A 71,714-nucleotide genomic window follows, 5' to 3' on the forward strand; every position below is an offset into this window, starting at 1 on the left:
AGCGGGACCGGGACCCCCGCCCCCGCGTACACCTGTGCCACCGCCGCCGGGCGGCTTCGGGAAAGCCGCGCCACCGCCTCCGCCCGGGGATCGGGCAGCGGAAACTTTATCCGCGCTCCCTCGTAAACACGGCCCAGGCGCCCTCCCCCGGACGCTATTTCGGAGCAGCGCTGTGTCCTCCGGCCCCCCACCGCCTCCCTGCCCTGTCCGCGCGGAGGGGCGGCCGCGGCCCGCCCTCACCTGTAGGGAGGGCGCCGAAAGCGGGGGGCGGCTGAGCCGAGGTGGCGAGCGGGACGGACGGACGGGAAGGAAAGGGAAAGGGGAAGGAAGGACAAGAACATCCCTCTCCCTCCTCCACACCGCTGCCGGAGGGGGAGCGGGGCTGCCGGTGTCCACGCTCCGGGCGGGGCGGGGCGGGACCGGGCCGCCGGCTATTAATAGCTGTGTCCGGGCGGGTGGAGGGCAGAGCTGCGGGGACCATGCAGGGGAACGGGCAGCAAGCCGGGAAGGGACACGAGGACCACTTGGCCAGGGTAGGGGCTGCTGATGGCGGGTTGCAGGCTGCGGCTGTGCCCATGCTGCCGGCCATGGAGCTGGCCGAGGAGCCGGAGAAGCCTCCGGGCGGCAAGAGCAAGGATCCCAACACCTACAAAGTGCTCTCGCTGGTAAGGGCCGGGACGCCGCGGGGCCGGGCGGGCGGAGCTGGTGTCACCTCGCCGGCGGGAGCGGTGCGGCTGGCGCAGGTGTTCCGCCCGCCTCCGAGCTTCGGGAGATGGGAGACAAATCCCTGGCGGGACCTCGGAAGCATCTCGGCGGTGTTGCAAGAGTGTGAGTGCCTGCGGCAGCACGGGCTCCTCGGGATGCCCGGGGCAGCAGTGCTACGGGACGGCTCCGCTTCGGAGTCTCCTTGCACGGGAGCGTGCACTCGGATATAGACAGCCACCTGCCTCAGAAAGGGATTCGTAACTCTTGGTTTATTTCACTCTTTTGACGGTCCTCAGCGTTGAATCTTTCAAAAAAAATTTTGTGGTGGCAACGGTTGTCTTATTTTCGATCATGTGTTTTTTAACTGTTTGGTGTAGAGGGGACACTAGGGAACCCAAAACCAGGTTAAGACGGGAAAACGTGGCTAGAAAAGCTAAAAGAGTTCAAGAAGCCAAAAGGACAAAGGAAGTGCAAAAACTTGCCTTTCTCTGAATTTGTGCTACCGTGGGTTGAAAGTTTGTCTCCAAGTACTGCTGGGAGGCACTTTTGGCCCCTGTTCAGAAGCCCAGCAGCCAAAGCCATTGTTAGCAGGTAGGTCACTTTCCAGTTTTAGCCACACTGCTGTATTTTAATTATCCTCCCCATAGAAATGTGAAAGTAAGACCTTCAAACTGCCTGGAGTAATCATTATGAGGCTAAAATCATTATCAAGGTGAAGGAATTGTGGTGTTCTTGGAAGGAGGCTTTAGTGGAACTGGAGCAGACTTTACTACTGCTCAGTAGTGAATACATAAGTAGTGCTCTTTCTGTATATTGAAACATAAGGGTCAAGGTGCCTACCAGTATTTACTGGTATCTTTGTAATCTGTTTCCTGTTTCAAATGAATCATGCACCTGTATCATTGTGACTACAGGTTGGTCATGCTTTCTGATGTAGAAGGTGGTAAATTATGTTTCTAAGTTTGTAGAATGTTATAAGAAAAACATGCAGAAGTCTGTGGCAGTTCACATGTGGAAGTTTTTTTGGCAATTTTTCTGATAATGTGTCCCATTAAGTGAAGGTTGTGGTTAGTAGCTTGTTTCATTACTTCATTGTCTTCTGGGGAGCTTAAGATTGTGCCATAACAGCCACTGCAGCTGGGGGTTGAAAATAGACTAGCTCTTTTCGGGCTTGGAAGTTAGATACTAGTAGTGGGAAATAGTGATATCCTATTCAAAACTTATCGTTGTTTCCCTGAGCTTTTAAAGTCTCTAATACGACAAAATTATTAGAGATACACAGCCACTTAGAGACTGGAGCTGAGTAAAAATTAGTGTTTGCAGTTACTTGTTCTTCTGAATTAAGTTCTTATTTTTCAAATGCCATTCATTAAGAACTGGCAAAAGTGTCTTCCGGTGCTGATTAAAGCGTCAAATTGAAATATGCATCTACACAGAAATAATTTTAAAATTCTAAATATTTATGGCCATACACTATTTTTTGGGGGTGACTGCGAGCATTGAGAGAAGCTAGGATATTCAACGAGAACTTGGAAAACTTTCTGAATACTGCACATGATGCTGCAGTAAAACAATAATTAACCTAAACATGTTAGGTAGTGGCGAACTGGAGTTGGAAATGCAAGTTTGTTCTTTCTCAGAAGCCAATGTATTTACAAAGTGTTGATGATATCCAAATGTAATAAAGAAGTGAGTAGACTTACCTTCTTGATGTTTCTAGTTTAATGTGAAACTATTAAAGTGTCCAGATGTAGGTAAATCTCATTTGCCTGCATTTATCCTAGCTGTATGTGCTATTGGTTCCTTTATTTATATAGATTAAAAAAAAAAACCACAAACAACTGTTTTCAAGTGAGCTTATTCTGAAATTTTCTAAAAACTCATGAATGCATTTCTGCTGGTTGAAGGGAATACTTGAATCACTCTTCTTATCTTTCTGGAAAGCTTGGACTTCAACTGCATTCTCCTCTTCCTTCGCATGTGCCTGCCACCTGCAGATGTCCGTGCAGTTTATGAACACAGCCTCAATGTTCTTAGCTTTTATCCATGAGTCAATCTTGCCCTATTACAGAGCAGCTGTTGCTGCTGCACAGGGAAGATTCTGAAAATGTGGGACAGGCCCACAGGTATTTACTAACCCATAGTGCTTCCCTAAGCACCTAAAGCACAACTTTTCATTTACTGTCTTGCCAGTTTTCTCAGCTCAAACTTCTATCCCTCAAAGCCCAGTGAACTCTGTCTGTCTGCAGTGTCTTCAGGCAGTTGTGTGAGTGAGCAGTATGCTGCTGCCCAAGAGCAGCATAACCTTTGCTTATGTTTGGGATTTTCTATCCCCACTTGCCAGGAACTCAGGCATTGCATTTTGGTCTGATTCATTCATTCCATTAAAATAAATTTTTCCATGCCAGTCTAACATTGAGAGAAATAAAAGTAATAATGTAAGAGAATGTTTCTTTTCAACAACTTCGAACTTCTTGTCAAAACTGGAAAACTCATTTAAACTCACAGTTTTGTTAAAAGAATACTTAAGGAGTTTTTGCAGCTTGAGAATTCCCAAGTAGAAAAAAAAATACCAAAATGTTCCAGGTATGGTCCAGACTGAGACACTGAAAGTGTGCTGGTCTTGTCTAAAGAGTAACTAAAGCATTTCAGAGTGCATAAAGATAATAAACTGTGAAATCTTAAAAAAAAAATGCTGTGGAATACACTTGATATTTTTGTAGTCTGTAAGCTTCCCTTCCCCCTCCCCCCGCTTTTTTTTTTCCCCATTAAGCCTGTCCAGTTTTTTTTTTGTTGTTGTTGTTTTTGTTGTTGTTGTTTTTACTTTTTTTTTTTTTTTTTGAAGGCACATCCCAAAAACTGACCAACTGCCAACTTTGGGCAAGAGTTTGTACTGAAAACATCTTCAAGTCTCCTCTAGCCTTATCATACCACAGAATGGTTTGGGTCTGAAGAGATCCTTAAGGATCAGCTAGTTTCAACCCCTCTATCAAGGGCAGGGACACCTTTTCTAGACCAGGTTGCTCAAAGCCCATCTAATCTGGCCTGGGACACTGGCAGGGATGGGTTATCCACAGATTCTCTGACCAATCTTTTCAAGTGACTTGCCACCCTTACAACAAATAATTTCTTCTTAATATCTAATATAAACATGCCTTCTTTTAGTTTAAAGCCATTTCCCCTTGTCCTATGTGCTCAGTAACAAGTCTGTCTCCAGCTCTTTCATTGGTCCCTTCAAGTATTGGAAGGTGCTGTAAGATTTTTTCAGGGCTTTCTCTTCTTCAGGTTGAATAGCCCCAACTCTCTCCATGTATCTTCCCTGAAGAGGTGGTCTTCCTCTCTGCTTATCTTTGTGGCCTTCCTCTGGACCTGCTTCAAGAAGTCTTAAGAATCCTTCTCATGTTGAGGGCCCCAGAGCTAGAGGCAGCACTCTAGCTGGGATCTCACAAGGGCACAGTAGAGGGGCAGAATCCCTTCCCTTGACCTGCTGGTCACGCTGTTTTTAATACAGCCCAGGATGCAGTTGGCTTCTGGGCTGTGAGTGCACAGTGACAGCCTGTGCCCAGCTTTTCACCTACCAGCACCCCCATGTCCTTCTCCCAGTCTGTGCTCACCTTGGGGATTGCCTTTACCCAGGTGTAGCGCCTTGCACTTGTTGAACTTCAGGAGGTTCTTGTAGTCCTACTTCTCAAGCTTGTCCAGGTCCCTCTGGGTCGCATTCCATTCTTCTGTTATGTGAATTCACTGCTCAGCTTTGTGTCATTTGCAGACCAGCTGGGGGTGCTGGGTCAGATTGAGCTTCTCATCTGCTAACAGCCCCAAGTCTTTCTCCTCAGGGCTGCTTGTAAACCATTCTCTGCCCTGCCTGTGCTTCTTCTGGAGTTGTCATGCAGGAACACACTCTTGGCCTTTGCACAGTCCCACCTCTCAAGCTTGCCCAGTCCTCTCTGGATGGTATCCCTTCCCTCCAGCCTGTTGACTGCACCACACAGTTTGGTGTCATTGGCAAATTTGCTGAGGGTGCCTTGATCCTGCTGCCCGTGCCACTGACAAAATGTCAAACAGCGCTGGTCCCTACGCTGACCCTGAGGATGGCCATTCCTCACTGGTTTCCACAGGCCCACATTGAGCCCCTGAGCATAGCTCATGAGTGTGATCATCCAGCCAAGTCCATGTCTACTGAGTGGTCCCTCAGTCTAACCCATGTCTCTCCAGTGTGACCAGGATGTCATGCAGAACTTGCCAAATGCTTTGCATGAGTCCAGGTAGATGATTTCAGTTTGTATTCCCTCTTCCACCACTGCTGTAATCCCATTTCAGAAGGCCACCACATTTGTCAGACACAATTGGCCCTTAGTGAAGCCATATTAGCTATCACCTATCATCTTCTTATTTTCCATGTGCCTTAGCATAGTTTTCAGGAACATCTATAAATCTAGTTTCAGTCATTCATTGGTTACGATGTTAAGCTTTTATGGATCATAAATCCCCATTTATCATAAATAAATGAGATTGTCTCTGCCCAAGGGAGAGTTTCTGTTGCCAGTTCATATCTGCCATTGTTGCAGTTGGCAGAGAGTCTACCTATTGAAAAAAGATCTATTGAATGTCAAGATATACTGCGAGTCCTGAAAGGTTTTTACCACTTTGGAAATAACCCATAGCTGTGAACTTTGTGCTCAGGCAGGGAAATGATGGGTGTGCTACATCAGGATTTTGGAGACAACTGTAGAATTGTCTGGTTTTGTTGCTTGGTTTCTTTTTTTTCCCTACCACATGCATGAAGGTGTGGGATCAGCCTTCTCTTACAACCTTGTCTGGAAGATTGTATTTCTATTTGGTTATTTTCATGCTGATGGTTTTCCTCATAAAGATGTTTGAAGGTGCCCAAACATTTGTATAGATTAGTACTTTTAAAAAAAAATATAACGCATGTCTATGTTCTTTTTCTCCATTAAAAAAAGGCAGAATATGTATTTAATTATCCAAACCTTGTGATTTGGATTATGGTTATTGACTTCAGCTGACTTCAGTGTGGGTATTTTCATGGCTGTCGGTCAGTTCTCAAGCACTGGATTGTGCTGTAGGATGCTGTTGTCTGAATCTGAGAAGCCTGGGTGGCACGTTCAGTCTTTAATCTATTTTTGGCCCTCAGAAAACCATTTCAGCCTTCTTATGTATTATTTTGCTTTATGTGCCTTGTAACTTTTTCTTTATTTTTCAGTAGTGAAAAGTGGTCCTTGCTGAAATTACTTGCTCCTGTGACAGTGCTGGACTGAGCTTAGATGGAACTTCTGAGATCCAAGAAACACCACACAGCTTTACAGTAATATTAGTGACTGTTGGGTGATTTAATTTTTTTTTTGACATTAAATATCCTTTGGTGAAATATGAAGTAAAGAATGATGGTGACAAGATTGGCCAAGAACTCTTTTAATATTTCTGAACTGAAAGTGCTTCAGAGTCTATTAAAAATATGGCAATCTCCAATATCTTAATCATTTTTAGGAAAATCACTGCCAATGTTAGAAAACAAGGATGTTTTACAACTGTCTTCTGCCAATGTTACAGCTCTCCTGCTTCCATGGTGACTTGGTTTAAAGTCTAAACACATGGTGTTTGACAAAACATTTTTTTTATTGTGCTTGCTGTTGATATTGCTGAAATGCATGAATTAGAATAAAATTGTAACTATACATACAAAAAAGATATTGTTATCCAATTTAAGCCATCAAAAGAAAGTTTGTGGTTTAATGAATTTAAAAAACATTATAGCTAAATGTTTCTCTTCAATCTACTCATTTTTTAGGGCAGACTCTGCAAATAATTCTCATTATATGCAGGGAAATATAAATCCAAAATTTCTTTATTGCCCTTCAGATGGGGGTTATTGTGCTGGCTATTGAAGACAAAAATCATAATCTTGCTCTTATACAATTAAAAAATATTAGATATTTTAACTCTGAAGGGTTTCCAGGTTTAATTTGTATTCTTGCTTTATTTACACTTTTTAATTTACATTTTGACTAACTACATAGAGTTGTTGGCATATCCTATCCTAAAAGGCAGAAACTGTGATGAAGAAAAAAAGTATTGTCTGAAGAAACACTTGCAGGAATTGGGTCTTTCCATTTGGTTAGGGATTTTTAAGTATAGAGAAAAAAACCTCAAATTAAACAACAGTGAACACAGACAAACAAAACCCAACACTAAATGAACAATAGCAAAAACAAAACAACAGGAGAGGAAAAACAGCTCCTCAGATTCCACTTTTATAAAAATTTCACAAAGGGAGAGTAGAGACCATCTTCATTAAAAACTGTGCTCAGAATCCAGTTTAAATTTTATTGCCCAACTAGGTTGAGTTCAGATAAGCAGTCGAAGGGGTGATTGTGAATTAGCTAAGCAAACTTCAGCTCACTTTCAGCTGGGTAATTTAGATATGGCTTTTAGCATCAATAAAACAAAATGGAGTTCAGGCTACCAAATACTCTCTTCTGTACCTGAATTGGAGGATTTAAGCCATCCAGGAGGTTTCAGTCACCTCTTGGAGTGCAGTGTGCCTGGATGCTGCTGGCTCCAGCTGGAATGCAAATCTTGGGACAGGCTGAACCACACCCAGCTGTGTCACTGGTGCATCTGTCAATGCTGCTGTTTTCAGGTTTCCTGCCTGAAAACAGCCACATTGACTGGGAATGGGAGTGTAGAATATCTGCAGGTAGATTAGGCTACACTGCTTGGATCAGCCCTTTGGTCCATCCAGGCAATACAGGCTGATGGGGTTGTGATGGTGTCGTGTGCTCAGACTTACTGCTCCAGCATTCAGAGTTCCAACTCAGTGCGTGCTTTGGGGTTTCCATTACATTTCTTTAATTTTGCGGTAATTTTTTGCAGTAAGTCTTTGTCTACCTGTCAGGCACCAGGTGTAGGCAGGTCGTGCTGAAAGAGAAGGTAAAACTGTATCCAGTTGTGGCAACAAAGCAGACAGGGGCATTGCTCTCGTTGGAAAGGGACAGTCTCACTGTCTCTAAGCAAGGTGAGCACAGTGGATGTGGGGACACCCACCAGCTTCAGCTAGTAGTCTAAATTTCCAGGTGAGTATATAATGGTAAGAGAGGTCTAAGGTAAGGGAGGGCAGGCCTGTGAGTTTGGGTTAACAGAATAAATGGCTGAGATGGACTCGACTGCAGTATGGCTGTACCATGTTCCAGACAGGGTACAGAGGCAAGGCTGGCTGAAAGAAGGGGAGAGTGACTCTTCTGAGGCTTTCTCTGAGGCTTTCTCTAGCTTTTTATTGAAGATCTATCTTCAGGACTGGTTGAGCTCTCCCAAATAGTGCTATCAATAACCGAACAAATACTGGAGAACTGGCCCCATGCACAGGCAGCCAGACTCCTGGAAGGAGGGAGGGTGCTTTTGTTCTGAACATCTTCACCTAGTTCTGCAGAATTCTTAGATATTGAAATAATAAAGGACACATTAACAGTTTAAGTGGATAGGCTTTCTGTAATAATAATTTTATCTTGAATTCAGAAAAACTTAGTTACTCTGCTAAAGTCTGGATTTCAGGCAAAGCCAAAGAAACAAAACCTGTGCAAGGCTTCCTTCCAGCTCCTCCTGCTCTTGAAGAAGTTTCCTTTGCATTTTTTTACTGGTATCACTGGAATTGCACAGAGTGAATTGTTCTGGTTTGATTTGAAGTGGAAGCTATGTTATTGTTGCTTCCGGCTGAAAGGAGGACCAGAATAAGTTAAGGCTTTGAAAACATGAAAGGCATGAAGAGTTTCTCACCTTGGAGATGATATTAGAAATTAATATATACCTCCATAACCATATGCTATGATAGAATTTGTATATGTGCTGCATCATGAGAGTATCCCTTTTGAATGAAACAGTAGTAGATGTGATTTTAAGAGAAGTTATTTTATGATGTTCCATATTGGAATATTTTTACATTGTTTTGATATATTTTCTGACCTCTTAAAAAAAATACAAAAAAACCAAAACCCTTTGTGCACTGAAAAACAGAAAATACTTTTCTGTGCAGGCATTGCGCAGGTCACCTGTATAAAAAGTTTGCTGTGGAAAGGAAGGAAGCAGTGGATTTTATTGTAAATGGGATGTGGTGGAGCACAAAGAGAAGTAGTATAAGTAAGGACTTTTCACAAATGAAATAATGTTTAATTGTTTGACACTATAAGTTAGCTAAGGAGAAAAGGAAGTAATAAAAAAAATGAAGTATTTGCATTTCTGCAGAAACTCAGTGAATATAGCCTTGTCCCAGTTCTGCTGTGTAATGGCATATAGGCAAATCAACCTATATAAGTGCTTTCTAATGTGGTATTATGTGGATAAAAGTTTGTGTTAAACACCGGTTGCTTTTGTTCTTAGAATAAAGAGAAGTATAGTGTTGTTATAGCTACTTCAGTAATCTAGCCTGGCTGTGTGTATTTCATTTCCCTGTTTAACTCTGCTAAATGGGCCAGTTCTTTAACCTTCTTCTGGCTCAGATATGTTTCCATGTTGTGAAGTATTAAAATTTGATAGTCTGCCTTTGTTTTTTGAGGGGCTGTATTCAAAAGGTGCTGAGGTAAATGGCCTCTATCAGCCCTGGTCTTTGTTTTGGGAAAATGGCCAAAGGATTCAGGGCTGAAGATGAGTCTGTAATCTATATCAGTGTACTTAGTAAAGACCTATAATAAATAACTGAAATTGTCGTGATCTTAAAGGTCTTTTCCAGCCTAAATGATTCTATGAAACTTGATTTGTCCTATCTTCTTCTCATACTACTTGTGGTTCTGCAATTTTTTGCAACTCCTTATAATCTTGGTGTTTTACAGGATTTCTTCACTTACTCTTTAAGGTCATTTTGTCTTCCTGTGAAAGTTAATATTGCTGTCATGTGGCAATAATAACAGTGTCTGCCAAAGAAAAATGGATGTGAATATAGGTTTACTTGGTATATTTGGTGGTATAATCAGTACCCTGTAGAAGCCACCCCTGTTCTAGTCACAGCTCTCATGCCAGAGAGAAACTGGAACAACTTTGGCGTTATTCTTGAAAAGGAACTTCTGGAATAGGAAGGGCATAAAAATGGCTGAAGGCCATGTTTTCAGATTCAAATTTGCTTTTATTTTTGAGTCAAGTGCAACTTGTTTGGAAAACAATTTTTTGTTGGCATAATTACTGACAGTTTCTTTCCTTTCTGTGTAGTTGTGCATTCATATGTGGTTGTCACTAAAGTCAATGACATGCAGCGGGCTTTGTTCTGTGTTTTTAGTCTGCTGTGTTGAAGAAAATAATTGTGCTTGAAAGTGCAATGTTTACTTTTTTCTCGTAACATGAGTTTTCAGTCCTGTTTTCCTTAGTTTTTTACAAAAATCTACTTGCTGATTAAATAGCAGAGTCAGCTGCTATTTGCTTTTTGTGAATTGCACTAGAAGTTTCATTTCCCCTTCTTTTTGGCTAGCATATTGTTGCACTTTAATTTCTCTCTAAATTCTCCCATGATGTTGAATGCAGTGAAAAAGGTAACAGCTGGGGTAAAGCTTTGATAACAACAGCTCAAGTGGTAATGACTTCCAGGAGTGATGTACTTACACAGTTGGGCAAGCAACAAATAAGAAAAATATTTTAGATTCCAGCTGACAAGCTGACAAATGCTAACTCTTCTGTCTTTTTGTTAAAAGACAGATGGTCAAATAGTTTTGGAAGGTATTCAGATAGCTATAGTATGATGATGTCTTCTGCTGATAATTCTCTGCTGAGTGAAGAGTTATCACTCTTTGGTGAGCTCTTTGAAGGCTTTCATAATATTTTTTAGTGGCTCAATCTACCTTTAAAACATTCTTGTCCTTTGAATGACCTTTGGTTGCAATAGTACATAATAACAGTCTTGAGAACATTCAGTAGAAAGAATGAGAGTAGATCTCCTGTGTGCCTCTTTGAGAAGAAAAACAATAAGGCCTATGCATTTTTGTAGTAAATACTTATAGCTCTGGAAAAGTTTTAGGTGTTATCTCCAGCATTTTCATCCACTCACTTCAGAATTATTTAGTCACCTCCAATGTTTTACAACAGCCAGGACCTGGGAGCCTCAGCAGCTCTCCTCCTGCTGGCCTCTATGAGTGGAATGTAGATCGGCAGAAACAAGTCTTTGAAGACCATAAAAATATTTACAAATGTGGAAAGAAGAGATGACTGGCGCAAGAAGGAGGTGGTGCACTTGATCCGGCACTGATTAACTTTTATTTTTTTAGGTGATTTACCGAAGTGTTACTTAAGTAGCTGTGCTGGTGTGAGTGAATTATCTACCTCCTTTCAGTTTACTAAAATTTATTAAGTAATCCCTGCTTTTGAATAAAACTGAACTGTTGGCAAGGGGACTATGCTGGTTTAAAAATAATTTTTACAAGCATGAGTAAGTATTCCACTGCCCCTGGCAAGTGTAGATAAGTGTAGGTTTTTTTTTTCTTTATACAGCATGCTGTCTGCATTTTTAATAGTGTCCATTTAGAGTCAAAAGGTGACACCATTCTTGCTTGAAACTCATTGTTTATTATTGTGTTCTTTACACTTTTGCAGGTGAATTTCTTTCTCAAGGATATTTTAGTGTTGAGATTCAGTAATCATCTATTCTAGGTGCACCAAACAGTGAAAACATAGTATGCCTTTCACAGATCCCAGTGGTTTTGGAAAATTCCGTGGGTTTTCTTAATACTGGCATTACACACCCTGTCTAGACATCCACTCTTCATGGATACATATGACATTACTGTGAGAACCAATCATGGAGATTAGAATGGAAAAACATTATTTTGCATGGTTTCCTTGATAATTACATAGTTGTTAATGGATGTGTATTAAACCTTGGAGTGACAAGTTTTGTTGACCATGGACATGGAAAGCAACTGGGTACATGGCAGGCAAAGAGTAAGGGAGATCAACACAGAAATAAATGTATTTCATAATGATAATTCCTTAAAAAAAGTATCAGTGCATTCTTTGCCAAAGAAAATACAGAACAGGGGAAGGGAGTGGGAGAGGTGGACAGAGCTAGAGAAGAACGAAGAGAAAAATGAAACTGTGTAAAGGAGGACTAAAATATGATACGAAAGGTGTCAATAGCTAAGGCCAGTGAGATATTTCTTTGCATGTCAGTAAGATCTGTACAGCTGGGGAGTCTCTTTAGGATCAGGTGTGTGCAGCATGTTTACCGACTGTGGCCCTTCCAGCAGCTCCCCAGAATCACTGCTGAGAAATTCTCTTCAGCTGCAGTTCTAGAGATGAGTGAGGGAAATTATTCTCTTCTCTAACCGTGCTATCATATTTCCATTTACTCAGCTCAAAATAAAAGGCTTTTGACATAAAAGGCTTTTGAAATGTTCTCAGGATTGCAGTTTTCCAGACTTTCAACCACCCATTCCCAACTATTATAATTGTTTACAAAGCAAAGCTTTTATTGCTTCCTCCCACGTAAAGGAAGCAGTGATGGGGTAGAGATTCATCCCTAGATGACAATGTTTTTGTGATTCCAAAACAAACTTTCTGAAAATTATCTTAAACCAAAAAAGGACACTTTCTTCTCCACAGTTGTTACTGTGTTGTTTTAAAATCCTTTTCTCAGATGCTATGTTAGAACTGAATCTGACAGTTTGTGCTAGCAGCCTCATAACATACAGATCATAAAAAGTTAATTTTCTGCTTTTGCATATTACAAGGCCAGGTTCTTTAATTTTATTTGTCTTCTTACTGAATGTCGTATTCCCACATCTGTTCTTAATGGCACTTTTTCTCAATTCTTGCTTTCTCTTTTGAGTGGAAGAATGTGGGTGATAGAGAAAAGGTAAGATTTCTTCCTATTGTTTAAAAAGGCAGATTAAGCCTTCAAGGTAGGCGTTATGTTGACAATGTTGTAGTAGCTAGAGATTTGAATTTGGTGTTTGCTGAAGGATGCTAAACAAAGTCCTTGTTAGTAAACAAGAATGCATGCAGCTACTTGCCTTTCTATGAATTAAAAATATATATATAATCTTTATGTAGCAGGCTGCAGCAACCCCAACCTGACCTACCTGTATGCAAAACAGGTCAGGTAATATTAGTTACCTAATTGCTGTGGCAAGGTTTCTTACAGAATCACAGAATGGTTTGGGTTGGAAGGGACCTTAAAGATCATCTAGCTCTAACCCCCTGCTATGGACAGGGACACCTTCCACCAGGTCACTCAAAGCTCTGTCCAACTTGGTCTGGAATACTTCCAACGATGGGGCATCCAAAACTTCTCTGGCCAACAGAGATTATGCTGCAATATCAAAAGAAGCAAAGTAAACTAGTTCATCTTTAGGGTACAGCAGTGAGATGCAGTGAGTATCTGGATCTTTAAAAAGAGTTTGAATATTCCTCATCATGTACAGAGTTGATAATCTTAAGGCCTTTCCACTGACAATAGGTCAACTACTCGTGTCGCACCTCTTGCTGTGCCTAGCCAGGACTGCTGCTGAGGGCCAGTATTAGCTGCTCCTTATTGTTCCAGCAGAACATTTTGCCATTTGTGTGGATAATATCCATGTGACTGAAGTCATTCAGGCTCAAGATAAAGCTTCAATTCAAAGCCTTAAACTTGCTAAGCTGCAATTGCATGGGGTTCCACTGGGTTAGATTTGGCTGTCCCAGAACATTGTCAAATGCTCAATGTGTAAACTTACCGGTTTTGTAAAACTTCTTTAGTAAGTGTTAAAGAAGGAAAGAAAGAAAAGTGAAAAAAAAAAGGAGGGGGAAGTTTTAGTGCTTTGCAGTAAAATATTTGTAAGACAAAAATTTAAGCTAGTAGTTAAGGAAACAAAGGATTTAATGCAGTGAGTCAAGAGTTTCAATGTCTTAATTTATAATTGCATTTAGTATTGTATTTTGTAGTATTTTGTACCCAAAAGAATACTCGTATGCCTCAGTGAACATAATCCTTTTGTTTTTGTTTATTTAAATTATGTTCATAGAAGCATAAAACTGACAGCCTGGAACAAAATACAAAACTGTGATTTTGTTACATTTGGTGCCAAAATCATAGAAATTATTTGTGAGAATGTTAGTTAAGTTTTACCAGTTTTATTTTGAGAAGTATTATAATGCTGTTGCTTTAGAGTAGGTTTTATTTATTTTTTAAAATTTTTTTTAAATTTTTTTGCATTATTTTGGTGTCATGATTAAATTCTTGCATTACCTACACTGACGCTCCATAAGGGAATATTAATAGTCCATTTAGTGGCACTGCAATGTGTTTTCTGTACAAGGATGCCTTTGGTGGCATAAGTCCCATAGGTCTAGGAAGCCATTTGAAGATATGGGCATAAAGCTGTTGCAAATAGAGAAGCTGTGAGCTTTGTTTGTTTTAAAGCACGTTTGTGTTTACATCTCAGAGGACTCCTTGATCTTATTAGCAGCGCCTAGTGGGAACAGAGAAGCAATAAATCTTCACCCTGAAATAAAATGTTCTCAGCCTGGCATTTAAAAAATAAATGAATCCATTTATAATTCAATAACAATAACAGTAATAAAAATGTTAAAAGGACAATAACAGGTCTTGCCCTCTCCAATGATCTTGCTGGGCTTTGATATCTTGCATTTGAAGTGTCACCTGTCTCCCTGTGTACCTGCTCTTATCTAGGTGATATTTTATAGGAGAGATTTCAAAGATCCAGAGCAGTTTACATTGAAGATAACATTGTTGATACTGACGTAACTGAAAGTGTTGATGTTGCACGTGTTAGGATTCTGATTTAAAAACAATAAACAAACAAACAAAAAAAATCCAAAAGTACAAAGCTCTGTACTTGTGTTCATTCTTGATAGCTGGGTGTAATGGAGACTTGCATCCTTCTGTAAGGTTTTTCATACCCAGGGGAAGAGGTGATGCTGGATTTCCTCCCCTTCAGTTTTTTATTTTTCTTTTTTCCCTGTCAATTCAAAGACTGAAATTGAACTGAAAAAGTGCTTTCTTTGCTATACATGATGTTGAATAAGATTCCAGTGACTTGCCTCATTCAGAATTCTAAGCCACAGCTTCATCAGATCTAGTCTAATGTTCAATTTTTAAATGAATGGTATATATGTAATATATTTTATTGATTAATTTGGTTTTTGTTAATTTTTAATTCAAAAATTCAGAGTAATATCTGAATTCCAATGCTACATATTCCAGAAATTGCTTTCTATCTTTATTAACTGCTTAGTGAAAATAAAATTGCATAGTAAACTGTAGAGTTCTTAAAAACAAGACAAAGAGTTTTTAGTTACTGAAGTGCTCACAGTATTTAAAAATAATAAACTTGAGAAATAATTAGGTGCATTTTAAAATGGAAGGAATTGTTGCCACATCACAATATTATTCAGGCATCCCACTCAAGGCTGACTCAGCAGATTTTGCTGATGGGAAAGGAGAGAAAAAAAGGGACAGAATTGTATAGCCATGTATATGACATTATTGAAGTATTGCTTCAATGTCATTTTTCTGTTGTAAACAGTGATAGGAAAGGTGGTGTGTACAAATTTTCCCTACCCAGAGCTCCCCAGATTCTTTTGTCTAGGAAAGTCTGCATTATTGCAATAGCTTCTGTTTCAGGACTTCTGGCAAAGTACCTTATTACATTTCATACTTAAATAGAATAGCTATTGTAACTGCATTGTTGCCTTCTCTTTAATTACTGTATAAGCACTGATAGTATGTATACTTTTTCTAAAGATTTTATGGAATAAATCCAATAATTGATGAGATTAAAAGAAATCTGTCCCTGCATTTGAGCAGGCATTAAATCCTGCTGTAACATGCTGGACAAGGGTAATACAGTGCTTGTTCAATAACTTCAGTGCATCCAGAATCCATAATGAACACAGTAATAGTTTCCAGTCAGTGCAAGACACTGTGGTCAGTCTTAATGTGACATCCCACAGTTGCTTACCATGGTGTGGACCCAGATCTAGTATGAACTGGATACTAGGAAGTGGAAAAAAGGTTTTCCTGCCTAAGAAAATTATAGGTATCACTTAAGGACTATGCTTTCTTTTTGTAACTTGTGGTTAATGGCAAAACTTCACCTTCTTAGAACAATGTATGAGGAAGGAAGGAGTGGAGTAAAAACGTTTTGTATTAAATGTATAAGATATAGAAATATATCATCATGAAAGAATGATATGAAGAAAATAAAGAAAGACCTGATGATATATGTCTATGCTGAAGGACTTTAGAAGAAATTATATACACAGGCCCAGTTGTGACAAGTATATTCATACACTGCTAATTAATTGCAAACAACATGACTGCTTGTGGAAGTGAAAACTGCTGGTGAAAACAGTGAAATCAGCCTTCAAATCAGCATGTTCATGAATTTCAGTACAATTGTATAGCATTACAGACAAAATGAGTGCTTTCAAAACCATTCAATAGTAGTTTAATATTACTTTCTTTTCCCCTTCCTGTCCCACAGGTACTCTGTGTCTGCATGTTAACAACAATCCTAGGATGTATATTTGGTCTGAAGCCTAGCTGTTCAAAAGATGGTAAATAATATGTCTTTTATTTAGTAATATTACTAAACAATTCCTTTTTTTTTTTGACTGCCACCCTTCTTGCTGGAGGAGGAGGAGGAGGATTGCTTGAAGTAGTGTGAGTAAGAGGGTAATAAAAATACCAGAAAATAAACCTCAGGTGTACTCAATTATTGTGTGTACTGACTTGAGAGGTAAACTGATCCTGGTACTCAGTGTCTGATCTGTCAGCTTCCATGTATCCCAGCTGTCACTGTGGTGATGTCACATGGCTGGCTTTTTTCAGTTCACCATGAAAAAAACAAAACAACAAAACACAACAACTTTTATTTCATGTTGTCCTGGAACATTTGATTTTCATCTTTTCCAGTCATTTATGGAGGAAAAAAAAGTTATTTTTTTGCTGGTTAGAATTGTAGCCTGAAAACATTCCTGGTGGAATTCCTCTGTCTGTTTTCTGTCCTGAAAAATATGTGGTTTTTTCAATGGTGAAGTTTCTTCAGGTAGAAGATTACGAAAGGTTTTTTTTTTTTTTTTTAAGAAATTAGGCTTCACTTTGGGGGATATCTATAAAGAATAATTTCAAAGCTGAACATAAAATGATTTTTAACAAAAGTTGAGTTTCTTAAATTTCTGTTACAATATATATAGGTTTCTTCTAATTTTATTATAGCTCTGCAGTATTGGTTCATTCATGTCTCATTTTCCTAATATCACACACCTCAAGATTCTTCAGAAGAGGAGCCAAATGATGGAGGATTTCCCTCACTCCCTTCTGGTGATTGCTCAGGGTTAGACAGTGTGACCAAATTGTTAAAGGTTTTTGTGCTTGCTTTTTTTTTTTTTTTTTAATGATTATTCCCCTGCCTTCAGCAACCCCAGTCTAGTGGAAGAATGCTATGTCTTTTTTTTTCATATTTAAATTGAATAAAAAAATAGAGCAGTGACCAGTATACTCAAGTTTGTATCTCTTGTGTCTGCTTTGGAACAGCCCTCCTCACATCCTGAGATCTTAGATATTCTGAGTGACTGTACTCACATCTTCCTGTGACACAGAAAGGCAAGGACAGTCAAAACTAGCTTTTATTTCACTGGTTTCTGTGAATACTGAAACACCACATTCCTGATAAAAGAGAATGGAATCCTTTGTTCAATAGGATGAAAAAATATTTTTGTTCAGTAAGAGGAAATAAGCATTTTGTTGGATCAAGACTTTCCATTGGCTGTCACTGTTTTTGCAGCCTTCTGTAAGTTATGGAATGGCCAGCTGTGTCATTTCACATGCTGACTGTATTAGTTTCTTTGCATGTTAACTGATTTAGGCTCACCCACTGACATCTAACATTATCCAATATTACAGTGAAAACCTGCAAAGGTCGCTGCTTTGAAAGGACCTTTGGAAGCTGCCGTTGTGATAAAGATTGTGTCAAGCTTGGAAACTGCTGCTTAGATTACCAGGAAACATGTATACAACCAGGTAAGGATGGAAAAAAGCTGAGGGAGCAATCTCTCCTGTTCTTTGACAAGGGGCAGCTCAGCATAAGTGCGTGCTGCTGTGGTCAGGACTTATTCCAGGTGGACTGTGAGTGCAAGGCAGGGCTTGTGAACAGCACAGTGGTTCTGATGTCACCCATCTCCCCCTTTTTGTGCTCTCTGGGTCGCATTCGTGGATGGAGTTGCAGTGGTGCTAGTGGCACTGGGGACTCCTGTGGAATCATCAGGGCTCTGGTACAGCTGCTGTTTCACACAAACAAAGCTTGTATTTCACCCAGCTGGACTACTCAGGAGCTGACATAGCCAGCAAGCTGCCTTTCCCATAGCTCTCCTGTGAGGAGAGAGGCTGCAAGAGACTGAGCTGCTGCCCTCCCCCTTGGAAGGAGGAGGAACAATGGCAACTCGAGGTCTTAGCCAGCCTTTTTGTTCACTGGTGGTGAGACCACAGTGACCCGCATTGTCCCTGGCATTAGGGGTAACTCCTACGTTCTTGGGCAAGCCTGGAATAGAAGTGCATTCTGCATATTGCATTCGTCTGTCATCGCCTGAGTGAAAAAGGGAAAGGACAGAGCAGCTCTGTGAAAGCTGCCATCTCTCCTTACCCAGATGGCCAGGCCCTCGACCTTGTTTCTCCCCAGTCTGAGTATGAAGCAAGGGTCATGAGCATGAATCAAGGCAGGATGACAAAACAGATTGCCCTGGTGAAGGATTGCGAAATGAGAAGCAGCCGCCATGATTTGCCAGAAGGCAAAGGTCTAATAGACAAATGTGTGAAAAATACCTAGGAGAAATTTTACAGGGAAAGATATTAGTGTGTGTAGAACACCAAGGACAGCACTTGACTATTTTGTCTACTTTAGTTTTGCCTTTATGCTTCAAAAGCAACATTTCTTTCAGATAACTTTTTTTTCTTCTACTCCTCTTTACATACATTTAATTAATTTCTGGGCAAGACCACACCAATACCCTTAAAATTCCAAAATGGACTTTGATAACCAAATAATTAAACTGAGCTCTGATCCCTGTTTCAATTAATTGCTATTGAAAGGTCAAGTTGCACATATATAGTTGATATATGCAGATATATAGTCACATGGGTTTAACTCAGTCTGTTTTATTACATCACTCCCCCTGAGTATAAATGTTCTTTAAAAACAAACTGGAGAGTCTGTCTTAGCACTAGGAACATGAATGAATTCATTGGTCGTGTTTTTTTTTTTTTTAATTAGTCGTAACATCAGTGGAGAATCAAATTCTGTTTTCCTAATAGTATAATGTAACTAGAACTATAATAGATTCTTCTCTCTCTCATGGAAGTAAAGATTTATTTGATATTAGTGGAATTACTGAAGTGCAGTTACCTGAAAGTGAGATTAACCTCCTGATAATGCTTTTAGGGATTTCTAATTGCTAGTCATGTATGAAAATCATTGAGTGTCCTCTGCTCAAACATTTAGATTTGGCTTCCACATGGAAGCTGTTAAGCTGTTCACTTAAGTATTCACTCAGCTGGTAAATTCACTGGTGTTTATCCTCACTGAATGTAAAGGATCTATTTGTGTTTATGACTGATAAGAAATCATAGAATCACAGAATATGCTGAGTTGGAAGGGACTTATCAGGATCATGAAGTCCAACTCCTGGCCCTGCACAGAATGCCCCAAGAGTCGTACCATTACCCTGAGAGCATTGTCCAAATGCTTCTTGAACTCTGTCAGGCTTGGTGCTGTCACCACTTCCCTGGGGAGCCTGTTCCAGTGCCCAAACACCTTCTGGGTAAAAAATATTTTCCTGATATTTAACCTAAAGCTCACCTGACTCGGCATCATGTTCTTTCATGGAGCCCTTCCGCTGGTCACCAGAGAGAAGAGATGAGTACCTGCTCCTCTGTTTCCCTTCATGAGAATGTTGAAGACTGTAATGGGGTTTTCCTCTGTCTCCACCAAGCTGAACAAACCAAGTGACCTCAGCTGCTCCTCATATGGCTCCTCCTCCAGAACCTTTGCCATCTTCATGGCTGTCCTTTAGACACTCTCTAATAGTTTAATGCCTTTCTTATATTGTGGCACCCAAAACTGCCACAGAGCAGAGCAGGACAATCCCCTCCCTTGCCCAGCTGGCGATGCTTTGCCTGACTCACCCCAGGACATGGGTAGCCCTCCTGGCTGCCAGGACACTGCTAACTCATATTCAACCAGGACATCCAGGTCTCCAAATGATACAATGTACTGGAATATGCCATTGAGAGAAACAAACACTTTTCTCCAATAAAATCAGCAGTGGAGATGAAGTCAATAGGTCTTTCTTCAAGCTTCTGTATAGAGTCTTAAATAGTGGCAGTGATGCCTGTGGCTAAGAGGTGCTGAGAGAGAGTGGAGCATCAGGTGATGACTTGTGAAATCCACTGTGTCTTCAAATGCAAGTCAGAATACATCAATGCTGCTCAGTCTTTTCTAGGCATTCCAAATTCAGACTCAATTTTTCTTTTTCCTGGAGGAATTTTTTGGGAACTTTTTATAGTATGAGTTTCCAGATTAAACCCACCTAAATCACCATATTTCAGGAGATCTGTAAAACAAATTCCTTCTGCTCTGTTGTATTTATACCCATATGCCACATAACTCTATTCAGATGACTATCCTCTTGGATATTTAGTCACGGGTGTTTCAATTTCCTGAAGTGCCAAAGTTTGCGATACTATGTGTGTACGAGATAGCTCATTATCTCTATTACATCTGAGGACTATTTATCAGTGAGTAGAGATTTGAGACTGAGCTAAACACTTGCTTTACTAGCTCTGGACTTACAGCAGTGTTAACCATTGTGCTGTCCTTCTCTCTCACCTGTTTTTTAGCCCTCACATGGACCTGCAATAAATTCAGATGTGGAGAAAAGAGGCGACCAGAATATCGTTGCTCCTGTTCAGATGATTGTGTGGAAAACAAAGATTGTTGTGTCAATTATCAAGCTGTTTGTAAAGGTAAATATAATTAATAAATTACTACCATTTTTCATATGCATCCATATTTGTATAAAAGCAGCAAGAACACAATATGACTTTAAAAGCATCTGGTAAAATGAAAAAAATCTTGTGTCTATCAGTAAGAATGTGCTGTCTTAAAAAATAAACTGCACTTATTTGTTTTAAGGAGAGGCAAGCTGGGTTGAAGAAGAGTGTGAGAACATTACTGAACCTCAGTGTCCAAAAGGGTGAGGAAATTTTATATTCACATATCTCTGCTCTTTGCTTGCATTTCATTTTTGAGACTGTTTTCCCTGCTGTGCCTTCCTGGGGCCTGCCTGCATTTTACACACACAGTATAAAACAGCTGCCAGGCAGAGATGAACGCCTGTTCAGCCAGCATTTGGTGGTGCTTACTAACACAACCGGCTGCTCTATCTCAGCACTTGCTTGACTTGAAGATATATGCCTATTCCTCAACCCTTCTGTGTCTCACACATGTGTGTGCCCTGGGCAACTCTGCCTGGTTGCCAGCCATATTATTGACTTACATGTGTTCCAATTACCCACCATTCCAAATATGCTGGGACCCATCCAGCAATCTTATACTCCTAAGACTGTCACCCTCCCTTGTCTTTTTAAAAGACCTTTCCAATAGCTTGCATTTTCCAGCCTCAGGACTACAAACTGTGGGCAGATCTCTGTTCTAGCTCCACCAGCACTAGGGCAATGCTATTTGCAAGTTGTCCAAATTACTTTCTTTAAAGGGTGTAAAGTGCCATGGGATCCTGATATCCTCTGGCTCAGCTCTGCATTGGGCCTGTTCTTGCAAGTTATGTATACAGTGTGTGAGGAATGATTCATGTGGTTTATGGCATCAGCACTCAGGCTTGAATAGTGCAGCAAAGCTCCCAGCCAGGAAAAAAAAAACAAAAAAAAAAAAAACAAACTTGTATTACTTGATCTGCTTTGCTGTGGGATCTTCTAGCTAACTTTATAGCTAAAGCTGACTATAAACTATGATTGTATGTCTAAGTTATCAATAGAAGTGATTTAAATTCTAGATTGATTTATGTTCCAGTAGTAAATATTTGCTAGACATGTTATGGGGCATATTCTGTAACTGTATAACTATATTCTTGTCTGACAAGTATCAAATAATATAGACTTATTTTATTTTGATTTTGAAATTATAGTTCAATTGGATATTTCTAATGAAGTAAAATAATTTTATTTTGTTATTATGTCATGACTTTTTGGACTTAGGATATTTAAATTATGCTATATTTGTTCATTTGTGTTATAACACTCTCAAACAAAATAAATTTCCTTTTGAAATATTTCATACCAACTGACCCTTCACTCTGATTCAGAGCACTAACAGATGCTAACATGTCAGAACCTTCATCAGGACAGAAAAAACTGGAACTTCTGTCCAAATTGTAGTCCAAGTGCCCAGTAATTCCATATGTAGGAAGGTGATAGCCAGATGGTTCTTAAAGTTTTTGTTGTTAACTTTTGTTCTGAGTTCAGGAGCCATTTGGGACCTCGTGCTGGGAACTGAGTCTAGGGGGTTGATTTCTCTAAGGCAAGGTTGGGAAGCGTTGCCCCCAGGAGGTTGGTAAACAAGTAAGAGTCTTGTGCAGATCAGAGTCAAAGTTTCTGACGCAAGTGCCCTAGGGCAACTCCTGTTGGTTAACTTGTTTTTAGGGTTTTTTGTTTGTTTTTTCTTCTGTTCAGCTCATGAAAGGGATACATAGTTACTCCTCTAAAATTGTTTTAATCCTGGTAAACCCCAAAATGTTGCAATAAAACCCAGCCCAGGAAAGGGTGATGTGTGGTCAAAGTTGAATCAAACAGTGTTGACTGAAGGCTCGTGTTGGACTATTAGCACTCAAGCCTCTCCCAAAAGTAACAACTCTGTAAACAATCCACTTCTTCCTATGCTGTGTGGAAGGCAAGAGTGCAAGTGAATTTAGTTGCAGTGCTCATTTTGAGACTTCAGGATATCAGTTCTGATTCTGTGCACATTAATACAGCATATTTTGTGGGTTCAGATTGTTGGTTTTATTCGGTTTTAGTTTTAGCTGGGTTTTAGCTGTTCTTGTGGTGCAGAATTGACAAAAGACGACACACCATTCAATGAGGTGCTTAATCTGAGAAATCCCACTGGTTTCTGCAAGACTGATTAACTGCTTGAAATTAAGCACACAACTAAGTCTTTCCAAAACTGGGTTCTATGTTGTTTAATAGAGTTATTAAGTTAATAGGCTGCAAGATGTCAGGAGTGATCTAGTCCTTCCCACTGTTCTAGGAGTAAAATTATACTACGACAGTTCAAACTTAAGCAAACTTAAGCAGTTTATCCTAGTACTTATGTAGATGGCTTTATTGATGACTTTTTCCTGTCTTTTTGTCCTCGTCTTTTTCTGTACTTTAGGCCTATTACTTTTTTTTTCTATCTTCATTGAGCTGTAAGAGATTACTTTCAGATTACTTTCCTCTCTGCTGATCTCTCTTTTTATCTGGAGATTGCTCTTATGCCTCCTGTTGAGGCTTTGTGTACATTTAGTGAAATGAAAGCTTTTCTTCCCATGCTTTATGGCTGTATGTAGGAGTGTATGAGTGTGTGTGGGATAGGAAGTTTTCTATGTACTACATTAAGCTTTTCAAGGGAACCTTCTTTTCCTTCCTATTTTTTTTCCTCTTTCTTTTAATTATGGTCTAACCTGCCTGCAGTGAGGGAGGTCAGCTTGGCAGTGTGTTCCATGGTTCTTTCCTCTCAGATCATCCAGACTGGTGAACCTACTAGACCACAGCAAGCCTGTGTTGCCTGCATAATGTTTCCATAGAAGCCACTTTATAGGAGGGGATAGTTGCCACTGCATTTCCTTCAGTTTGGAGTCAGGATGTGACTGTGGCATGCCTATTTATCCAAGAGCTGTGAAACACGCTTGTCTTAGTGTTTGGACACAGCCAGCATGAATCACCAAAAAGACCAAAACTTGAGCCTCCCAGGCTTGCTTGCTCATTACAGCCTATTCATGAAGCAGCGAGTGCAGTCTTGGCTACTGACAGGAAAAAGTGTGGAAATGGCTGATATACCTCAGAATGGAGCTTGGGTTCAGCTTGTCTGGGGATTTTACCAGAGCTGGTCCAAAGAGAGTGCAGTTTAACATGGTCTGTCGTGCTTTGCTTCCCTGAGCACCAGGGCAGATCACTAAATATACGAATTTTGGCATGTGTAGAGTATACAAGAAGTGAAATGAGCAATTACCCTCCTTGTGGCAATGGCCTATTTTGCCAAGTTTAATTTGACATGTGCGAAGGGGTCAGTAGCTAGATTTGCAGACAACCAAAACATGTATTTAACAGTTGGTTTACTTGTAAATGCCAAACCAGAAAAAGTTGTGTAAAGTCCCTTTCTAAGTGGTTTTTTTTTTAAAGTTTGGTGGGGTTTTCAGTTTTGGTTTGGTTTTTTCTTTTCTTTCTTTTTTTTTTTTTTTTTTGTTAGACTGGTTGGGAAATAATATTGAACAGCCTTTGCCCCAAAGTTCACATTTTATTGCACAGAACTTTGCAATGAAGGTTTTTGGACCTCTGCATTGAAGTGAATCAGTTTTTTGAGAAGGGGCACGGAGAAGGTATTTGCAAAACTTGTAGAGATCAGAATACGGGGTGCAAAAAATACTTGTAATATGGGCAAAGGTAGTGCATAAAGTTTCCTTACTCTGTTCTGCCATACAGCTTAAGTTTTGACCTGAAAATTGTTCATTTCTTGTTCCCACCTGTGCCCTATAAATTAAAAAGCAGGTTACAAACATACATCTTAGAAATGCATCTAAAAGTTTTATTCTATCTGGGGTATAGGGTAGGCTGTGGAATAACTCTGGCTAATGAAATCCTTTTGACTGAACCGTTGTCCAAATTGTTGATTCGAATTTTCTTAGGATAGACATGTTTTGGTTGCCTGACTATTCCTTAGTTTAATATAGTCTTAGGATAGACATGTTTTGGTTGCCTGACTATTCCTTAGTTTAATATAGTCAAGTTTGACTGCCACACAGCTTATAAATGTTTCATTTTTAAATGACTCTTCAATTTTTTTTTGTGGGGTCACTAAAAGAAATTGTCAACACTTTATAAATAATATTTATCTTCTATCTTCACTGTTTTATTTTTGGAAATTAAAGTATAACAAAGTTTAAAAAATGTAAATATAAGAAGGGGAAATGAGCTTGCAATAAAACAATATTTTAATATAATAATACATAACTATTTAATTGTTTTATAAAATTCCATGTTTTCAACAGTTATTGCTGCACAACAGTGTTTTTTTTTCTGTCTCACATGCCCTCATGTCTATAGGTCAAACACAGGGTATGTTTTCTTCAAGGAAGAAGTTACTGATGTTACAGAAGTTAGTTACTATTCCTGTCTGTGATGCAATGTTTTAAGTACTTACAGTTGGAGAGAAATCGTTTGAACAGGACTGAATCTGGGAACAAGTCTGGAAAACATAGGTCCTGTGGAGACTGGAAGGGGAGATTTTATTTTCGTTGGTTCCAGTGAAATCAGTTTCTGGAATTATCTCTCAAGGTCTTGGCAGAAATGCTATTACAGCATTTCCAGTCGCAGGGCCACATTTTTGAGTTTGGAGATTGGTTACTTCTGGAGAAATAAGCAAGTTCTTTTAGGCTGGATAATTTTTATAGGATGAAAGGAAAAGCATGTGTTTTACTTACTGACTTAGCATACCCTGTATGTAAGACTTGCGTACAGTTCTGTGCACTGTGTATATATATAAAACACTACGTATATATATATATATATATATATCATTTTTTTTCATCTAGGTTACAGGTTGTTCAGGAGTAAAGTGAATGAAGGAAAATTTGGCTTTGCATTGCCTTATTTCTTTCCCTGCTCTTAGCTTTGGGTGGGAAAACAGGGTTGGAGGGGCTGCGTGTTGCTTCAATGGGACTGGTTTTGAGATAAGGAATACCAAACCCTTGTACCAGATGGATCACCTGAGCATCTTGGCTTGTTCTTCATCTTGTAGGCGTGCTTGAAATCAGGCCTTGTCGTGACTTTTCTGTGCATGCCCTACTGCAAACCTCAGCCTCTCTGGGTGTGGATTGCTCTGCCAGCCCTCAAGCAGAGGGACCAGACAGCTTGTTTGCTCTTTCAAAACTGTGCCACCAAAACTTCCTGCTGACGAGGACTTCTTGGCATGGCTTGTAGCCCCATAATGATCATTCACACTGTCTGCGGGAAACTTTCTTGAAATTAGTGATAGGAAACTGCTTCTCAGAGTCTGTCTTTTAATATTCAATTTCTCTTTGTTCAGATTTACCAAGTCTCCAGTGTTACTATTTTCATTGGATGGCTTCAGAGCAGAATATTTGCAGACTTGGGGTGGACTTCTACCTGTTATTAGCAAATTGCGTGAGTAGTTTCTTTGTCTAAGAAATTTTATGACGTCTTACCTGAAAAAAACCACAGATGCAGCTTTGCTCACTCTTTAAAATCCTCACTCTCTGCCATGAATATGGAAATTGTTGTTGCCCTAAAGAACACCCATGCACAAAACAACTTGAGGCACTGGAGAGCGGAAGGGCGAGAAAGAGAGGCCTTTAGGAAAGGGCCTTTTTGATTTTCAGTGAAAGCTTAGAAATTATAGCCCCTGTTATATTTAGGAGGTGGATATTTTTGCTGAGAGGTTATTATATTTCTTCAAAATAGAAGTAGATCCTTCTTACTCTATAACGCATATCAGCTCACATTTAGGTGGAATGGTTTTGGAAAATGAAAAGCAAGATAGAAATCATTTGATTATTTTTGGAAAAAGAAGACAGGAAGAGACTAGGAAGAGATGATCTAGAAGGGCTGGTAGAAATGTAATGAATCCCAGAAAACCTTAATTTAACAAACATTTCCAGAAGAAATATTCCCCAACTTTTTTTAGTGTCTTACTTGATTTGGTAGTGTCTAAATAATTTTATTTAATTTTCCTGTTTCTGTTTTGGCTGTGGTCTGTAGAGAACTGATGGTATTTCTTGTCTGAAAAATATGCCAATCTTCTTGACATTCATAAATTACTACCTGGGGTGCCTGGTTTCAGTTTGACTAAAAATAAACCAGTAAAAATACTTGCTTTTTTACACAGTGGTTGTTACAACTTGAAGTGTTCCAGAGGATAACAATTCGCAGATGTATTTGAGGTTTTGGATTCTTTTTAGTTTTGTGCCATGCCAGAATAAAATGAGACATTTGCAAAGTTTTCATTAGATGCAGTCATAAAAAAATTTAAACTGGAAAAGGTTTCTGGGACATTTCTAGAAGAGGCTGGCAAGTACAAATCATTCTAACTCTGCCTGAGATACAAGATAGAAGTGTCACAAAGCATCTAGAGGGCTTCCAGTCTGAGATCTCCACATACACATGTGGTAAAGTTTCTTCATTCTTTGGTCTGGATAGACTACAGTGGGACTTCCCTCACTGACTTCTGTAATTAACTTGTACTTCTCTTTGCACCGAATCCCTTATAAATTCAGACTACTAAGAAACACAAATATCTTTGCATCAAAGTAATTTCTCTTCTCCACAACTATGAGGTTTTTGATGGTCAAAATGTATATTTTCAACAGATTCTGATTCCAGAATTCCTAATAATACATGTTTTATATCCAACTAAATAATTAATTCTGCATTATGTTTATGGTTCTAAAGTACTCTGGATCATTTTTCGGTAGTATACTAGAAGGCTTTTGCTATACAATGTGCGATGGGATCTTCAGTTTTCTTCTTTTTCCCTCATAGTAAAAAATTGGTGAAATGCTCAGATAAAGCAATTTTTCTTTAGTAAAAGAAAAATACTCTCATTAATGAAAATTGATGCTGCTGAGGTGTATATCCCCTAACACTCTGAGGGCCTGTGGCTTCAAATCTCTATGTGCTTTATGCTCCATGTGTCCAAAAATGGTGGAAGCAGACATATTGTAAAAATAAACTTCTATATAAGTGAGCAAATAATCCTGAAGGATTTTACTGTTCAGAAAATGGTAATGAAGTCCATTCCTCTGTGTAGACAGGTAACAATAGTGGACAAATTGCTTGACTATTGTTGAAAATTTGTATTAAATCATTTCAGAGTTCATAGCTGTCCATTTTATATAGGACTATCAAATTTTCAAAAAAAAGACAGTTTAAGAATGACAGCATTTACAAAGCAGTGAACAGCTGCTCACATCTTATTGGATTGTCTGGTTCTGTGTTAAATTAGGACTGTGCTAAATGCCTGGATTTTCATTTTTAAAGCATTTGAGGACAAGTCCAGAATTCAGATCGATAAAAGTATCGCCATTATTTGGTTCCATTAATTCAGCCATGCTTGCAGTGATATTCTGGTGTCTCCTTGGAGAAATCTGGCAGAGTAGATGCCTGTAAAACTATCATAATTTCACTTTTACAGTGTTTTGTTATCCATTTGCTCTCCTTGTTATTTGAAAGATGGACAATTTGGCATGGAGCTGAGGGATTTTAGTGAATCCAGGCATAACCTTGCTGTGCACATGTGGTGTTCAGAGAAGACACTTTCATGTACAATTATGCTGTGATAATTTAAGTTTTAGATAAATGATCAGTTGTATTAAATCACCTTCAGCTAAGGCAACGAGCCAAAAAGAATACAGATAGCTCTTACAGATAGTCCTAGCAAAAACCCCCTAGGTTTTTTGGCAAAACTTTTATAGTCTGTTTTTCTTTTACTTTAAAAAGCAAAGCAAAACAAAAAATCCCAACAACCTCCCCAAACACCCACACGAAAAAGCTAAGATTTTGGAAAACAGTCTCAACAGCAGATCTGGAAGTAGTTGAAATGTGCTAGGTATTTTCCAGTTTAAAAAAAAGATACAAGTGATCACTTGTTACTACAGAACACAAGTGTGGGTGGGGATCCCTGTGTGACTTGAGAGGATTTGTTTTTCTGCCCTGGCTTCTTTTATCTTGATTAGCTCAAATTGATTATTTCAACTGAAATCTAATTGAAGTCCCAATCCAATGAGTTCAAAGGACCTTGATACAACACTTCCTATGTTATGAAGCCTTCAATTTCTATTCTATTTATATTATATATAATTACCCAGAGTCATAGTGAAGATGACCCAGAGATATTCCTCCTATAGGGTCATTAGTTTTGGTTCTTTAGCATCTGTTGAAGCGGGTTTTGTTATTTTTTATGTTGTCATGAAGACATTTTGTTTTTCTTTCTAAAAATTTTTATTTTTATTTCTTAAAAACAAATAAATCTTAGGAAAAAAACAATTTTTTTTTTCTAAAAATTTCTAAAATTTTTTCCATATTTGCTGATGGAAATTTAGACCCCCTTAAATAAAGTTTGCCCCGTTGTTTTGGCCTTGCTAATGCCTCTTCATACTAGCAAATACTGTACACTAATCTTCCTAAAGCCATGATTTGTATATTGAGATTAAGTAAACTTTGACATTCATCCTAGTATAAGAGGGTTTTTTTGTATTTTAAAAGCCCCACAAACAAGAAAGGAAGACTGCAAAATAAGTAGTGGTTTGACAGATGACTTAGAGAGCCAGGCACCACTGTGTCAGTGGCCACTTCACCTGTGGGAGCACCCAGGGTTAAGTGTCTGGTGGGTCTCAAGCTGCAGACTGCACTTATTGCATACCAGGGCAACTTTTGAGGGTGTGATTTCTTTCATTTTTCATTCTTGTCTGTACATGCTTTTCACTAAGACTGTAGGTTTTGCTCATGTGGCCATTGCAGTCAGCCATTAGGCATATATACAATTTGTGTTAATAGTCATTTAGTCAACTTGTGAATGAAAATGGGAAGAAAACTAAATTATTAAGTCTACAAATTTAAAGAGTGGAAACTTTCTGGAAATATATTCTGGGTTGGTTTGTTTGTTTGGTTGGTTGGTTGATTTTATTTTTCAAAAGCTATACATCTTCATGAGAGAAACTTTAAGATTTTTATTTCAGTAATTTTGCTGACTTTCTTTGTTACTTTCTCTAGAGAAATGTGGAACATCCACTACCAGTATGAGACCAGTGTATCCTTCAAAAACCTTTCCCAACCATTACTCCATTGTTACAGTAAGAGTTCTTGTATATTATGATTCCACTGTTGTTCATTATAAAGTTTTCTCTAAGGGGATAGTGTATTTTGATGCATTATTAAAATAATTTGATTTCCATTCAGAATAGGAAAAAATATGTATTATATTTATGTAATTTAGGTTAACAGCTCTTACATAACACTACAGCTAAGTGGCCAGGTCTAATGTAAGTAAATCCAGTCCTTCTAAGTGTAGCTGTGAAAAATCCCATGTTGCCAAAAGTTAACCTCACGTTACAATCCCTCATTTGTGTATAAATATTTCCAGTAAATTGCAGTTTCCTCTCTTGGAGTGGGAGCAGCCAGACTGCTTTAAGCTGCCAACCTTATTCCACTTCATTAGGGTAGCCTGGCATGATGAAAAGAAGGGTATGAATTAAGAGGAAAGATTTGAGCAGCATACTGATATTGGCTCTGTGTGATGGACTGTATCCAAGCCTACACAGAAATGTCATAAAGCTGATTTTGTAAATTTGCCATTTCTTGCATGTAGGAGGAAAAAAAAAATGAGGTTTTCAGCACAAATGCAGGGTTGGAGCCCTGGGCATCCTTTTTAGTTCCATTGTGCCGCAACTGAAATTCAATCAAATACTAGGACCTCCACTTTCTTATCTTCCCAGTTTGTCAAGACCTTTGGTGGGAGCACAGATTGAGGAATAAGATTCTTAATTGTGTAATCCTCACAAATCTCCATGACTGAATATGCAACTAAGAGGCATTAATCATGCTCAGCAGACATGTGATGTGTACAGTACAGAGCTTTATCTCGACTCCTCACTTTTGTGAAAGGTAGCAAGGTCCTAATGGTGGTGGTGTTTTATCTCTTATAAATTTAAAAAGGAGTTAGTCTGCTTAAAGATAGAGCACAAAGTTTGCTAAAACTACCCAAGACCTCATGCCTGCACTTCTTTGACTGCTCATGTAATGGTTTTCTAGAACTAGAGCTTTTGCTCATGTGATGGAGGTCTAGCATAGGTAATTGCTTTATCTTTGGTACTAAAGATACAGCAAATGTGTGAACTCAGTGTCTTTCAGTTTGGTCCCAAAGGACAGTTCCTAATTTTTTTTTAAAATCTCACTGAGAAGCAGATAAGGATTGGAAGTTAGGGCTTGGAAGCAATGAGAGATGATGATGCTAAATTTGGGTCCTAAGCTACTAGCGCAGTACAAATCACCAGCAGAGTGACTGTTCAATGGATATATTTGTCTAAAGGAAACGTTTGAGTAGCTGGAAGGTTCTTTTTCTTTAGAGCATTGCAACAAGGCATACTCTCAATTACAGGGGCTGTATCCTGAATCTCATGGTATAATTGATAACAAGATGTATGACCCAAAAAGAAATGCCTCCTTCACCCTTAAAAGTAAGGAGAAGTTTAATCCGCAGTGGTACCAAGGCCAGCCTGTAAGTATTAATACCCTTCTGAGAATGTACATCACCCTGTTATGTTACTTAATATCACTTGGATGCATAGCAATGTTGAAAGAGTACAGAGGGTAATTCTAAGTCAGCCAAGAAGTGTTACTCAGCACCGCTAGGAATTGCTGCACAGAGCTGCAAAATAACAAATGAAACAAAATGTGACAGGTCTTGTTGAACTTAAATGGAATTTTCCCGGGGGAGAATGGTGGCTTAAAACAGCTAATATAGATACCAGATTTTGGTCTGTTTTTAACATGAGTGGGCTTGCAGTTAACTTCTGTGAGGAAATCAACAGACCAGTAAGTTTAAGTAATAAGGAGCACTAATAACGTTTTATGCCTTGCTTAAATTACTTGTAAGTCTAAAGGTGTGGTTTTAAAAGGAATTGTCTCATCTCAATCATACACCTATGGCAAAACTGATGAGATTTCCATGAAAATGAAGTAGCATGGAAAAGTTTGAGTGAGCGCTAGCCCAAAGAATAGCAGGGGACCAGATGTAACTATTCAGTATGGGGAAGACTGTTTTTTTTTTTTCCTGTTTGTTTTTAAACGCCTTTATATATATATATATATATATACACATATATATATATTTATATATATATGTGTGTGTGTGTATATACATGTATATGTATGTGTGTGTATATACACGCACATACATGTACATATAAAATATATTTGGTTTTGTTTGGTTGTTTTTTTTTTTATCCTTGAGGAAAAAACACACAGGTGTAGATTTGTAGGCCACTGAGAACAGAGTGATGTATGAGTTAGGCAGGAAACATGCAGAAGGCATAAATCTGTAAACCATGAGAGCAGCAGTAAAATCAAAAGAACTAACCAAAACACTGTTTCCATAAGTCAGGAGTGTGTGAGAAAAGGTACTTGGAATATTCCCACCCATTCTTGTATCACTCTTTTTGAAAGATTTCCCCTTCCTGGTGTTCAGCCATGGTTCTACCATTTAATTTCTACTAATTGCTCCTGCCTCTGCCCTGGCTCTCTGTGGTGTTGCAGCAACAGGATGCGAGTGTTTGCCACAAGGAATCAGCCTGCAAGGTGTATCTGGGCTACAGATAGCATTGGCAGGCAAGATTGACTGGAGTTCTCCATGAAACTGCTGGTTTGTGGTGTTGGTGAGGGTGGCTGTGGGTGGCAGTCTCTCAGCTGGATCGGTGACGGGTGCTGAGGATGGCGAATGTTCTCTGGCAGATCTGGCTCACCGCCATGTACCAAGGGCTGAAAGCAGGGACGTTCTTCTGGCCTGGGTCTGATGTAGCAGTGAATGGAACCTTTCCAAACCTCTATGAAATATACAATAGGTATGTAAGCACCTGTGTCTTGGAGGAATATTTGACTGTAACTATTGCAGTGGGACAGATGCCAGAGAAAGAGTAATTTTTTCCCCCTACTTTTCTAAATAATTTTGTACAACGGGGGAAAAAAAGCTAGGATCCAATGACCTTTGTTTCAGTATAATGTACAGCCTTTGTTTAATTATCTTTTCATTCCTCAAGAAATGTTTTAATGGTGAGATGTGCAAAAATCAGCTTTAAGCATAACCAGCTTTGAAGCTATGGTGCTTTACTCTTTCTTTATAAAAACCTTTTTGTGGCTGGTGTAGAATATTTCAATCCAAACTTCTCATGCAGTGAATGTATCAGGATTTGATGCAATATTATCTATGAAAACTGAAGTTTTATTGTTGACTGTGGTATGCTGTTCAAATTTAAAATTATTTTCATTACAGTTTTGAACATATTACGACACTCATATTTTAGTCAATGGTTGCTTTCACTGCAGTTAAACATTTTCTGGTTAATGAAGATTTTTATCACCATTTATTTAATAATCCCAAATCTTGCCCAAGAAATCAGGCTTCTCATTTCTATCTCAGGATTGTTTTCTTTTCTTTGCACCCTTCAAGCAGAATGGAATTTTTGATTCTTGATTTGCAACCTATATTTGCTTCCCTAGGAACTGATGATGCACTGTCACTTGAACTTGTGTTAAATGTTGAATACTTACTTTTTGGGTGCCTCATGTTGTTAAAGGTCAATGTGCTTATTGTTGGTCTACTTCAGTAGTTGATGCAGAGATCTACTTTGTAACATAGTATGAGAAACTTTTATGCAACCTATTTAAATTTAAGCCCATTCCTAAACCAGGACTTCTTCAAAGCATAATATAGGAATAAAAGCCTACATGGGACTTTGCAACTTGAGGCCAATTATTTGCTTTGTATAATAAGCAGAAGCACTACAGAGAGTATTGTTCTAATCATATTGGGAGTGATATTCAAGGGAGATTTAGATCAGGCCATAAACTCCTGTAGAGTCACAGGGAATTAGCATAGACAAATTTGTGTCCTGCTAAAAAGCCTGTAATGATTTTTTTTTTTTTCTTGCTAATGTACAGTGATTTTTTTGGTAATGTATGGCTCAAAGATTTTGCTCTTGAAAGTACATGGTTGGTTGATATTTTATTATTTTGATGCAGCTCAATCCCCTTTGAAGAAAGAGTAGTGACTGTTCTTCGCTGGCTGGAGCTACCTGAAGATGAAAGGTAGGTATACATTTGTGAGTTCCTGTTTGAGTGGTATTTCAAGGAATTACTTTGTAAACACAATTCCTGTTTTAAACAGTATCTTACACTTTATTCTAACTATGTTAAAATATTACTTAGTGCAAACCTCTTTCTGTGACTGAAGTTGCATCTTTGTATTTAATGTATTTTTCCCCCTGAATTAGTGTTGTTTCCAATATTTGATCACCATTGTTGAAATATAATCTCTTCAAACTGTCTCAACATGTATGTAAAATATTACATTTTTGGTACTGTTTGATATAGACCACACTTTTACACTCTGTATTTAGAAGAACCAGATTCCTCGGGCCATAAGTTTGGACCAGTAAGCAGTGGAGTAAGTAGTTTAATGTTTGTTTGTTTGTTTATTTGTGTGAAGCTTTGCTCTATGACTTCCATAAGTCATGTTAGGTTAACTGCGATCATGTGAAGTATGCTTTTTAGGAAAAAGAATTTTTAATAGATGGTCCATTCATGATTAATATTGATATAAAGCATATAATAGCCTATTTAGTAATCTAATTTTAATTTTCTGTATTTCAATAACTTTTGCAGGACAGGAGAATGGGAACAGAAAGTTTGTATAATTTCAATTTATCAAGAACCGAGGTCTGCATAACAATGTCCAAGTTGTGTTGATAAAGTATTCATGTTGCAATTGTCATTCATTTCTCCCCAGTCTCTGTGCTAAGGTTAGGTGGATTTTGGCTTTATCTCCCTGTAGTTATAATTTATGCCTTCTCAGAAAGAGGCAGATAAAAGGAACATTGGCCCCATTATGGTCTGTGATTTATTATATAAATAAGAAACCTTTGAGACTGCTACTGTCTTAAAAAGTACTGAATAGCTTTACTACAAGCTCAAAGTTTCACCAAAGTGAAAAATGCAAAGGAAAATGCTCTTGGAAATTCAGGACCTTTGCAAAAATCTCCCATCTTGAATAGTCAGGGAGTTTAGGCATCATAAGTAGGTATTTAGCTACAGTGGTGACAAGAGTAAAAAAGCCCTTGCCAATTCCTCTTGAGCTGTGAGTAGCCGCTATTCATGTAAGGAAGTAGCAGACATAATTGCAACTGCAGTATAGGGAACATGATTAAACTGGCTATCTTCTTCTTTGCTTAATAAGTGGATCTAAATTTTTGTATGTCAGGAATGCTCTGGAGAGAAAAACCCTGAGGATTTGTGTATAGTCTCTGCAGGAGCATCTCTTCCTTGCTGATACAAAGCAAGACAGCTTGTGCTAGTAGTTCAGTGAGGTGACAGAATTGCTTCATTGGAAAATACATTTTTTTTTTAACCTGGCAAGTATTCAAAAGTAGCTCCAGGGCTGTATCTCTGCAAGTGAGCTTGGGCACCAGACCCCTGATCACACAGAGTGCTAGACTGGTAGTTCATTGTCTGGCTTTTTCAGTTTCTTTAAAGTAGTTCGGCTGGGTATTAGTCTCAGAGCACAATTTCAAGAGCAGTCTGCTCCAAATCCCATCAGGCATTTTGAGGAAGGGTATTGCAGTCTTGGCTTCCTTTGTTTTATCCAGCACATCAGTATCTGCATCCTCTGTCATTCCCTGATGTCCTTGTTTGTGCCCAAGCACAATGCAACAAACATCCTCAATTTCATACTTTAAAACCATCCTCACTGGTTATAATCTGTGGAGTGTTTTTCTGTTTGATGCTTTTGTTTTGGGCTTTTTTCCCCTTCTTTTTTAAGCATCTGCAACTGAAATAACACATAAAAATGCCTAGCTGTGTCACGGTGAAGTATGCAGAAAAAAAATAGGGCTAAGGCCTGTATAGTGTAGATACAGTCTTATGCAGACGGAGGTAACTCTGGACAGTGCAGGTGATAAAAATGAGAACCTGCTGATTGTGTATTTAGGTATGTTTAACAGTATTTTTAGCACTTAGTTTATATTTCTATTTCTGTCCTGCAGGTCATTATGGCATTACAGAGAGTGGACCGAATAGTAGGGATGCTGATGGATGGTCTAAAGCAAATGAACTTGCATAAATGCTTGAACATTATTTTTATATCAGATCATGGTAAACTGATTTTATAAAATACATCAGAACTTTGAAGAAGTTACTTTCAGAATATTACTTTATAAATGTTTTATATTATCAAGATTATATGAAAGATAATCACTGTGAGAGAGACTCAGACTATTTTATGAGGGGGTAAAGAAGTAGAGAACATAAGGAGGAATTAAGTAATTTTCATATTTTATTTCTAATTCCTTTTGTGTCCATTTACCAGATGATAAAAAAATAGAATAAAAAAATTGAACAGTAAAAAGTATATTTAATTTTCTTCTCTTTTAACTACATTACACAGCAACAGTTTACAATCTGCTGAGGAACTGAAAATACAAGCTATAGCTTCCTTTCCATTATCAGTTCCCATACATGTTATTAAAAGGCTGTGAAGATGAAACTTTATTTTTCTAGCTTTTCTGTGTATCTGGAATTATTTCTTTAAGTTATGTATTTAACTATTTTTTCTACTTCTTTTCTTGAAATTTAAGCATGCTTTCAAGCAGCACAAAAATTGACTTGCAAAACTCTCTGTCACAGGGAATGATGCAAGCCAAATATCTTTAAAGGCTTAAAAAAAATATGACATTAATGAAGGTTAAACCTTATTTAAAGTAAGAATTCAAATGCAATAAGCAACTCGAAGTCCCTTTGGCTTCTGAAATCTGATAAAGAGCACTGGGAGAAAGACCAGTCAATAATTCTGTGCTTATTGGATATTTCTTTAGATATGTACTGAACATTATTAGTTGGGAGACTGGGTTAAATTAATATTTAGTCTGACCATTACTACTGTTCTTAGGCTCTTAAGAGTTCTTTTCCCTTTAGAGAAGAAAGTTTGTCTATTTATTAGATTGGAGAGTCTTTCTCAGCCGAGAAAATGGCTGATAGCGTTTATCTGTGCTTGGTTTTTTTTATCTTCGGTACATGAGTATTGTGGTCTTCTTGGGTCAGATGCCTTCAGATTGCTGATAAAAAGACCAGAGAAATTACATTTCTGACTTCTACAACTAAAGTTGCCTGTCACCTTGGCAAGGTGACTCTCCACTGATATTCCCATTTTAAAAGAAAATGTATTTACTTTTTCAGGGATGGAAGTAGGGAGCTGCAGAAAAACAGCATATCTGGACAGCTATCTCGACAATGTTCAAGATTTCATAGTTGTACCTGGTCCTGCAGCTCGCCTAAGACCTAATAATGTTCCAGATGAGTATTTCTCTTGTATGTAGTTGTTGAACTAACTTTTGTTATTTGGTTATATGTTTTTGGTACTTTGCAAATGCAAACCTAGGATCCACGTATTCCATTCGTAAAATTTAGTGAATTCCAACTAGGGACAATGATGAAGAGGGAATACCGAGGAGTGTGTGCATTTGTGTTTTTAAAAATCATTTGACTTTCCAATTCTGAAAGTATATTTGAATCCCACATTGAAATACACAAAATCATTTTATGGGCTGCCTCAGTTACCAACTGCAAATGCCTCCTGCCTTGTGAATGGCATTCCTTTGAATAAGGTCAAAAAACGAGACAGCTCAAAAATCTTCCCTTCATGTCTCACCTCATTTCCTAATTTATTAAGTTTTGTTTAAATTTGCAATATTTCTGTCTTACAGAAATGCTAAATTGTTACTATAATTTATATATTATGTTGAGTATTATGTTTCCTGGTTATAAAAAATTGACCTAATGATCTGACAGTAATTGAGTAAAATGCAGGTAAATGTAAATAATAAAATCGAGTAAAAATCAATGAATACTTGCAAATTTTAAACTCTGATTTGCTAAGCAGTCTTATTTTATATGAACATTTAATCCCTGCAGTTTTTAGTACTTTTTAAGGTTGAGTGCTTTCTTCACGTTTCATAGTATTTTTTGGGTGGGTTGGGCTTTTTTTCTGTTGAGATTTTTGTTCTCTGTGCCCTGCAAAACTTGTAGACCTCAACTCCAGTGATTTTAAGTCCTGTCTACTTCACTGCTTGATGCTATTCTAAACTGTTTTAAATGTTTACTTGGAGAACATGGGAGTCAAATGCAGTTTCAGGCTCTCCCTGGAGAAGTTCAAGGGGAAGAGAAGTAGCACATCTCCTCCTGTGTGCACAGTTATAATGAAGTAGCAGAGCTGTCTTTGCAGCACTGAATGTGTCCGTGCAGGAATTCTGAATGGTTCTCTTGCCAGGGTAATCCTTTAGGTGCTTGAGTCAAGTGTTGGATATGAGAGTCAGGACAGAGTAACTGTGAAATGTAGTTGGGCCTGTGTTACACAAAATGTCAAACCACATGATGTAATGGTCCCTTTTGGCTTGAGCCTAAGCATCTGAAACTTAGCCAGATGGTGCTTGGCTTTCTTTCTAAGGATATTTGCTAGACAAAACTGCTGTCCTGGTAGTTGCATTTGTGTCTTTTTCTTTATAAGCATATTAGTGAAGGAAAATTCACCTTGATTAACACAGCATTTATTTTCTTCTTTTCTGAAAATTCACTGGATTGTTTTTCTAACTATAGCTAATATAGTTTAACATGTAAGTATGGTTAACTTCTAAGTAATAAAATTAACTAAAGTTTAGCTAATATAATTTAAATTTAAAGCTGTAAATAAATAATCAAGGGGAAGAAAGGCTGAAATAAAATTTTACAAAAGAAATAACTTCACAGTTTAGGGATTATCTTGCTCCATATAGTTTTCAATCTGGAAAAATAATTTCTTACGCCCAGAAATTTACTGGAACTTTTCATTTGTATTGTGTGATGGGAATGCTTTTATTTTACATATGATCTTTTTTAACTTAGGTGACTAATACTTACATATGATTCTTCCAGTTAATTATGAAGGCATTGTCAGAAACCTCACGGTAAGTGTTGTCTTATCTGTTGTTCTATCTTAATTTCTGCTGCCATTTACAGGTATTTCATAGCATTAGAGGTTTGCTGGGCAACTTACATGCTGTCTGTACTTTGGTTCAGTGACAGGATGAGGGGACATAATCTTATACTGCACCAGGGAAGGTTTAGGTTGGACATCTGGAAGATTTTTTTCTAGTTGACAAGGTGATGTTCAGTCATAGTTGTACTTGATGAACACAGAGGTCTTTTCCAACCTAATTGATTCTGTGTGACCTTCGGTTAATAGCAACCACAAAAGTAGTTCCACATAGGGGAAGGTGAAAATTGGATAAGATGGCACACGGTTATTGGGTTGTGCATTAGTTAAGGCTTTGTGTTCATTTCACTGTATTGTGCTGCTTTTCCAACTGGAGAACTTGTGTATCTGGAACATACTTAGATGTGGGCCATGTCAGTGGAAAACTCAGGTGTATTGCCTGGACACAGACAGGATTTTCTTGTTCACCCTTTTTTGATAAACAGTTTTGAGAGGGTATATTGGATTTTTTTTTTAGGAGGGAGGTCAGCTGCAGTTTAATTAATTTGCTTTTTTGCTCTGTCCCTGGATTCTGTTCTCCTCCCTGCTCTGTAATCTGTTTTCCTCTTATTTGTGCAAACACTGGTGTTGGTGAGAACAACACTGTTTGTATAGATGATTTCAGTATTCAAAAAATTCCAATATTACAGTAGAGATTTTGTTTTGTAGGCATTTTTTTTCTTTTTTAAATCATTAATGGATCTGGGTTCCTAAAAGAGTTTATTTGTCCCTGAGTGATCAGTCTAGAAACCCTAAATGTCTGGTACGTTCTCTTACAGAGCTGTAGACCTTGCACTGGACAGTCTCTTGTCACTTGTGAAAGTAACATGATGTTCATGTCTTAGTGTAACTCTTTATTAGTCCTATGAAGTACCATTTGGTTCTGTAAAATTGTAGGTTGTAAGGAAAAAAAAAGGCAACTTTTGCCCATAATGCAATATTAAATTTATATTTTAATAACTATTGAATCCAAAACCTGTCAGTATTTGTGATTTACATATTCATTCATATGTCTCAGATCTTATGACTCCAAACCTGGTGGAGTTACATTGTTCTTAGTAGAAGTTGTTGCAGACCGCTTGCAATTGATGAGTATTGTAAGAACTGTGCATGACATAAAATTTCACCAAAATTTCCTTATGCTTAAATCTAAACATTTCAGTGCATGAAACCAAACCAGCCTTTCAAAGCTTATATGAAACAGCTGCTACCCAAGCGTTTCCATTATTCCTATAATGACCGGATCGAACCGCTGCACTTTTATCTAGATTCCCAGTGGCAGCTTGCTCGGTAAGTTACAGTTACAACAAATAATTTTCTCATTTTCTCTTCCAAGTGCTTAGAATTCAGTGATAGCTGTTAGGGTGTGGTATTCTTGTCTGTCATAGGAAAGGGACACTGCAAAGGAACAATGAGTGCTTTTTTTCTGAGGTTTTGCTGGCCTGGGGAGGCTTAATTGTAAACTGGCAGCTATTGATATTCTCCCTGCTGAGTACAGAGGTAGTGACAGGTTAGATACTAAGGTCCTCACTCTCATAAACTTGAGCACATCTTGCCATGTTGTAGGAATTTCTCCAAAGTGAGTCCTTGAAAGCAGAACAAGTAAATAATTTCTAGGTTAAATCAGTCCTGTCTGTCATTGAACTTGCTGAGTCCATGATAGTTAATTACCTTACGTGTTTTGATGAAAGAATTTGCAAGTCCCAGAACAGTGGTATCTGTTGTAATGGTATTAATTTTGAGCACCTCTGTGATAGTTTAGGGCTTTCATAATGGAAGAGTTTTTCAGTGCACCTCTTCAGTAAGTCCTGTTGTGTAACACTGCAGACATGTGCAAATTGTGCAGATCAGGTTTGGGTTAATAGAAGTGTGTGTTTACATTGTGTGTATGGACCTAGCTCAGGTTGGATGTTTGTTTTATTACACTGTAAGACTCCTATCTGAACAGTCTAATTTAGATTACTTGTTTTATAAAAAATACTGAGAATATGCTTGCATAAAGTACTGTAAAGTTGTTACCCAAGTGACAGTGGACTGAAAATCTGTTACCCTGAAATTAATTTCTTTTTCATATGTCATGTGCTTTGACTTTAAATTACTCTGATGGACACATGAAAATTCCAAAGGGATAACATTTGCAGAGAACCATTCTGATTTTAAAGGCATTCCCTTCCCAAGCACTAAAGACTTCTCATTCCCTATGGACAATCTAAGTAACTTTAAACAGAGAAGCAAATACATCATCACTGAAGTACATTATACCAATATAATTTGAAAAGTATGAGTTATATAAACTGTGTATTTCTTTTAGAAAACCACTTGAGTTTAAAAGCTGCAAAGGTGGATTCCATGGCTCAGACAATCGCTTCCCCAATATGCAGGTGAGGTTTAAGCTCATGTTAGCTCTTACTTTTAGCTCCTTTTATTTCAATATGCTGTATTTGCTGAGTGTTCTGTTTTGGGGTTTGTGGGTTTTTTTGTGTTTTTAAAGATCTGTGATATTATTTTTCAATTAAATCAAACATTTATAGGACTGATATTGTGATGTGCTGGATAATCCACACAAATAAGGAGAGTCTCAAACTTCTCTTTAATGGGAAAAAATAGGGAAACATGAAATGGGGTCTTAGTTTTGCCTAATTTGGGGAAGTCATTTGACCTATCCTCTGCCTTAGTTTCTGTTATCAATAAAATGAAAGCCAGTATTCTTGATTTCAAAAATCTGTTTTCAGGATTAAAATCCACAGACCATTGTGAGGTACTTGGAACTTCTACAGTATATATCTGTGCGTTATGTGGACTTTGTATGTCTTCTCATGAAACTTGTTTTCAATATTTTTTTCTTAAAAGCCTTTTTTTCATGTGTTGTAGAATTATATAGTGTTGGCATCAAACTTTTTTTTTTTTTAAGTCTTAATCTTGTATCAATTTACCCTTTCAGGCTTTTACTTCTTCCCTGATTTGACAGTGGAAAACCTGTTGATAGTATTTCTAGTAATGGGCTGCAATCAGCATGCCATGTGATGCCAAACACGTTCCATCTCTCCCTTCTGCAGTTTGACTGTGTAAATTTTTTCAGTACATAGACTCTGTTCAAACATTTTTGCCACACTTGGGATTGTCAGTTCATAGCACCCCAACAAGTATTAAAACAGATGTAATTTATCCTTTTTGTGGCTAACATTATAGCAGCATAACAGCATTTCATACTCTCTAATTACCAAAAACAACAAAAAGGAGGTAGCATGTCCCTGCCTCATCTGGTTCAAATTAGGCTGGTTGAGTACATTATTAGCCTGCAGATTCTAGTATCAACAGTTGCAAAATAATGCACTGTGTTATGCTTTTATCTCAAAAAATGAGTTAAGACTTGAGTTTTAGCCTCTGTTTTTGCCACCCAGCTATGAAATCTGAGACAATTGCATTGTTCATAGAGAGCTTGGAGATCTTATCTAGGGACGTGCAATACAGTGTAAAACATCCATCACTCGTTCAGTATCTTGATCCCACAGATGTGTGAAATCTGTTTCTCTTCATTAAAAATGAGTAGCTGAGGATAAGTTTTAAAGCAATTTTTTGGCAGCAGTTGAGCTTAAGCATTTGTTGCCCCTGCCTGTTTCTTTATGCAGCAAATCCTGCAGTATGCTGGTGTAAGATTTGCGTGGCTTCAGCATCAAGTAGGTTGGGGAACTGAACCAGAAGGAAAAGAGCCAGCAGGAAAAAAAAAAAGGAAAGGTTTTTGAGCTGGCAGCATTCCTGGATGAGGTCCAGTACGGCTCAGGAAGTGGTGCAAGAACAGCTGCAAACCAGGCGTGGAAGCCTACGATCCTACCATTGCTTAAACCACTTAAAGCACTGCTACCAACAAATGTTTTTAGAGCCCCAAGTTAAAAGTTTCCAAATTGTTTACAGGATATGATATGTTATGGTTACTTTGGATCAACGTTTCCATTACATCTTTTAAAGCATTTAAGAAAATGCTTTTTTAATTTCTTCAAAAGCAGAGAAGAGCAAGGGATGTCATAAATAGCTAAAAGCAAGAATGAGACAGAATTTGGTTTCCTAATACTCTTCTACCGCTTTAAAAATTATTCTTATACATCTACTTTTTCTAAAAAAGAAAAACACATGCTTTTGATTTTATACATATTGTGTTGGTAAAGTAAAGTTCTTGGAAGAAAATGCCCTCTGAGTATGAAGACAATTTTCATTTCAACTTGTCCTAAACAGAATTCCACTATACTTTTCTCTGTAAATCCTAGGCTATCTTCATTGGTTTTGGACCAGGATTCAAGTTTGGTACTCAAGTTGATCCATTTGAAAACATTGAAGTATATAATTTAATGTGTGGTAAGTACAGTGAATGGGGGTCAATTTTCTTCAGTAAAAGATAATATCTTTTGGGCATTGTAAATCTTCTAATAACAGATTGTAAAGTGTTCTCAGAAACTCATCCTTAAGAGTTGCTGTTGATTTTCACAAATCAGCTTTTTGTTTTTCTGAGAAAGGGCCATCTGTAAATGACTAACAGCATTTTAGGATCTACTGGTCAGGCTACTTTGTATATATCTTTTCCACTGGTCACACTGTGTATTTCTTTGGCTTTTCCAGAACTGGTGCTTTGACTCACCACTACTAAAAATGGCTACTTCACAATTTTTCTACCATCATGAGGGGAAGCCTCCTTCCCACCCCTCTTTCAAACACAATGCTACTGTGGCTCCTTATTCCTGTGTCCCTTCTTCATTCAGTATTTCATGGTTTCTCCAAAAGTCTGTCACTAGGTCTACCACTTTCTTTTCATTTATTCCCCTTGAGGTCCTGACCTGTTTTCCATTATTTCCTGCCTACTTCCCTTTCTTGTTAGAACCTGTACTGCTACTGTGAGAAGAAAAATATTACCAAATAGATTGATCCAGATAATACTTAAGAGCATTGCAAATGCTTGAGATTGGTGTCTGTGTTCAAGCAACTTGCTCACCCTTACAAGGAGACTAGTATCACACTGAACCCTAGCTAAGAACACGTGTGGTCCCTTTTAAAGAGGTTACATTGCTTTTCTTTTTGGGTGTTATGAGCTGCAAGCAGTGAAGCTTTGACTCATCCGTACCTGTAAGCACAATATAATCAGCTTTGTACTACAATCTTTCTCCTCCTGTTAATATCACTTGAATTATTTCATAGATTTGCTTGGTTTGAAACCAGCCCCAAACAATGGAACTCATGGACGCCTAAACCATCTATTAAAGCACCCTGTTTACAGCCCCCACCATCCCAAAGAAACAAGTCATCCTTCTGAATGTTCTGTGATGGGAGAAAGAGCCTTTTCTGTGAGTCCTGGGTGCTCCTGCAGGACAGGGGTAAGCACTGAAATAGTTAAAGTTGTAGAGGCAGAAGCCTGTGTTGTATTCAAAGAATGAAACGTTGCACTCTCGAGATAGTAAGGGACTGTAAAACTATTGGTTTCAAAATCAACTCTTGCTTCAGGTTAGTGAGTGTTAGTCTGTATTTGTGTATTAATTTTTTGCAGATTGCTTAAAACACATTAATCTCTGAAGAGCCTGGAAAAAATCCCAGAGAAATTTGATGGGGAAAGCATTCAGTTCTTGCTTGCTTCACTTAATTATGTTGAAATTTGTGTTCTGTGAATATTGTGTTTGGGCTGTGGTTTTCAAGCCTGTAAATTTGTTTGTGGGAAAACCAATTTGTTTCTGCCAGTTCCCTGTAGCTTCTCTCATGTCAGTGAGTTCTGTGTATGTATAACTTGCAAGATGGAAGTTATATTTACGTGTGGTACTGACTCATAATGTGCTTTGTAGAATCTCACTGCTTTTCCTTTATAATTATAGGGCTTGCCAATAAGGGATTTTCATCAGCGTTTAAATCTTACTGAAACAGAAGGTAAGAATTTCATGTAATAATATAAAATTTAAAAGCTAACAACAACAAAAAATATTAGTCATCAAACATTTTAGGTTTTTAAACTTCTGAGCAATGCTCAAGTAAATGATGTAAAAATTCTTTGAAAGACTTGCTGGAACTATAGTTCTGGCTGGATAATTTGTGGATGCCTCACCCCTGGAAGTGTTGAAGGCCAGGTTGGATGGGACTTTGAACAACTTGATCTAGTGGAAGATGTCCCTGCTCTTGACAGGGTGGTTCAAACAAGATGATCTTTTTGGTCTCTTACAGCCCATACCATTCTATGATTCTCATGTTTTTGAATACAGTACTCCTGAACCATTTGTTCTCAGGTAAATGTGTATCCTTATACGTGTGTCTTTATGGCATATGTGTTTTCTGCTACTTTTGACTTTTCTAGTAGTAAAGTAATGAGCATTCCAGAATGGGAAGCGAGCGTTTTATGGGGAAATACCTGATAACAAATCAATGCAAATAATGTTATCCACAATGACAGCATACTTTTAATGAGGCATAAGAAGCATTTTGCATGTTTGTTATGTGGTCTTTAGCTGTTACTTCTTTTACTTATGCTTTATTTCCTTTCATTGGACATACACATGCCATGTTTAGGCTGCAGTTTGAAAGGCTGTAGATGTGCTCATGAGTCATAAAACAAAATAAACTATTTTGAGCATGAAACAGGTAAAACAGCAAATAAACTATGAAAACGGAACCTAGTCCCAGGTGCTTATTCCTTAATAGATGACATCAAGAAGATTAGCTCTCAGAAATAGGCTGATAGAGACCTTGTCTTGTGTATGTGGGTGTTCATGAAACTTTGAGGGTTTTATGTAAATAAAATATATTTGGCAACACCCCACTATAGCTCACTATTATTAAGAACTGGACATAAATTCCAGGCAGAGTCCAGACTTTGCTGCTTATCCAGAGCTAATTCAAGGCTTCTGCTGATTTGTGTAATTTGTCCTGAAACAAAGAGTGGATAGAACTTTTTTGAATCTTTTCTACTATTGACAGGTAATTGAAAAATGTGTCCTAGAACCCTTTTCAATTAAATCTTTCGGTATTATAATGCTCGTGAGAGCAACAAAATCAAATCCAGTTAGAATGATACGATGTGTTTTTCCCAAAGTGTGCAAAGTGTTTTGCTGAAACAGACTCTAAGGATCTCTGAGGGCTTTGCTTAACCTGGCTTTGAAATGACTTGACAAGGCCAGGTACAATAACATATTTCAGTTCTCTTTCCTAGAAATAGGAACTTAAGGAACTAAAGGAACTAATAGAACTAATAGGAACTAATGTTTGCTTTTGAAGCAGTGGGATTTTGTCTTGAGTTATCAGTGAAACCTGGTATAGCACTGTCTTAACAGTGGTAATTTCATTATGAATTTTATTAAGAACTAACTAGATGTAAAAAGCATTTCACAGATGAAAGAATTTTAGTAACCAGCCTAGAAACTCCTTAAGACTATATGGATTTCATTAGTTACTACAGCTTTCATGTTCTCTCATTGATTGTCATAACCTGTCAATCTGTAAGAACAGAAAATTCTAACTACGTTTTTACTTTTATGAAGAAAATATGAATTGCTTTTCCCTTATGGGTGGAGAAGTAACTGTCATAACCTTCACTTTTTTTTTTTTGTGCTGTGGAATTACTGTGGAAAAAGCCATGCGCTTTTGTTGCTCAGTTTCTTTCCCTATATAAGACATTTGCCTTAAAATTGTATAATAATTTGTGGATGGTAGGGACCTATTTAATGGAAGATACTTTGACACCTTCTTTATAATTTTAGTCATGTAGTGATTGAAAACACTTGAATTTTCAAAGACAAAGTAGTGTGTCCTTGCACAGTTGAAAATCCAATCCAGTACTTCACTGTGCTGTTTATTTAGGTCTCTGTATTTCCTAGTTTTTAAATGCATTTTTACATAAAACTATGTGGTTTGTACTGAAATAGTAATTTCAAATCACCAGAATTGGTTTCTCTCCCAGCTAAATGTTACCTAAAAACAGATCCCACATTTTTAAATTGAAACACAAAGTCAATGAAGACTTTAAGTTTGCAACTTAAATTTATCTCCTGTTTAATGGCAAAAGGTTTTGGTACAAATATAAGTTTAATTTGTGCAGTATAAGTTTAAATGATTTCTTTATACTGGCTTCATCACTAATTTAATGCTTTGTCATAGAAACCATGCCTTTGATATAATAATGAAATTTTTTTGTCCCATTTCTGTGACTTCTGTTTGCTTGGCAATTGAAAATTAAGGCAAGCTTAGGTATATAAAAGAGGAGGGTGCTTAACAAACAGTATTGTTCGAAAAGCATTAAGCACTATTTCTGTTGCAGTTGAGAAGACAAAGGAACTTAATTTACCCTATGGACGGCCCAGGGTTCTGCAGAAAAAACACAATTACTGCCTCCTTTACCATTCCCGCTACGTAAGCGGGTACAGCAAGGACTACAGGATGACTCTATGGAGCGCGTACACTGTTGGCAAAGATGTAAGTATAGGAAGAAAGATTAGAAGCAACCTTGAAAAGTAAAAATCTAGCGTTATTCCTGAAGGCTTCTGATCATGATATGTGTGTCACCATGGTGGTGGAGTCACCATCCATGGAGGTGTTCAGGAAAGGACTGGATTTGGCACTTAGTGCTATAGTCTAGTTGTCAGGGTGATGTGAAGTCAAAGACTGGGCTCAATTGTCTTTGAGGTCTTTTTGCAGCTGAAATGGGTCTGTGATATTATCACCCAGGGAACTAAGTTGTACCACATAAGATATAAAGTGGAAATTTGTGTGAGGTTTGCTATGCTAATAAGGATTGGCTTTGACTCTTCCATTTCTCAGAGTGATGCAGTTCTTCCTCCAGACTGAGCAGATCCACCAGGAAGTGAGGAGTCCACTGCCATTGGTATAGAACCCCTAGGAGACTGCACTGGTAGCACAGGTCTGCTGCTGCAGACTGTCAGTGCTGTCTTCAAAAATTGGCCTCAGTGTGGGTTTCATAGTCTTAAACCAGTGTGTAATGTGGGAGGAAAAAATAATCTCAGGACCATCTTCAGCTGGTCATGCCCCGATATGATCCTTCTCTCAGAATATAATCCTGATTGGAGAAAAAAAAGAGGTCAGTGAAAATAAAGCAGGTCTTTGTGGTCCTGAACCCTATGCTTAAGATACACCTGTTCAGTGTAGAGCACTGATCTGAAGAATGAAAGATTTTTCAAGTTGGCCTTTCCCATTCAGAGAAAATTTAGAAGCCAAATCATGCTTAAAAGGAATTAGGATAGTAGAGAATGCTTTTTCATTTGATAATCTGAGAATCATAGGTTTTAAATAATGACTGTTACAGTTAAATTTAGCCAAACTCTGGTGAGATTTACATGATCCTAAATATTTTGAGTATAGTGGCATGAAGAAACCGATTACTGTAACAAGTGACCCACACATCTGTCAATTATGTGTGTCTATCTCTCAGTAAATCAGGTTGTCTTTAATGGGCACCTCTAAGATTCTCCTTTAGAAGATGTTATAATTGACTAAAATGCTGCAGTTCTGCTCACCTTATTTCCAAGGTACATGAAGTGTATGGGAGGGCTTGTTTTCTACTGACATAAGAGGACCAATCCTTGCATCTTACTTAAACCCTTCACACTCTTAAAGGCAGCTGCAGCTAAATATTTAGACTTCTGCAGTCCCTCATACTGAGAGAATTATTGTAAGTCAGCTTTCACAATTATACTTTCTTCTTGTTCAATAGGACAAATGGATTTCTTCTGCAGGAGTTGCCCCCAGCTGTTTACACAAAGATGTTCGTATTTCACAGAATCATAACCAGACCTGTTTGTTTTACAACAATCATCCTCGCCTCACTTATGGATTTCTTGCTCCTCCAAGTATGTACTTTGTCTTCATTGTATATCATATCTGATTTAAATGATTTTTAATGTAGCAAGTATAGTCTTTTGTAGGTGTTCTTGATACCTAATCAGAATACAAAGCAGGAGTTACTGAATTGTTGCAGTTCACTTAGCATATGAGAAAGGAAAATATTTTAGATGCTTCAGCAGTTGGTAGGTTGTCCAAAGCAACTTAGTACTTCCCAGAAGTTTAGACACTTACCATGTTTCTAAAGTGGCATCTCACAGAAGAAAGTGGGAGGGACATATAGACACTGAGCAAAGTCCAGCAAGCTGGTAAATTGCAAATTCACTTTGTATATGTGGATACATTGTTTGTGTACTGTTGCTGACCTGATAGGGAAGTATTTTTATTTACTGCACTGAATACCAAGTAGCAGATTATTTAACCATCCACATCCAGTGTAGTTCTCAAAGTTTCAACAGAACCCTATCTTTAAGCCTAGATTCTGCAGTCAGGGAAAGTTGGCCTGACACTCATGAATTTTATTTCTTTCCCCACAATTCAGAAGCCTGTTTTGATATTTTTAAATCTATGAAATTTGCCGACTGTATGTCTGACAAGTGTAATTGCTGCAGCTACTAAGATTATTTATTTTAGATGGAGTCTGGCAGGTACTGAATTCAGCACTTACACCCACACTGGTTTTGGAAAATGAAGTTAGGTCAGCTCCCTCTCAATGTTATTATGCTGATCACTAAAAGCATGAAAATTCAAGTTTAAAGTAACAAATCCATGTAATTAATTGCTTGTTTTTTTGTTTCAGATTTTATGACAGATGAAAGGAAACCTCACTATGATGCCTTGCTTACCAGCAACATTGTGCCAATGTATCCTGCATTTAAAGGTATTTTATTTGTATGCCTGTTTTATGTTCATAGTTGAATAGAAGACTGCAGGTATTGTGCTTGGTCCCAAACCATGCAAATCACCCCTGGTTCCTGGGACAAAGGGAACATGAGATGTTTGACTGAGAGAAAATAAGCATATTCCTAGTGAAAAAGAAGGATAGCTGTGGTACCTCTTCTGGAAGAAAAAGAGCTGCCTTGTTTTGTAATGGAATACTGTTCAATTGTTAATTGTCTTTTAAAATATTATATAGGTTAGATATGTCAGGACATGGTGCAGTGAATGCTGCTGCCCAGTTGGATGCAACATTTTACAACAGCAAATACCTGTAGGATTTGTTATTTTCTTAGCTTATCATGTCTGTCTATACTCCACTGAATACTCTGCAGAGTTGTATTAGCAGCTTCTATTTTGAAGATTGTATCCTGATTCCATTACTGTGTTTCAGTGTTATGGAACTACTTCCATCAACACCTGCTCCCTGAATATGCTGCAGCCAGGAATGGTGTCAATGTAGTCAGTGGTCCTGTGTTTGATTATGACTCTGATGGGCTCTATGATACCCCAGAAAAGTTGAAAAGGTGAGAACCTTTCACATTCTAATCCTTTATTTCTTTCCTCCAATACTGGTCTGCTGGTAAGTGTTACCCTTCTTCAGAAAGACACACAAAAGCTCCTAAGCAGAAAAGTAGGATCAGAAAGAAGCAACAAGCAACAAGAGAAAAATGCACCTTCAAAATGTGTCATCCTAAACCTGAAGGTGGAGTAAAAGAGAAACTGTTGCATGTGGGATGATGTCTGCCAGCCTGAAAACTTAGGACATTGCCATTGCCTCTAGGAGAGGACAAGGCAAGGGCTCATCCCTGGTGGCATGGTTGATACTTCCTGAGCTGGCAATGTTCTGCCACAAATTGTGCATTACTCTAGTTGGCAAAATTGGTTCAAGCTAGCAGGCTGAGAGGTTCCTGGACTTGGGCTGAACTTTTCATCTCCTCTGGAGTTTCGCACATTTTTATGGCAAATTAATTTGTTGTACCTCATCAAACTCATTACTTAAATCAGCCTACAAGCCAAACTTGATTTTCAAAAATAGTAATCTGGAATTTTCCTTCGAGACCTAAGCTTTCTTTGGACAAAACAGGTGAATCGATAAAATTGAATATAGCTGAATGTTGTCATTTGATCTTTGTGCTAGTAAGATTTGGTGGATTTACAGAAAGATGTTTTGTATTTCAGATACCCTGGTAATTCAGAAGTTCCAGTTCCAACTCACTTCTTCATTGTGCTGACTAGCTGTAAAAATGCTTCTGAAACTCCCCTGGAGTGTGAAGGGTCTCTAGATGCCTTGTCTTTCGTTGTACCTCACAGAGAAGACAACAGTGAAAGCTGTGCAGTAAGTAGTCTCTTTGGCCCCCATAAACATCTGAAGTCAGGCTGGAGCTTGTTTTGTTGGATGATATCAATGATTAACTGGTCAAAGCCTGTAAAACTGGTACAGTCTGCATGTTCATTCTGAGAAAGAAGAGAATATTTTTCCAAATGGAATTATGTCAAAGTCTGTGAATATGTTCAAATGGGAAAATAGAGCAAAACTTGGAGCTAGCAGAGTGGAGTCAGAGTATGCAGAGAACATTGATGTGATACATACACAGACTTCTGTAATGTAACTATTCAGTCAACAGCTGAGAAGGACAAAGAGCTTCCAAGAGGAATCACCCACACCGAAAGGTCAGTGCTAAGGCCAAATGCATTCCCAGGAGGAGAAGACACAGATCTTCCTGAAGAGCACTGGTTACTTCTAGTTCAGGTACCTTGGCATTGTGGTGAGAACACACATAACTACACTCCATATACACCAGAAAAAGGGTGGAAAGTGTGTAGACCAATCCTGCAGTGAGGAATTAGAATCAGACACAGGTCTCAGAAATATTTTTATTATACTGATGGTGGATAGATTCTGGACATAACTTGCCATTCCCCATTATCACCAACTGGTGCTACAGGTTTTGTATACTTGAGGAGGTAAGAACTAAATTCAAACAAGCTTCTAGCTTTGTATAATCCTGCACACTCCATTTGTTAGATGCTTGCCAACAGTTATTAATCTCTGTCTTTATAAAGCATCAAAATGGCTTTTTTTAGTAGATCAGTTTTACAGCCCCCTTTTTTTCCTCCTCTGTCCCAATAGGATGGCAAGTCTGAGTCCACGTGGGTTGAAGAGAGAATGAAGTTTCATATGGCTCGGATCAGAGATATAGAATTACTTACTGGACTCAGCTTCTATCAAGACAGAAAACAGCCAATACCTGACATTTTACAGTTAAAAACATTTTTACCAATTTTTGAGACAGTCTGATTTTTCCTATGGAATGTTGTTATTCATATTACAACTGATTTGTAAATAGACATTTTTTAATTAACAAAACCTTTTTTTAAAAAAAATAAGCTGGAACTTTTATTGAGAACTCTTGACCAAAATGCCAGTAGAGAGGAGAGTGGGTGCCATATTTGTATCTCAGGGACTCCTGATTGACTATGCTTGTGACACAGGATGGCAGCACCTGTCATTCCCACTTGGATGTGGTAGAACCCTGTCCATTATTATGTTAGTATCATTTGGTCATCATAGTCTGAGACACGAACACAAATGTTTTCTTTGATATGCACTGGAGATGGAGAATTTTATAAAGCATGGTTTATGATCAGTATTCTACTTTAAAAATGCAGACAGTTAGCATATACAGTTCTGGGAAAGAACTGCATTCTTGGTGACCATTGAAATCTAAACAACAGCACTCTTCTCACTCCAGTTTTTCTTGAAGCGTGAATTGCACTCTGAGCTTTGGGTGTCATAAAACAATGCAGTGTTATGGTGCATATATACTGGGGTCAGTAGGACTGGTAACTAAACCTTCCCCCACATGAAAGAGATGCCTGGCTGCAGGAGTTCTGTGGGCTGGGAAGCCTTGGCATGTTGCTGCCCTCTGATGGCTCCAACACCGATGGAGAATTAGATGCACAGTTTTTATGTTGTACATGCACCCTCTGAATGGGTGAATGTAGGATGCATCAAATCACCTGTAAATGAGAAGAAGTTATGTCAGGAATGTGTCTGAGCTCCCAGAAGTAATTATCTTACTTCAAGCTAAACTTAAATTTGATGGAAATATTTTGCTTTATTGAAGCAAAGATGTGTTTCTCTGTTTGGTACATGTTTTTGTCAGCTGTGGTTTTGAAATCCTGTTTTTGAATGCAGATGCTGTCAGAGATGCAAATTCTGAAGAAGCATGTAATGACCTTTCTTGGAAACTTTCAGGCTGCAACAGCTGCTACAGGCACTCAGGAGTGTAGGAACTCCCTCCTTTTCCAGTACACCTTTGTAATTCTCCCACTCTCTAAATCTGATGACCCAAAATCGGCTCTGTTATGTATAAAATTTGGCATAGTCAATTTAACATTTATGGTCTTCTTATTGAAAAAGGAGAAAATATATCACGCACAAGTATGTCAGAAAAATGAAGAACCTGTAACTGAGCAGAGAGGCATTTGACCTTATAGCTTGGCCAGGGCATGTTGAAGGCTGGATTCAGAGCCTGCTGAAGTCAGAGGAAGCTTTTCCATTAACTTCAGTTTGAGTGGGCTGAAGTTCTGGGACCATTTTTTCTTTTAACCAAGTGTATTTTCTTGATCTTATGTTATGAGCATGAATTTTTTTTCTCATGTAGTTTCACTGTGTGAAATCTAAATGTGTTGTAGCAACCTCACATTACAATAGGACTGTGACAGCATTATTCAGTGTAACTGCTTTGTAATATTGCCTGTGACCAATAAACCCATCAGAAGTACTATGCTGTTTGTGACCCATTCTGTACCAAATGCTACCAACTGGTGCAATTATAGATCACTATTTCACTTTTTTTTCGGGGAGGGATGGGAGTTGCTTCGGTCATTGCTCCATGAATTGAATTGAACTGTAAGGCTAATTGCATTTATTATTAGGAGAGAAAGTTAGGAAGAGAGATGGTCCAGGCATTAATTTTTTTTGTTGTTGTTGTGGTCTTTTTTGTTTTGTTTTGTTTTGTTTTACAACTGGTATTGTCTCCTGAATACAAACAGTTATGTCGACATGTTGACATCTTAAGGTGATGCCAGTTTCCATTAAGAGGGAGGGCCAGCCTAGCTACTGGATAAAAATGGAACCAGACTGTCTTCAAGCATGTGACTTCTGGTTTGACCTTTGATTTTGGAATGGAGAGCAGTTGTGAAAGCTATGATGGTCATCAAGACGGGAGGAACTAAGTGGGTTTTGGGATGTCTTTTCCAGAAATTGACAAATCAAACTGACAATGAAGGAAGATAGTTATTCTTATTTAATGTTAGTGTAAATATTTAAGCTGATTTAATTTCTTCTTTGATTTTTAAAGACATTTGTAATGGTAGTGTCAGAGCCTACGAATAAATGCTGGTGCTAGTCCTGGTGTCCAGTGGCTGGTGATAACCCACATACTAGGTTGTCTGTTTGAAGCCTGATGGGACCCAAGGAGCATCATACAGTCACCACTGAAGTCTGCTCAGAAAAACTCAGCAGCTTTGTCCATCTGGATGTAAAATGTTTCAGCTGGCATATGGCATCAGAGCTTGTCCTGGTTCAATCTGGGACGGGGTTAATTTTTGCAGTAGCCAGGAGAGGCATGGCCAGGACCATGAGGTTATTCCACAGCAACTCACAGCACACACAGGGGGCGGAAGGCAGGTTGGATTCCTTCCTGCTGCCTGCTGATGGGGAGCATTCCCCTGCCAATCACTCACCTGTCTTGTGCAGTCTGTTACTAATGTTGTTACTGTTTGTTTTCTTACTTACCTCCTGGTTTCCAATGATAACATTGGAACGTTGTTTCCAATAAACTGTTTTTATCTCAAGCTGTGATCTTTACCTTTTGTGCCTCTAATTCTCTCCACCCTGCTGCAGGGATGAGGAGAGAGGGGAGGCAATGGGGGAATGAGTGAGCAGCATGTGGTTTGGAGTGTTTCAGTGGGAACACTAAATTGTCACTAAACCATGACAGATTGTGCTAAGCGTTTTCAGTAGGTAAAGCTGAAAGGTGACATGGGTGTCAGTATTACTCAATATAACTGCTTCTGTGCTGTGTAGTGTGGCCTTCTTTCAAGTGAAAAAGGCAGAGGAAGAGCAGACTTCAGCTCCTTGGTCTGGATGTGCTTAGAAGTGAAACATGTCACAAGACAAGACTTGCCTTCAGAGGTCTTCAGGTGGTACAGACCTATGTCGCTGGTTGCTACTCTCAGTAATTGAGAATTTATTTGCTTGACTAATATGTTGGGGTTTCTTGCTCTTGTTTACTTCGGGATCTACCATGTTTAAAGAAAATTAAGCAACTGTGTGTATTTCAGACAGGACTGTTGTAAATCTCAACACATCCCGAACACAGTAAACCACTGTGTCCAGCCCAGTGCACAACAGCTGTCTGCTAAAAGCACCTGCCAGAGGCTGCCCTGTGTCATCGGGCAAGTGGGTGGCCTGGGCTCCTGCTTTTCCTTAGTCTGAGCAGGTTCTAAGTACAAAATTATCCCTTTAAATACAAGGTTATAAACCATGCTCAGCACACTGGGAGGAGCTACCCATCTGCTGCATGGGAGGGCAACCACTTTTCCAGGAAAATGAGTTTCATGGGGACCAGCCGTCAGAAAAATATAAAAGGAAGCCTCAATCTGTGACTGTGGTTAGAATGCTAATCTAAGAGGCAAAAATCTCATTTCTGACCTCCGTTCTTTCAAAGTCTGCTGCAAAGCTCAAGCTTGTTGCTGAGGATGTACTTGTGCCAGAATGAGTTTCCCAATACACCGCTCCAGAGTGGATGCTCAGGAATAAGAGCACTGTGAGGAACTTCTAGTGCTGCAGGGTCACAGGGCAGCTGCTGTAACACTCTGTGCCCACAGCAGCACCACTAATGAGCTTGGGAAACCAGCCCAAGGCTCATGGTGAGCTCTATATTCAGCGCTTTTTCTGCTGGGCTGTGGTAAACTGTTTTTGCTCTTCTGAGGAGTCCAGGGGCAGAGTCAGTAAGAGTCCAGCAACTTATTAAAACACAAGTTTCCAAATATTTGTGTGTGTTTGCCAGCAGCAGCAACATCTACTTACCCTCACATACCTTGCGGCAATATCTGGGAGGTGTAGGAGCACCATGCTGAGGTGGCTGTGTACCGTGAGTGGTATATCTACCATAGCTCAGGAACCTCTATATTACAGGAAACCAGTCCAGGTTTGGCATCCTGTGACTCAGACTCCCTGGAAAGGAGTTGAGTCCTTTGCTGAACCACTGTGAGTCACCACAGCAGGCTTGAGCCTCAGGAAAGGCTGCTATGGAGACCATGGACAAACTTGGAATAATTATGGAAGACTGGAAACAGATTTTAGAGAATACCATTGCAAATTATTGTATTCCTCCTCAGCCACAACATGTGTCAAAATCATGTTGCCATTTATTGCATGTTTAGTTCTCTCTATTTTTAATTTATTGAAATAAACCAAATATAGCAACATGCAAGAATTTTGAGTCATCCCGAAACTCCAGACTGATCTCCTGATTAGCAGACAGCAGAATTGCCTTTTGATCATGTCCATAAGGCATGTAGGCATGGCTGACAGTCATAGAATCAGAATAATTCCAGTTGGATAAGGCCTCTAGGATCGTCGAGTCCAGCCATCAACCCAGTACTGCCAAATCCACCATGAAAACATGTCACTAGATGCCACATCCACACATCTCTTAAATTCTTCCAAGGACAATAACCACTTTTCTGGGCAGCCTCTTCTGATGCTTCTCAAACCTTTTGGTGAGGAAATTTTTCTAATACTTGAAGTAAAACTCCCCTGGTGCAACTTCATGCTATTTTCCTCTCATCCTTTCACTTGTTACCTGGGGGAAAGGCTGACCCCTCACCTAGCTACACCCTCCTTTCAGGCAGTTCTAGAGAGTGAAAAGATGACCCCCGAGCCTCCTGTTCTTCAACTTAAACAACTCCAGCTCCCTCAGCCACTCCCCATAGGACTTGTGTTCCAGACCCTTCACCAGCTTCCTCACCCTTCTCTAAACTCACTCTTGCATCTTAACGTCTTTCTTGTAGTGAGCAGCCCAGAATTAAACACAGGATTCAAGTCATGGCCTCACCAGTTCTGAGCACAGGGGAGATGATTCCTGCTCTGGTCCTCTCGGCCAATCTGTCTCTGATACAGGCCAGGATCCTACCAGCCTTCTTGGCTAGCTGGGCACAGCTGGCTCCTGTTCAGCTGCTGTTGACCAGCATCCCCAAGTTTTTTCCATCAAACATCTTCCCAGGCACCCTGCCCCAAACCTGAAGGGTTACATGGGGTAGTTGTGACCCAGGTGCCAGACTCAGCACTTCATTGTATTGTAATTGTCCTTGGCCCATCAATCCAGCCTGTTCAGATCCCTCTGCAGAGCCCTACAGTAGAGCAACATTTCTCACCTAACTTGATGTTGTCTGTGAACTGACTGAGGGTGCACTTGATCCTCTCAAGCAAGTTATCAGTGAAGATGTTAAACAGGATGGTCCCAGTTCTGAGTGTTGGGGAACACCATTCATGACCAGCCACCAGCTGGATGTGAATCCATTCACCACCAGGTGGAGACCCAGCTGCTTAGACCAGCCTTAGCCAAAGTCAGCCCTGGGTGGTGGAGAACCTCACCCTAAGTTCAGAGACATTGCTTCCATTTATGGAGAGTTACAGTTACAATTCCTTTGCAAAGGATCACAGGGGTTATTATGTTAATATGGATGCCACCTATGTCTGTCATTGGTTAGAATGTTTCTAGAATGTTCCTTACTAGTCGACCTAAGTTGCAGTCCCCCGTTTTTCGGGGTCTTTGTGTGTCTACATCCGGGAGTGTCCTTGCTGTCACTGTCATGTAATAAAGGACTCTCAGATTTCACCGTAGAGCCGTGGCCCACTCTTCATTTCTGCACCTGCCCAGCCACAGTGCTGCCTGTCCTCATGGGCCACGCCGTGTGGCACCACCACTCTCCGATTCAGCCATCCACACACTGTTTTACACAGAAAACTGCACCCACCCAAGCCATGAACAGCTAGTTTTTCTGGGAGAATGCTGTTGAAAATGGCATCAAAGGCTTTATTAAAGTCTAGATAAAGAACGTCCGCAGCCTTTCATAAAAGGAGGTTGGTCAGACAGGATCTGCCTTTTAAAGTCCATGCTGGTTGGGATGATCCCTTGGTTGTTGTGTACATGTCATGTGATTGCATTCAAGACGATCTTCTCCATGACCTTCCTTGGAACTAAGATCAGGTTGATAGACATGTAGTTCCCCAGATCTCCTTCCTGCCCTTCTTGCCAGATGTGTGTCATGTTTGTTTACTTCCCATCTACTTGTTATGAATCTCCGCATTTGTGACATTCTGGCAAAGCTGTGCTTTAGCACCAGACTTGGTCTGAAGCTTGACAGAGAATTTCTTTATGTCTTTTCAAATGTTTCTGCTGGAGGCCATACCTTTATCCTGCATCTGTGCCAGGGCCTTGAATCCCTCTGTGGCAGAAACCACGCTGCTTGAGGATGATGAATTAATTTTTAAGTCTTGCGGCTTGGCTTATAAGTCTTTTGCTGGCTGCAGAAGATGGCACAGTCTATAATAAAAAATAATCATGATCTTTGTCACAGTCCTGTAACTAAGTCTAAAGCTCTATTTAGCCTCTTTATATATAACCACTTGATTCTGGTGCCCAAAATATTTTATGGATGTATAGATATAGTATACTTCGAATGACTAGTGAGCACAGATGCATTTGCTGGTGATATCTGGCCCTCTTGTGGCCTGATCTGGAATAACTGGGAAATGATCTGTTTTGCTTAGTGTAATTTTCTAAGGAGAAATGGCCCCAGGACAGTAGAAATGCAGGCAAACCACCCGTAAAGAATGGAGATTCCTAAGCTTCTTATGAAGTACTTTCCATTCTTGTAATTAGCTAATACACCTAGTAGAATTTTTAGAGATGAGAGCATGGAGAAACCTGAATTACTGAGGTGCAAAGAATCAAAATTCTGCAGAAGAAGGTTATGCTATAATTTTTGACTACCAAGGAAGGTTTTACTTTCATATAAATTAATGTATACCTTGTTTATGAAACATACCAGTGGGACTTTCTTGTACAAGTGAGCTAAAATCACATAAAATGCACGTTGTCATTTTCCACTGCTGGCTTCAACAGAGCAGAAGTGCATTATGACTCTGTATCAACCATTTAATTACTTAATCTCAATTGTTCTTGTGATGTCTTGCAGAAAGGGATGTCACCTTGGAGATTACAACCCGGTATAATAAACCAGGGTGTCCACATCTTTCTCTCAAAAAAACCCCAAAAACAAAAACAAAAACAAACAAACAAACAAAAAAAAAAAACAAACAAAAAAACCCAAACAACAAAACAAAAAATAACCAACAAAATGCCCAAGAAGAGTAAAGCATGACCTCAGACTCCCAGCCCTCATCCTCATATGCTGCAAGCTCAGAACATATTGATATCTTTTCAGATTCAGCATTAGATTTTATGTAGCTCCTTGACATGTAGCTTCCTTAAATACAGAAAATATAGAGATTCCCACAACATCCACATTCCTTGACAGTGATAATTTGCCAAAGGATAAGCCATACCAAAATAAAGTTTCTGAAAGATGAATAATTTTGTTATCAAAAAACCTGATGGTGAACCTGAAGTATTACAAGAAAAAGCTCTACATTCAAGAAACACCCATGTGGAATTTAGTGTCAGAGTCCACAAAAATTACGCAACTGTAGTTATTTCAGCAAGAGTACAAATGCTCCATTACTGAAAGGGCATCAAAAAAGGGCAATGTTTTGGGTGTTGGAAGGAATAGGTCTATCAGTGAGAACAAGCACACAGCTTCCTTAAAGAGAAAAAGCAATAACCAGAAGGCTCTTTTGGCCCAAAGGACTTGGGTAAACATGTGACAAAACAAACAAACAAACAAACAAACAAACAAACAAATTTCTACTGTTAACAAGAGAAATTTTGAATTGATTGATGGTAAACACTTTCCTAAGTGAAACAGTTTCCTTTCACTTTTAGAAACAAAACATGCATTGATTTTGCCCTTCTCCTTGGAAGATTTTTATTTCAGATAAATAATATATAGTGTATTTTGATGGTATAAGAGGCGACATTTCATGTAGATAATAATTTTATGGGAGCGTGTGTATGATACGAATTTCAAAGCCTGTTCTTAAATCTGTTTGGCTGAACCACTGCCTTTTACATTAAAAAGAAGCAGAAGGATTTCTGTGCAAAGCAAACTGTGTAAGGAAGTGTTTGCCCAACCTGGGTTCTCAAACCAGGAACATGAGAGCAGTACTTGTACACAGGTAGTTATGGGATGTAACTCTTGGTAGGGATTTAGAAGTTGAAGAAATTGGTCAAGAAGGAGCAGGCTGATGGTGTGCACAAAACTGGGCTATCCTCAAAACTGCCTCTTTTCCAAGGAGGGCGATGGAACTAGGAGACTGAAGTGATTTTTCTGACATCTACCTGACTGAGTGGTACTGATATCTCAAGGCCTCTGGGTCCTGTGCCAGGGCTGAGATAGCATTTCCATTCAGGTTAGTTAAAAAAAAGCATTGACAAAGGTCCGAAGAAGATGCCTTGTCAAAAGTTGCTCAGCTGGGGAAGGTGATCTGAGGAAATGTGTCTCTAAAAAGCCTCAGTTCTTTGTTCATGCAGATGAGGTGCAGAGTGCTATTAAGGAGCAGAGTAAGGAAAGCAAATCTCAGGTGAATCTCTGGTTCTGAATGACTAAGAATGGCCAGTCCATCATTGCTACTACTGAATAAAGTTGTTATTAAAATGAGTTGTACAAAACATATTAATTTCTGAAGGAAGATTATGGACTTTGCAAACTTACAGCATTTCTTACCTCTTTTTTGAGTCACACTAGTGTAGCAGTCCATGTACCAGACCTTGCTCCACAATTTTGTTGGGAAGTTGACAGCTGCAGCAGACACAATCCAGAGAAAATGGCACAGCAGCCCTCTGGCCCATTTGTATGTCCAAATCCATTTCACACTAATGGGTCTCAAGTAGGGAGCTGGATCAGAGTTCTTTAACAGTAGGTTTGGGTTAGATCCAGACCATCAAAGACCTAAACAGACCAAACTTACACAAAATGGATGCGACTCATTGTCTGCGCATGTTGAAGAAGTCAGGAGGGAATTTGTCCCTTTCAACAATTTAACTCAAAAGCTTATTTTAACATAATTAGTCATCTGAAAAGGGAGATGTAATTACATAAGATAATTTTATGGCTCTCTAACAGATCCCCAAAGCCTACACGTGAATCTGTTTCCACCTAAGGAGGAGAAGCAAGTTCTGCTCATCCTAAGACTTGAACCTTAGAGTGTTTTTAAGAAGCATGCAAGATAAAAAACAAGGCAATCAAAACATACTCTCCTTTAATACTGTCTTTAATAAATAAACCCCTCTTTCTGTGTATTTTTTCAAGTACCTGCTGGTGAAAAGCATTGTGATGTATTGTGACATATTATAGTGATTTATTACTCCAGGGTGGGTGCCACACACTTCGGGAGTTTCATTTTCTATATCTTCAATATAGATAACAATGATGCAATGATATCTAAGTAAAGCATGGTGCTCAGGCAGAAACTGTGTAGCTGTTACTTTAATTCACCTTGATAAAATAAGAAACATTTCCTATATTTCAAAAAAAATTCGACGCTGACATGACGTCACATCATCCCTCGTAACAAAACAGCACGGATTGTTTCAAGTGAGCAATTAAATCCCTCCCGCCAAAAAGAGCGCGATCTTGTTTATCCCCACTCTCCCGGGGGCCGAGCTGCGGAGCTGCCGCACGGTGTCGGTGTGATGCAGAGAAAAGAGCCCGGGATCGCTCCTCTGCTCCTCCGTGGAGTCCGGCAGAGAGAGCCCTGTGCCAGCTGCGACCTGACAGGGTCTTTGTAGGAATTTGGCGTTCCAGGAGTTGATAATCTGATACGGGTTCACGTGAGGTATTAAGTGCTAGCTCGGATAAATAGGGAATATATTACTGTACTTCCTACGCTATCTATAAACAGCATCATCTACCAGAAATTATATGCTTCAAATTTGCCTCATCAGTGAAGATACTTTTATCTAAATGAACTCATGAAATAAAACGACAGACCAACTTTTGCCTCCTCCTTGCTTTGGAAAAGCAGACAGACAAAATACAGGTGCCAGTGTTTCTTTATTTTCTGTCTAAAGGACAGGATGCTTTTGTGCAATCCTACTCGCCCACAACCTGTCCTGGTGTGCATGTAAGAGCAAAAAAATTGAAGACTGATTTAATGAAGTCTAATAAATAATCTTAGACAGATTTTAGGCATAACTGTAAGCTATTTGGAAGAAGATCTTGCTACCTCTCACAATCAGCAGTAACCATAGAGCACAAAGAGATTTTATCAGCCAGTTGCTTGTTTGTCTCTGATTTGCATTGAGAGGGCCATTGTATTTGTCTGTATGTGGTTATTAACAAATATACATATTGCTTCTAAATTGTTTTATGATAAGGTCTGTGGAGAATGCTAGGCAGAAACCAAAGAAAACATTACATAAATAGTCTCTAATTTAATTTTTAACTGTAAGAAATTAAAGCAGTCTTAAGGACAGAAGAGTCTTGCTTTATTTCTCCATGTAGAAAGTCCACGATTTCTTTATGCAAAACTCAAGTTTTTACCCAGATAATCCTTGCACTCTTAAGGCTGGCTATACTTCCATGCTCATTATATTCTTGCCGAAGTCAGAAAAGCCAGAACTAAAAATCCCCATTGCATAAAGTTATCCAAAGGGTAACATAAATATACTCATATCTGTAGAGTAGAATATTGTATAAGAATATTGCATTTATAGTAAAACTGCACCTTCATGAGAATAGCTAGATAATACAGAGAGCTACAGTGGGGATGTCTGCATGTGTAAGTGCTTGTGTGTGTGTAAGGTTAAACTTTGCAGAATATCCTTACTTGAGATGTTCTCCATGTTGACTAGCTCTATGTCAGGCACCCTCTTGTGAAGAGGGATAGCATTGCCAGTTATTCTCTACAAGCTTTTCCTGGTGACTGTAAAATAAAATGGCACTTCTGGAGTGCTCTTTAGTACTCCGGTGGATCATAAGGATAAGCAGCAATGCTGTACCTTTAGCACAGCAAGAAATAACAGATGTTGCTTTCCCTTGAAATATTCACACCAGGTGACTTCTCACAAGCATTAGCAATGCTGGGATCCAGTCAGGACCACTGGATGTGTCATATTATTAACTATGCAGTTCTTCCCAGAGTGACTACTCATTGGCTATGGAGCTGTGGCTGGAATAATCAATGGAGGAAAGAAATATTTCATTTCTATGCCATCATATGAAAATCCTTTGAGTCACAGGTGAAGAAAAACCTCAGTTGAGCAGATTTCCCCCAGATGGCAACTACAGCTAAGAGGCTGATGGGGAAACCCACTGAGAGACACTCGTGGCAGTTCCCAATATAAGATGAGCTGGCTTTTCTCATTAACTCCTAACATACTAGATTTCAGAACCTTGATCAACTTACTGATCTTGGAATTTTTAACCTCACAACAAGCTTAGAATTAGAGCAGCATATATAAATGGAAAAGGCCAAATATGACTTCTTACTTATTTCCTCTGCTCTGTTAATTAAAAAAGCATACTTAACACCATATCACAGTGTATTAAGATTATATCTAATAACTTCCCACACATTACATTGTCTAAAATTTGAATAATATTTCAGATCTATTTTGAATCCTTGTCCTACTCTTTCACTTACCAGATACACTGGCTTATCACTCCCCTAGTAGGTTGTACTAGGTAGTAATTTTAGCTGTTTACAGAATATTATCTTGTGCAGTTTGTGCTCCTGGAAATGCTTGCCCAGTAAATGCCACAGGAACCAGCCTGTGTCCTCCCAGGAGCCCTCCAAGGCACACAGTCCCATGCAGTTGCTCTAAAATGCACAGCCTCAGGATTCTGAGCCACAGGTGGTCTAAACCAGTCTGACTGCAGTTAAGTTAGTTAGCTAGGCTGACTGGAGTCCTGAAAACTGGCTGAAAAGCTGCTTCTTAGCATTCAGCTCAGAAGGAGAAAGACATATTTTGTAGCTGCTGAAAGCTGCTAAATACCTGCTTTTAATAGGTCTAATTTAAACCAGCAAACATTTATTTGGATTGTGCATTTCTTTCAGTGGCTCAATTAATGGGGCTGAGTAATGAATGGTAGCTCCACTGGATTGCAATAGCACTTCAGTACTGTGTTAGCAACCCTTTGGTCCTGCTCAGGAGGCTGTAAAATATATTGTTCCTCACAACATAAACACCATTATGCTACTATCAGGGTTGAACTTACTTACCATTAAGCAAATGTATAATTGGCACTGCCCCAATAACAGACAGGAGCTGAGGAATGCTGCCACAATATGCATCCAGTTGTTTCAGGGTGGGACATTTCAGAATGGGCCCAAATTCACTATGCTGGGGATGTGGGCTTGGATTAGCACAGAGAAGAGCTGAAAAAGCCAGGGCTAGCCCTAAGGACTGCAAGCAGTTGTTCTCTGATGCAGCAGCAACGCTGAATAGTGCAGTGGAGATGGGACCTTAGTCATGCTTCTAAACTCTGTTCAAACACTAAATGTGTTGAAGGCTTTAGTACAGTTTGGGAACAGGTTCCTTGAAGAAATTCCTGGTATTTCCTGGTTTCAGTCAGGCTGAAAAACACTGTGAGAATGTAGTGGCTTTTGGTATGTCCATTTATGGACATGAATCAAAGGAACTGCAGGGAGGAAAAAAAGTGGAAAATTAGAGGAAAAATAAGTTAACTGAACTGCTTCCTCTCTCAGATTCTTCTTGGGTTTTGGGCAAAGCCTTACAGTGGTATTTCATCCCAACTTCTTGCTAACTACTTCCATGTGTAGGCATAATATAACATCAGTTAAAACCACATTTAAGCACTGTTTTTAAAGAACTTGGGTTTTTTGGTGGTAGGATACAAAATCAGAATGGCTGAATTATTGTATATTCAGGTAAGAATAGAATTGCTTTACATTACATTTAAAGTCTTTTTCAGTATAATGAAACGAGAGCTTTCTTCAAGTGCAAGGTCTGGAAAAGCTATGCTACATGAAAAAAATACAAACGATCTAGTAAATAATATGCTATTTCTAGTGGTGTCCAGAAGTCAGTTTTCTCAGCTGAGTCCCTGTCTTTGTGAGACAAACAACTGGATACTGTTGAAAGACTTATTTGTTCCCGTGTGGTTGCAGATCATTAAAAGTGGCTCATTCTTGAAGACCTTTTTAACTAGTGTCTTTTGGATGTGTCTTAGCTCTGAGGAATCTGACAAATTTCTATCTGGAGAGCAGAGCCTATTTCATATGAAAGGGCTATAATCCATGTCTGTTGTTCACATCTGTATTGTGTTAGAAAGCTAAGCTGCAAATCCATGAAAAAGTGTTATGGTACAAAAATCTGAAATACGATGGCTTAAAACTATTTCAAAGTATTTGATACTCTGGTCTCCAGCCACTTTGAATTTCTGTTCAATATTAAATTGAATATCTTTTATTGAATTAGTATTGACTTTACAGGGATTCTTTACCAAATATATTATTAATATAGACAGAGATCAATTTAAAGGAGCTAGTAATTAGAATGAATATACTTTCATATATGAATAAAATATTGTAAAACTACAGTAGCAAACCTGCATGATAGGATTTTCTGAGGATTCAAGCAACCAAAAGCAGACTTCTAAAACAAGGTATTTTGAAAGGAACGTGAGCCAGTGTTCTCTCCCATGTAAGTGACTTTGGACTTTTGAACTCACGTTTTTATTCTTCCATCTATGCATCTTAGGCACAAAGAATGAAATCAGGAAACTTCTTTACGGTTGAAAGGTCCACATTGTAGCCATCATTTAAGATGCCATAAATTCCACACAAGGGCTCCTTTTTCCTGGGATACCTTTGAAAGAAAGCCTTACGAACAGAATGATGTCTACCTACACCTCTAGGAGAGCTTACAACAAAATATTTAAATTTGTTTACCTTCAGAGATAAAACCTTCAGTGGTTTAACACCTGTGAAATGGTGTAAAATGTATGCTTCTGTCAGAAGACTACACTTGTTCCTGGAAGAAGGAGTTCAATTCATTATAATGCATGCCTGAAATTTATGATCTCTGATATGCTCAGGGGAAAGCAACAGCTTGCTCAACAGATTTGCATAATGTAGCATACTTCCTTATTTTAATTCACAGTGGCAACAGCAAACCACTATCAAAATATTCTGACAGGCCTCCTCTGGGCTCTGCCAGCCTGTGAAACAGTGCAATGATGTGCCAGATGGCAGACAAGGCTGTTTCATCATCACATAATCTGGGAAAGGATAGGTAGTGGACCTGGGCTGCTTTGGGGAAACCTCTTTGCAGGTGTCCTTCAGACAGCCCTTCCTCAACTAGAGGAGCCCTGCTGTTGCTCTCTGAGCCTGCAGCCTTGTTTGCCAGGCACAGCTGGATGACAGTGCCAGGGGAGGCCACAGTGGTGCATGGCTTAGGTGTTGGAGATACAGCTCATGCTGTAGAGAGCTAGGAGCAGAACACGGCTGGATCTCATGGGCCCATGAGAATGATGGTATTAGGAAATGTCATTCATTGTAATATCTGATACTAATTGGTAAAAGACTGCAGGGCAGAGCTGTTCATCAACAGCCCTAAGGAGTGCCATAAGAGCTGCAGGTCTCACAGGAATTAATCCCAACCTGCCAGGTACATTGTGCTTCTTTCTATTCTGCTGATCCTAAGAGCTTCTATAGCGATGGTTATGAATGAAGTCCATGTACATCCTGTCCTTTCTGGAACTAGTAATGACAGTTTTCTTGTTATTTGGGGGTGGAGCCACAGTAGTGGTCAGGCAACCAGTCCTTGGTGTTGTATGAGTGTTTGAAGCATTTCCAGGGTGAACTGAATGGCTGCACAATATTCATAACCTGAAATAAATAAATAGAGAAAAAATGCTGGAGAGTCTCAGGGAGCATAAGAGCCAGAGGCTACCCAAAAGTATTTTGTATGGGACATAGAAAGCCACTTCCTCATGCCAGGAGAATTAGTTTTGTTTTTCAGAGGAAGGGAAAATGCTTCTACAGCCTTGAGCAAAGCCTGGTGAAGCCATTGGCAAGACTCCCATTGACTTCCCATTAGTTTAGGGCTCTGTTGTTCATCATTAGTCAAAGCTGGTGTTACACTGATTTGCTGCTAATGCTAGTTGAAATCAATGGGATTGGAAGGTGCTCAGGAAGGATGGACATTTTTGCAAGCTAACACTCTTTCAGCACCAGGAAATTCCAGATTGAACTTGTTTGCCTGAAAAGGATTCTTGTTGGAGAGCATGTTTTTTTTCTGAAAACAAGAACTAATGCTTCTAGTACAAAGGTTAATTTTGAATTAAAAGAATCTCCTTGTCTTAATACAGGGCCAAAAAAAGTCTCTTATTAATGTAGGACCCAGCACAGGACTGAAGCTTTTCTTTTAGCTTCAGGGGGATGAGGCAAATGACTCACAACTGTCCTTACAATAGCTCTTGCTTATCTAAGAAGAATGTTTGGACTATTATCAAAATGTGTAGCTCTTACAATACTTCTCATCCACGGCCATGGGCCTTGCAAGCATTTGAACCCATGGACGCTTTACACAGAACTGTCACATACAGAGATTTGGCCTTGTCAGCAAGCAGGAAGATAATGTGCCTAATTGACACCAGAGTTCAGTGCTTTACCATACCACACTTGGGTGTTAATTCAAGGACAGCTACATCTACATCAGCCCTGCACTGCATGAAGATTAAATCAGGAGTGCCTTTCAACCTGTAGTATTCTGTTTTTTATGATACAACTCATTAGTTCTTCCCTGAGAATTGTACCAAATTTTGGACTTCTGGATTCGAGTCTAGAGTCAAAGAACCACTTCAGTGCTTCTAGTAATTATTTTCCTTGCCTTAGTTGAAAACAAATCTTAACCAGTGGAACACCTCATTGAAATTAAGCTTGTTGTGTGGTGTATTACAGCAGCAGTTGAATACCATAGTGACCAGCTGGCTCCCTTCAAACTACATGTGATGCACGAGGAGACCTGCTGCAATTTCTAATGCCATACTGGGCTTGGCAAAGCAAGCCTGGCCCTTCCCTCCATTCTAAATTCAGAAGCGTAACAAACTACAGTTGGTTCACTAATAACAGAGTAAGTCAATCATTAGCTTATTCCTAAGCTTATCTGCTTCTGGGGAAGGAACCCACCACACATTACTTGATTTTCACCTAGTGCAAAGGCAACCCCTTTAGAAACATGGAAAAGAATAGTGGAGACTAAAGGTAAATGAAATACCAAGCCATTTATATAAAAAATATAAATACTTTATTTTCAACTAAAAAGGTGCAAACATGTAACTTTTGGTCACACTTCTCAACAAATAAACTGTCCAAAAGAGCCATAGTCAAAGAAAGAAACAAATGCTCAAGTGGAAAGACTGATGAGCTACAGAACAGCCATTTCTCTTAAAGTCACTTGTCTTATAAAGTAATAGGTAAACATATTTTGCCAGACGAATGCTTTGTAACATTACAGGCACCTCAACTTCATCTTGACCTCAATTCACCATTTGGCCCTATCTGAACAATTTCCACTAGAGTATCTATTTCATGCTTTGAATGCATTGTCAAACAAGCTTTAAATCTTACCTATCTTGTTCCAAAAAAGAAGGCTATCATTGAACTTTCAAAGCATTAAACAAAAGCACAAAATTTAAATTAATTTAGATAACTGTACAAATATATATACACACACAGTATTTACAATATTCATAAAAAGTAGCTTGTTACAGGTAAATTAACTGTCACAAGCTGTCCAGTCTAATTGACATGATTCTGATTCTTGTTGGCCAAGCCATCCGAATCAGTGTCAGAGCTGAAACATTACTGTCCTGACTAAACAGAACACCTTCTTACTTAGCACTTTGCTGGGTGTTTGCATTCCAGCTGTTGCTGTCTCTAAGCCAGCACCAGCAAACATGCTAATGGTCTCTTCTCAATTGCACTACTTGGTGAAGCACGCTGTACCACATTAAGGGAACATTTGCTTGAATCTGCTTTTCCTGCCTGTTTCCCTTAACCCCATCACACCACCTCAGGAACAACATGTTCTGAAGCTGTGTCTTCCTGTGGTCCCACTGTCCATTTTACGTTCTTCTTCAAACCACCATTTGGGGTCAGTAGAAAAATTGTCTTAAGTCACATGGAGCAGTTTGTTGAAATTAAAAAAAAAAAACTGATTTAAATACCTTGTGCTATTGAATCATGTTTACAAAATGAGATGCAAATCAGTTCAAGTTGAGAATGTACTTAGCGTCTCCTTCTGGCTTTATGCCATGTCTCCATACATCTTCCTGTAGTACAGAGACTCAAAGATGTCATTGTCTCCAGGGCAGTTGTAGTGGCACGCGCAGGTCTTGATGAACATCATTTTCCTTTTCATGATCTCCCCATCGGGGCACTTGAACTCCACAGGGAGGGTGGCTGTTCTGTGGGGTGTGCAGCAGCGCCCATCAGTGCAAACACCACAGAACTTAGCTCTGTAGGTCTTCACGCTGGTGCAGCCAGACAGCTCAAATTTGACAGGCTTGGAGATTTTGGGAGTGCGAATGCACTTTTTGCCTTTCTGTTAGGATAGAAGTGAATACAAGATGTTTAGAAGGTAGGTTTTCACAAAGCACACTGGGCTTGCAAGTTAGTGGCGAGCAGACATGCTAATCCTTACTGTATTATCATTAGGCAAGATTGTCTTATACAGTGCCATAATACAGCACGAGAGAAAACTAAGGACATTTAATTGTACATAGTGACTACTGCTAGAGTAAAACTCAAATTTCTAAGTAAACCACTTGCAACTGACTACCTGTCAGCACTGCACTTTTGGTCATTGTCCTTTTGCTAGTGGATGGAAGCAACCCCAGTGCAGCATTCATAAAGATAATCATATTTACCTTGATGTTCTCCTCCAGATCTGCTTCACAAGGTCTGACCATGCAAAGTCTACTCTGTTTCTCCAGTCTGCAGAAGGCATTATCATTGGTGACCCTGGTAGAGATACCCATACCACAGGTCTTGGAGCAAGCACTCCATTCTGTGGTCTGCACCAGGCAGTTGGCACGCATCATTGTTGGGTCTGGACCATAAGTGTCTTCCAATCTGTAAGCTACAGGAGGCAGAAAACCAAAATGAGACCACTGCCTGACCTCAGCCCTCTAAATGCTCCTTCCTTTTCCTGAAAAATCCCGGCAGCTACACTAAATCCGTGGGGTGAATCCACTAACTGCAGCCCTCCAGCCCCTGCCCTGCGTCCACGCAGTCCACTGCCTCCAGCCTCCATGCAGGGTGCCCCCTTCCCCTGGCTGCCACCTGCAGAGAGCCCCCCACTCACCGGCAAGCGCGGGTCCCACGGCAGTCTGCTCTTTGGCCTCATCACAGACCCACTCCTCGCAGCACTTTCCAGGGAGCTTCACCCGGCGCGGGTAGGGGCAGTCGGGGCTGGGCAGGCGGACGTCCATGCTGCAGAGGGGCACGCAGCCCACCGCGCCGTCCAGGCAGGTGCACTGGTACTTGCAGCTGCTCTGGAAGGACTCTCCGCTCCGGTACACCATGCCGCTGAACACGCACGGGGCGCCGTCCCGAGCTGCGAGGGGCAGGAGGCAGGAGTGAGTCTCGGAGGTTCCCACTTCCCTCGCTCCCTGCCCGGCGGGATCCTGTTCCCGTCCCCGGCGGCAGCCCCGGCCCCCACTCACCGGTGCAGACGCCGATTCTGCGGTTGGCGGGGGAGCCGAAATCGCAGAAGAGGCCCTTGTGGTGGTCGCAGGGGTCGCGCTCGGTGCAGAGCTCGCCCAGCTGCTTGGCGCACACGCGGCAGCAGCCGCAGCCGTCGAGCACCAGGGAGACACCGGCGGGGCAGGTGGGGCCCGTTCCCGTTCCGCACTGGCACTGCCCGTTGCACTCCTGGCCCCGAGCCTCCTGCAAGTGCCGGGGGGAACACACACACACACACACACACACAGAGAGAGAGAGAGAGAGAGAGCGTCAGAGCCGCCGCCGGGACCGCCCGGACGGGGCAGGCGCAGCGGCGCGGCGAGCGGCAGCACTTACCGGGCTGAGGAGAGCGAGCAGCAGGGCTACGGCCCACGGGGCGAAGGTGCTGGGGACCATCCTGCGGCGGTCAGCGGCTTATGGGTGGCGAGGCGGCGGCGTCGGGCTGCCGGGCGGCGAGGGGAGCCGAGAGCTTCCCGCAGGGCGGATCTCCTCGGCGGCGCGGACGGGGCTGCGGGCGCTCTGCCGGAGGGTGGCTGCTGGGTGCTGCGCGGCTCCGCTCTCCTCCGCTCCGTCCGAGTGCGGCGGGAGAGTAGCTATGAGACTGCCGAGTACCGGGACGGACGCCCCTTTATAGGCGGCGGCGGCGCGGCCTCGCCAATGGGCTGAATGGGGCCGCGGACAAACAGCGACATTCCGCGCATTCCTGCGCGCCGCGCCGCGCCGCCCGCCCCGCCCCGCGCCGCCGCCGCCGCCCCGGAGCGGCCCTGACCCCTGACTCCCGCATTCCTCCGGCTGCGCCCCCCCAGCGCACACTCTCAGCTCTCCCCCCCCACCCCCCAGCAGTACGGTTTTTTGTTTTTCGTCCTGATGTATTTTAAATATGAGTCCCCGGCGCTGCCGGCCGCCACCCTCCCCCGGCAGCGCGTTATTTCGAGGCGGGCGGCGGGTCCAGCGGGAAGGGGCGAGGGGGGCGGTTGCCAGGGGCATTCAGGGGAATCCGCTATTTCCCTTCCCCTGTGCTCCCCCGCTCGTCCCTCGTCCCTTCCCCGGGCACAGGGGACGCGGGGCGGGTGGATGGGGGGTGGCTCGGGGTACCCGGTGTCCGGCGGCGAACGGTCCCGGCGCTTTGGTACCACCGTAAAAAGGTATAATTACACTACCGGGTATAAATTGACTCTGTGTACCACTGAATCATACTAAATATTTGTAATGTGTTCCTTCCCTAATAGATGCTC

General features: G+C 39.7%; 2 protein-coding genes across 2 annotated transcripts; one reads left to right on the forward strand and one right to left on the reverse strand.

Annotated features, from left to right (window-relative positions):
* The first annotated feature begins 479 nt into the window (after positions 1 to 479).
* Positions 480 to 51,864, forward strand: ENPP1 (ectonucleotide pyrophosphatase/phosphodiesterase 1). The gene is made up of 25 exons (XM_062488814.1): positions 480 to 665; positions 16,182 to 16,254; positions 17,603 to 17,719; positions 20,591 to 20,716; positions 20,886 to 20,946; positions 26,049 to 26,146; positions 29,750 to 29,829; positions 31,134 to 31,253; positions 32,486 to 32,595; positions 33,773 to 33,838; positions 34,124 to 34,196; positions 35,791 to 35,899; positions 36,980 to 37,111; positions 38,711 to 38,742; positions 39,973 to 40,100; positions 41,122 to 41,191; positions 43,073 to 43,160; positions 43,995 to 44,170; positions 44,660 to 44,711; positions 47,089 to 47,243; positions 48,499 to 48,634; positions 49,426 to 49,506; positions 49,957 to 50,089; positions 50,745 to 50,901; positions 51,697 to 51,864. Exons 1-25 carry the CDS (start codon positions 480 to 482, stop codon positions 51,862 to 51,864), a joined length of 2,727 nt encoding a protein of 908 aa, XP_062344798.1.
* Positions 51,865 to 69,040: 17,176 nt separating this feature from the next.
* On the reverse strand, positions 69,041 to 70,875 carry CCN2 (cellular communication network factor 2). Its single transcript, XM_062488816.1, has 5 exons — positions 70,816 to 70,875; positions 70,461 to 70,683; positions 70,100 to 70,351; positions 69,663 to 69,874; positions 69,041 to 69,337 (listed from the first exon to the last, which is right to left on the reverse strand). The coding sequence occupies exons 1-5, from the start codon at positions 70,873 to 70,875 to the stop codon at positions 69,041 to 69,043; spliced, it is 1,044 nt and encodes a 347-aa protein (XP_062344800.1).
* Positions 70,876 to 71,714: the final 839 nt, after the last annotated feature.

This window comes from Cinclus cinclus, chromosome 3 (assembly GCF_963662255.1).
Source record: "Cinclus cinclus chromosome 3, bCinCin1.1, whole genome shotgun sequence".
Taxonomy (NCBI): Eukaryota; Metazoa; Chordata; class Aves; order Passeriformes; family Cinclidae; genus Cinclus; species Cinclus cinclus.

What these genes read in the sequence shown, in the direction of transcription:
- CCN2 (XM_062488816.1), bottom strand. Translation starts at nt 70,875, where the DNA reads ATGGTCCCCAGCACCTTCGCCCCGTGGGCCGTAGCCCTGCTGCTCGCT. An exon ending in TGCTCGCTCTCCTCAGCCCG is followed by an intron (nt 70,684 to 70,815) that starts GTAAGTGCTGCC and finishes CGGCACTTGCAG; the next exon opens with GAGGCTCGGGGCCAGGAGTG. An exon ending in CAGAATCGGCGTCTGCACCG is followed by an intron (nt 70,352 to 70,460) that starts GTGAGTGGGGGC and finishes TGCCCCTCGCAG; the next exon opens with CTCGGGACGGCGCCCCGTGC.
- ENPP1 (XM_062488814.1), top strand. Translation starts at nt 480, where the DNA reads ATGCAGGGGAACGGGCAGCAAGCCGGGAAGGGACACGAGGACCACTTG. An exon ending in TTATCAAGCTGTTTGTAAAG is followed by an intron (nt 20,717 to 20,885) that starts GTAAATATAATT and finishes ATTTGTTTTAAG; the next exon opens with GAGAGGCAAGCTGGGTTGAA. An exon ending in TATTTTTATATCAGATCATG is followed by an intron (nt 35,900 to 36,979) that starts GTAAACTGATTT and finishes TTACTTTTTCAG; the next exon opens with GGATGGAAGTAGGGAGCTGC.